The following is a 71,032-nucleotide window of genomic DNA, read 5'->3' on the forward strand; positions in this document are numbered from 1 at the left end:
ATTTGAGCACAAAAAAATACATTTCATAACTTAAAACTTATCAATTATTTACTGTAAGCCAATCCAAATGGATTCTTAATCCCTTCGGCGTTAACCGTGCTTTCACTTGTAGCCCAATACAAAGGGACCTTTATGTAAATAATCGATTGAATTCACGGTTTATTTATCGATTATTTTTATTTAAGTGATTGGGTGAGTGACTATTTTCGCTAATTATTCAAAACAAAATGCCCCAAAGCTCAATTAGGAGCCCTATTGTCATTAACTTCTGTAGAAGCCCAATATAAAATGGCCCAAAGCCCACTCCAGGAGCCCAAATGGCATTAAGTTCTGTAAATTGCCAATATAAAATGCCCCAAAGCCCACACGTGGAGGCCTATAGCTGCTGCTCTGCGCCATCGCCGTCTTGAAGCTCAAGGTATATGAACTTGTAGTGTTTTTCTTGATTTCTTGAAGGGAGGTTGGTGTAACTGTTAAAGTTGCTGGCCGCATATAATAGATCTTTGTGTTCGGACTTTTCTCCGTACGCTGCACGTAGCAGAAGCTTTAGTGCACCGGATTGCCGCTTTTTATTCGGGCTGAATTGCTGATATCTTTTGCTAGAATGTTCACTAGTTCAACACTAATACTGTTGATTTATTCCTTCCAGGATAAAAATCCAAAATGTTGTAAGACTCCAATAAAATATGAACTAGTTATTGAGTCCAAAACTTCACCAATAAGAGTAGCTTCCTTGTAATACTCCGAGAAAAAACATCTCGACAATGTTGTATGACTCGAATAAACTTTGGACTAGCTGTTGAGTCCAATGCTCCACAATAAGAACACATTCCGTGTGATACTGTTGACTTGTTTCCTGCGGGATAAAACATCTCGGCAATGTTGTATGACTCGAATATACTACAAACTAGTTGTTGAGTCCAAAGCTCCACCAATAAGAGCACCTTCTTTGTAATACTGTTGACTTTGTTGACTTGTTTCCTCTGGGATAAAACATCTCGACAATGTTGTATGGCTCGGATAAATTCTGGACTAGTTGTTGAGTCCAATGTTACACAATGTTGGATTAGCCTTAGCGTTGATCATGATGAAATTCAGCTTTTAATTTCACTATTTTATATACCTAAGGTGCTTCAGTAGTCTTCTAATATAAAAAGAATGCTCCTTTTTATTTTTGGAGTGTGTGATAAAGTTAATGCTCCTTGAATTTCAAGATTTGGAATACTTTTTAGAGAAGCAGTGTCTCTGACTTGTTTTGCTCAGACTTTTCAAAAATGTTGTCTGGTGTGTCCCGCATCCTCCAAACGTAGTGCATTTTTCAAGGATCCGACACGTGTGAGACAACAGTTTTTGGGAAGTCCGAGCAATATAGCCTTTGACTAGTTGAACATTTATAGTTGTTTATCCTTTGGTCGTTTAAAACATTGGACCATATTGTTAAGGTCCTTCCTGATTTGACTGTTTTCTTATTCAATATATGGAGTTCGGAAGATTTGTTAACTATTTTCAAATGACCTCATTTCTGTTAACAGTCAATGGAACATGGTTCACTTGAAGATCAATCTAAAGCAACGTTCTCGTTTACAGATGAGGACCATACGTTGGCAAATGCTGTCAGATTCACTCTAAATCAAGAGTTAGTAGTTCACTTCTTCCTTTCTTTATCTCATTATGCAGTAATCACTGCTAGTACTTTCAGTGACTGCTTTATTAAACAGTGTCTTGTGCAACAATCTTAGGATTATGATTAACTCTGTATCCACTTTCTTGCAGTCCAAGAGTAACATTTTGTGGATACAGCATTCCACATCCCTCCGATGCTCGAGTGAACATAAGAGTTCAGACTACTGGTAAAGCTAAAAACTTTCACCAACTTATCTTTATCAACGATTTCTCTAACTTATAAATGATCTTTTGCAATAGCAATGTAGGGGTGATTCGTGGAGCAGATTTTCTGTTCTTTTGTAAACTTATTCTTATCTAATGTTCAAACTGGCATCCTGTTTCCATACGGATGTAACATGATTGATACTTGATGCCTACTTGTGAGATCCCTCCTCTATCTATATTTTTTTCCCAACTAGTATGACACGAACATTGTAGTCCTCTTATTTATTTATTATTCAGATTTTTCAGTAAAGAAGATACCTTATTTTCTGTTTCTTTTTTGTTCCAATGAACATAACTGACCAAACATTCCTTGAAAAGTTGGACCTTTAGGAAATTGGAGCTCCTTTTACCTTTCTAGAACCTTCAGAACAATCCTAAAAGCCCATTCCACTAGAGGGTGACTGTTTCGGGATATTCTTGTCTATGTTGGGTGTGTCTCGGATCCTCCAAAAGTTATGCATTTTTGGAGGATTTGACATGGGCGCGGCAATATTTTGGAGAGTCCGAGCATTATTGATTCTTGTCAGGACCAGTTGGTTATGTTGGAGGAATATTGTGCCCTTCCCATTAAGTATTCCCCTTTTGCTTCCAGCTTTATTTGATCTGGTCCATGTAGTAAATTGTTTTGTTAGAGATTGCTACAGCATGCATAACCTATGTACTGATACGACTGTCTGGAAATAGCAATTCGCAATTGTCTTCTTAATGCTTCCATATGTTTATACACTTCTATTTCTGTGAAATGTTGTGGACCTCTATTTGAGTTTTGGTATATCTGGCTTCTATTGTAGGAGATCCAGCGAGGAAGGTATTGAATGATTCATCCCAGGATCTAATGCTTATCTGCGAGAACGTTAGAGACACATTTGAGAAGGCTATTTTAAAGTTCAAAACTGAAGAAGGTCTGAGTTCTATGGATATCAAGAAATGATTGACAGAAAGTTTATATAACCTTCTATCCAAGTGAAATTTTGTAACCTTATTTGCACAAAAGTTGTTTTTACACAACCATTTTTCCCCATAGGTCATATATATGTTATATCAGATTGTTAGCTATAATGCTTATGTTTTAGTTGTACACTTGTCATCTTCCAATTGGGTGATCTCCATGACAATGGCAGTGCAAATTTTGTCTAGTAGGTTTTCATATATAAAGAGTGTACATTGGGTTGTGCACAAACATTGATCTGCACGTCTTAATGCACCGGGCTGTCCTTTACGTTGGTTGGGATGGATTACTAACCCAAGCCTATGGATTACTAACCCAAGCCTATGCAGTTTGTTGTGAGTAGCAAATGTATCATGGATGTTTTATAAGCTTAGCTAGGCGTGAAAGTTGTCTATTCGTACTTCCTTTTTATTGTCTCTCTCTCATATTGTCTTAGCTTGCACTTTATGAACTGCAGCCATAGAAACCATGCAAATGAAATGAGGCCAACCAGTCGATATCTCTCTTGGATTTGCTTTCACCTCTCTATTAACTTTGCATCTTTTCAATATGGGATTGATGCATAATTATTTTCCACTGGAGTAGTTTTTAATAATACTGCTAAACCAAGAAAACAAACCACAAGATTCTGGTCAATATCTGATTATTTCATTGAAAATGAACAAACCACTCACATTGCTATTGCTATTGTAGTATATATGTACAACTCAGATTATAAATATACACCAACAGAATTTTGAATTCACACCTATAATAAGGGGAAAATCTGGTTCTTGCACTCATCCAGCTAACGCTTCTTACATACCCTCGAGCTACATCAGAACATCAAATCATTACAATCATGTCCGTCTCCTTGAGGAAGATGAATGAGTAAAAAAACATTCATATTTAAGATGCATTAGCCAAACAAGGATTCTTGTGATTGAGTTTTTTGTGTGAGAGGCCTTGAGTAGATATATTTAGTCTGCAGGATTGTTCTACCATCAATTTATAGGTAGAGGGATGCTTCCAGGCAATAAACGAGAACTGGTCACCATATCGTTCCATCCCTTCCACCAATAGCTGCCAAACTAAGGCTCCTGCACCAGCTTTCCTCTTCTTTGCTGACTCGTAAATCTTGTCATAAACTATCTTCAGAAAAATATTCATGTCGTGTAATCCATTCTTCTGTATACTAGAAGGAAAACCAACTTCTGTGAAAAGAACGGGCTTCTTAAGGATCTTTTCAGCTTCACTAATGTGAGAGTCAACCCAACGAGATAGAAAATCTACTCTCGTGTCTGAATTTATACCTTTAATCCTGCAAGAAAACATCTTTTAACAGAATCGAGAAAGGCAGTGATGAACACATTGAGCTTAAACTTCTACATATGCTAATAAAAAAATGTATCTGATTTGGAATAAATTTACTCTGCTTGACTAACCAACTGTGGGGGTAAGCATGAACAGAAGTAAAATCGATGTTTTCATTAGCCGAGTTCTCAATGAAATCCACTCCAAGTGATGAAGCCCATTTCCCTGGGTTCAATCCAATGTTTCCAGTTTTTTCCACACCATAAAAGCCCTCGAGTCCAACAGTCACAAGATGCTTCTTATCCAAACTTTTGACAAATTCAGCCATCTCTGCTATCCACGCCTGTTCACGAAATTACCATTGAAGCTAAAGAAAGAAGGTACTACAATCAGACCTCTCTTCAACAACATTTCACTATTACGGCCAAGTTTTCTTTAGATTCGATTTTTTTTATGTTATGTTATATGTTCTTTATAACAACATTTCGTTATAATAGCCAAAAAATATGTCCGGACAAACAACGCGATTATAGAGAGGTTTGACCATAGATGCAAAGTGATGAGTAAAACTGCTTTATGTACTATCCCAGAACTACTGATATGTAAACTAATTGCACAAACAAAGTCAGAAGTAATCTCTGCCAGATGCTTTATTTTCCTTGCTTCAAAATCGCCATTCTTCTAGTGTCATTCAGAGGCCAAATCTCACTAGCAAAGCAGTATAATTCGAAAAACTAACCTGGAGAGCAGCAGCTGATGAACTGGATTCACAACGAGGCTCATTTATGAGTTCCCACGCAAATATGGCTGGTTCTTCTGAATATTTAACTCCACTTATAGAGTTTTTTCTTGTCACAATAGCCTGTCATGTGCAACGAGGAAAAAAATTTATAATGTGCTTATAGTTCATCGCATGAACGTAAATAGAAAGAAATTTCTTAACGGGAAAAGCTTCTTCAAAGTGTATCTAATTAACATTGTCAAATGTCATAATTTTGGTTAATTTGAACATACCTTGACAAAAGACTTGTAGTATGCTTTGACTGTTGGATTGGTAAAGAATGCATCTCTTGATGAAGACGTGTTGGTACCTGCTTCTTGTGCCCACCTCATATATTGAGCAGTGCCACCATAAGCTTTTAAATTGTTTACAAGACTGAGGATTAACCGAATGTTATGCTTCCTTGCCTCAACAATGACAAAATCCAATCCCTGAAATTGATAGGATGATAAGATTATATCAAAATGCGGAAAAAAAGGTGGAATTTTATAAATACCACGTGGCATAAAGTTGCATTACGAAGAAAGGCCCTGAACAATAATTTGTAATAGTCTAGTAAGATGAACAGACTTGTGTGAACATATGCTTACAGATACATCGGCAAGATAATCGATAGGAAATGCATATGCTCACTTTAATATCTGTTTTTCTCTACTGGTGGTCTACTAGTCTGTTGCTACTTTCTGCAGAGTTCTTATGGGGTTAGATCAATTATATAATAAGGATTGAATATAATGAATTTTGAACAAATACTTAATAAAATTTGTATCTTCAGCCATCAGGCACAATCCACTACCCAGAAAAAACTAAATTGCTTGGATCTGCAGTATAGCAGTAAGTACTCAGTACTCACGAATGCTGATATCCTAGTAAATTTTGTATTGCAGGATACGATATGCTAGCCATTTGTATTGCTAGATGTAGCAAATTTAAACTATCAGAAGTGATTCTAGTAATTGTTAGCTGATGTTCATATGTTAAACACCAAAAAATTTAGTCCTTTCAAAGTACTTTTGCACCAATTAGCCTTTTCTGTTTAGATTACAATTTCATAATATGCCAACGATATGACCTAAAGCAAGTCTATCCGTAATGAAGCCTTGCTAGCTTTTAGATTTTTAACTGAATATTCAAAGTTCCAAACCTATTACTCCACCAGCCCCAACCCCTCACCAAATAGAAGTTGGTACATATAAGTTGGTGGATTATTCTTGTTTTATGGTTGTGTTCGGGGCAGCTTGTATGCACCTCGACTATTCTATGGGTACCTTGAAACTGGTAGCGAGTTATTCAGTCCACCACGGTTTTGGTAGACGGAAAAATTCACCTAACATTTTTGCAAATTCTCTGCTCTCCCGTGATTTTCATCCCACTTCATTGGCCACCAAGCCACAACCTTGGTTACTAGTTGATTATTCACTTATCATACAAATTAAGTTATACTACCAACTGTAGAGCATCTTATGTTATTTATGGTATTTATGTTATTATCTAACGATATCTACTGTTTTTTTTGGTGCTTTGATTATACTATTGTTTGGAACGCTTCCGTTATCTATTTTCCTACTTTTAATATTCTTGTCTGACCTTTTTTTCTATGCTTCTATTGAGCCGAGGATCTTTCGGAAACAGTCGTCCTACATTGGTAGGAGTCAGGTCTGCTTACACTTTACCCTCCCCAGACCCCACGATGTGGGATTTCACTGGGTTGTTGTTGTTGTACCAACTGTAGAGCATAATATATAAGTTAAATATGCCTAACTTATACAAAGATTCAAACTTTACCTTTTATTTTCACTAAACTTCTTTTAACAAATAAAATCATCTCTATTTCAAGAAAAACAAATCAACATCCCACCCTAAAACACTATAACAAAGTGAAACCAGAGTGAAATTAGAAACTTGCAAGTGATTCTCAATTTTTTTGAAAAGAAACAACTTCTCAAAGTGTTCAATAAGTTTCTACTCCCTCTGTTTCAATTTGTTTGTCTTACTTTCCTTTTTAGTCCATTTAAAAAAGAATGCTTCTTTCCTTTTTTTCGGCAACTCTTTAATTCTAACTTTCCACCTGTTATGTTTAAGACCGAAAGATTAAAGAATATTTTAGTACCTTCTATATATCTTTAGTCTAAGACAAAATTCAAAACTCTTTCTTTACTTTCTTAAATCCTGTGTCAAGTCAAAACCAGACAATTAAATTGAAACAGAGCAAGTTATGTTGCTCAGACTCTTTGAAATTGTTGATGGGTGTGTGTCGGATCCTCTAAAAATAAGTACATTTTGGAGTATCCAACACGAGTTCAAACACCATTTTTGAAGAGTCCGAGCAACACAAAGTCTATAAGTACTTCAATAATCCTAACAAGTGCTACAAAAAACGACAGCATACTCAGTATAATAAAGTACACGGACGCCTTACCCCTACCTCGGAGGCAGAGAGGTTGTTTTCGATAGAACCTCAGCTCAACAATGCTACAAAAAATCAAACAAAACCCCAAATAATAGAAAAAATTAGCAATCTTGAAATAGAAAGTAAATTAAAATACCACCTTAAAGACTCTTTCATTGAAAACTCCAGGAAGTAGCTGAAGATCATTAGGTCCACCACCATCACTAAAAGCCCAAGTCCTACAAACACTCAAGCCCATTTCAGCTCCTCTTTTCAACATCTGAGAAACCCTAAATCTTGAAGATACCCAAATACTTTCCTCCATTAACCAATAAGAATTCCACCCATTAATGTACAATTCTTCAAATGTTAAAGCTTGAGTCTTTTTGTTTTCATTCTTGATGAAAAATCTAGTTTGATTAACTCCAACAAAACCCATTTGGGGTTGTCTTATAAAGATTTGTGGGAAGGAGAAATTAAGGTTGTCATTGAAGTTCAAGTACAAAAGAAACAGAATTGTGAAAATGCCTAAGGCTGGATACAGTTTTTTGTCTCTCCATTGTGTGTCCATTTGGGAAAATTTGTTGGTTTGTTTAGCGTGAAATGTTAGTTATAAAGGGGCTTTATTTTAATCACCCACCGTCTTAAATTTTGGAGTAATTTTCTTTTCGAACCAAACTTATACACTATATTTATCAAACATATCGAGAGTTTTTACAAATTCGTTTTGTATTAGTGACATATCTATTTGTTTTATATTAATGATATAGAGGATATAGAGTGAATTGATGTGTCATTGGTGATAATTTTGTATCACTAATACAGAATGAATTATTGTATCACTGATACACAATGAATTTTAAAAATGAATTGTTATATCCCTATACAATGCGAATTGTTCTATCGTTAATATAAATTTTAGAAACTATTATTACGTTTGATAATTATACAAAGTATTGTTATGTTTGATAATTATGCATCAAACTATTGGTATTTATGAAAATTTCTCTTCTTTTTTTTCATGAGGAGAAAGTAGTCTTTTTTTTGTTCTTTTTAATTTCTTATTTGGTGTTTGAGGCTCAATTAATTTGAATTCACGTTAGAAAGTTCAATTTTAGTAATTAAGTTTTTTCTACTATAGACGATTTCATCTCTGAATGTTCGAAATCGAAATCTCGAATTAAAAAGATGATACGTGGAAAGAGATACATCTTCACTTATAGATTTGACAAATCTCAATAATTTTGATCTATTATCTTTTATTTATGGTAAAAACTTATTTATTATATAACTATCCAGTGAAATTCCACAACGTGGGTCTGGTAAAAACTTATTTATTATGTATAAAAAAAATCCCTTTGGTATGTGAAAAGAGATTTAGATCCTTTTTTTTCCTCTCTTATTTATTTTTGTCACTTAATATAATCTTATGTAATGAAATTTGGCAATTTTTTCCAAAATAGAGAAGATTACAAATTGTATGAAACGTGTGGTAAATTTAGTGTCTTATTCAGACTTTGGTATACAGATGTGTTTACCTTAACCTCATTTTCCTTCCACCTACACAACACACTTTGTGTCTAAATTTGCTAGCAGCTTTGATTAGATCATTTTACAACATTAAATCATATATCTAGTGTTTTTGAATTTAAATTTACAAGAAATATAGACTAAATTAAATTTAAGATATATTAGTTCGAATAAATAAGCGGTATAGTATAATTGGTATAATATAATTGAATTGATTAATTATATCTAAAATTTAATTTTATTGAGTTAATCCATTAATTAACCTGGACTATACATGATGATTCCATTTTATTATCGCAAGATCCACATAGTTATTTGTCCATCTTAATGTTCAGACTAATGTCAGGTGTCAAATGATATGACAATTCAAGTAAAATATTTTTTTTAAAAAAAAATCCTAATAAAATCATGTCATGTATCAAATAATATGGCAATCTTTGCCAAATAAATGAGAAAATGAAATTATGTCAAGTGTGTAGATGACATGATTTGGCCAACTAAACTGGAGCTTGTCACTAGATGAATGTGATTTAGCAATTTAAATCGTCCGAACAAATCATACAACGTACTACATCAATCCTTATAACTATAAATGAGGTTCTCACAACTTATAAAGGGGACCAAAAATGATAACAAAATGCAAAAGAGAGCTCATAAATCAAAAATCACTAATTTTCTCTGTGTAAATCAAGATTTAAAGAGCGTTTGAGCTCAAGATCATTGTTTGTAGCATGGAGTTTAAATTTATCATTCTTGGTAACCAAATTCAGTCAAATTCAATAGGAGATTCAAGACCAAGCTATTCAAACTCTTAATTCAAATTATATTATTACTGAAAGAATTAGAGGAATATGATAGAGGTTATAACAATCATTATATTTTAAATTAAATATTACGATTATTACAATATCTTTTTATTTTAATTATTATTTTCTTGACTCGAAATTTATTATCGACAGAAATTTAAAACAACAATAAAATGTTACACTCAAAAAATTAAAATTGTAACAAATAGGTCGGAGGTAGAGTATTACTTGTGGGTTCGGATAAACTCAATTGCTTTTGCTTAGAGTTTGTATTGTATTAATAATTTATCAAATGTGTATAGATATTTAATTATGAATCTAGTAATTAAAATGAGTTATAAGTTTGGCATAGTTCAAAATTCATAAACTTCAGATGACTTCATCTTTGATAAAAAATATTGGATAATCTCAGCGGCAAAGCTAAGATTATCACTAAGAAAATTCAAAATATAACACAGTAAATACACGAAGAGGTCAAGAGATTCAACACCTTTTATATCTTCATATCATTTTATATTTATTATTAGTATTATTCAACAATCACATAGTTTCATTTTTTTCAATATTTTTTTGTTATTTGTTGCTTTATTATGCTCCGTATCAAAATATATTTTTTATTGATTTACGGCATAACGAAGCCAAATTCTTTTTTGTAATTTTTTTTCTTCTTGCAATACTTGCTAATAACTTTGCTTTTTGAATCGAGGATTTATAAAAATTAACTTCTTTACTCCACAAAATAAAAATAAAATATGTGTATACATTTTATCTATTTTCAGAAGATTTCACATGAATATATTATTATTTTTGTATATATAAAATATAAACATTTTGACAAAAGAAAAAGTTAAGAAGAACTACTTGGGATACCCTAACTCCGCCCATAGCCGCATCTTCATAGCTAAGAGACAAAGAAGCAAAGATAGCAAAATGGCAACTAATTTTAGAATTATTTATTAGTGTTGATATCACTTTTCGGCGGGTATTTCGTATCGGTGTCGTTACTTGAAAAAAAAAAGTTGTTTAATTACGGTTATAATTCGAATAGGAATTTAATTTCTATACACAAATAACATAATATATATTAAAGTTTATGATCGCACAATTTTGATATAATATCCTTCGAAATTATAATTATGCTTAGAGTCATTATCGATTATATAAATCATATGTTATATATTAATATACAAAAAAGAAAAAATATAACTATATTCGGTGATAGCCCAACTATGTACCATGTGGCCCAAGTTGTATACCCGAGACCCATGTTTTCACTATCCAGGCCCAAATCCATCACTTCAAATTTCAGTTCTTTGAGGCAATATATCAAACAGATAGTAATCTTAAGCAAACAGTTCATAAAGAATCAAAACTCTCAGAAGAAAAAGTAAAATTGGTAAGTTTTTTGCTATTTCTCAGCTATTTTGTTTCTTAGTAGTCTCCATATCTATCTATGTATCGTTTATCATTCTGCCTAACAAGTTAAAGAATAAGATTAATGATTACTTCAAGTTGTAATCTTTAATGGGTGTTGTTGAAATAAAAATTTCGTGTTTGGTGCTTTGGTTTAGTATTGTCTCGTTTATCCTTTCATACTAGTAGTCGTAGTATTTTGCCTATAGTTTCTTGTCCTTCGATTGCTGTTAATATCTAGTATCTCTTGTAATTCGATTGTCACACTAATGTGTTGTAGTTGTTGTTCCATTTTTATTTTGTTTTTTCTTCGGAATGGTTTGTTTTGTTTTCTATAGTATTTGTGGTTTGATATGTTTTTCCTTGAACTGAGGGGTCTATCAGAAATAGTTTCTTTACCCACCAAGATAGATAAGATTTGGGTATACTTTACCTTCCTCAAACCCCAATTGTGGGTTTACAATGGGTGTTGTTTTTGTTGTTGTTGCTTTGGTGTATAATGGGTGTTATAAAGTTAACATTTTTGAGTTTTTTTCAATGGTTGTTATGAAAGTTATTATTTTGGATTTGGTTCTTTGATTTTTAATGCTTCCTTTGTTCCCTTTTTATGTGATGGAGTTTGAGTGTGCACGGAGTTTAAGAAAGATAAGACTATTAAAATTTTATGCTCCAAAACAATTCATAGGCATTTGTGTGAATCAGTACTTCAAGTTTTAATCTTTAGTGGGTCAATGAAAACCAACCTTGATTAAAAAAAAAAGTAGTAATATTTAGTGGGGCTATTCAAAAAAAAAAAAATCGAGTTTGGTGCTTTGGTCTATAATGGGTGTTATAAAGTTAACATTTTAAGTTTTTCTGCTAATGGGTGTTATGAAATTTTGGATTTGGTTCTTTGATTTTTGATGCTCCCTCCATTCCCATTTGGCCATTTTATGTGTCGGTGTTTGACTGTGCATGGAGTTTAAGAACGAAACACTTTTAAAACTTATGCAATATAACAACTCATAGACATTTGTATGCTTATCATTTAAAGTTAAATTGTTTCTAAATATAGAAAGTTGTCATTTTGATGTCGGTTCTTTTATATGGATTTTGGAAGCATCACTAGGCGATTTTGTTACCCTTTTAAAATCGGAGTTTGGCTGTTGATATATAATCTGATAGATACCCTTCACTTGTTTTCCTTGGTATTATGCTGCTTTTCTTTTAGGCAATAAGCTTCAGTAGTTCTGAATTTTTCATCTGATTCATAGGCAAGCTTGAAATTAGTTTAATGGGTAATATTAAGGGGTTAGGATCATTCGTTGTCGTGTGTAACACAAGCAAAGGCGGATCTATGATTTGAATTTTATGGGTTCCTACAACAACGTCAAGTAAATATACAATAATAACTAGGTTCACAGTCAATTATTTATAGATAATTAGTGGAATCCTTAATACATATATAGGGTCTGTGAAAGAAGCTACTGGTTCCTGTGAGCCCGTATAATAGTACACATTGTTTTCACCACTGAAGGCAAGAACGACATCATTTCCTGGAGCAAGTAAGAGAATTATATTTTCAGGGCTGATGGCAGAGGAAAAATCTCTTAAGGCATTCAAGTTCGAAAAAAGTAGTAAGACTTTTGCTCATATGATAGATCATATATTTGTGGAGCATAGGCAAGTTAAATATTAGAATACAGTAGACATGTGAGCATTGGCTGTGGAAAATAAGCATGCTCGCTATAATATAAATTGGAGTACGACATGTAAGTTACTGGCCATTTATCAAGGGCGCTAATTAGGTTGCTTCTCATCTTCAGAAATTTGATTCGATGAAGTACGTACCTGTTAAGCGAACTTGCTGACAGTTTTGCATGTCATAAAATTACAGCATCTACTATTTCACTTATAATTGAAGGATACAATGTGTAATGGCTATTAAGATTTAGCAGATTCTCCATTCACTTGACCAACTTATCTTGGTGAATCTCCTAATACATGATGTGGGGGAAAATGCCTTATCTTGCTATAAGTACATTTATGCCTCTTCTTTAGGTCCTTTTACATTACTTTACCTTGTTTCGTTTGCATCTTCTACCTCCTTAAACTGTTTTTGCACATGCTAATTCGTTGACAACTTATTGTAGGTTCAAAATGCAAAGCTTTAGATCATCTATTCTGAAGTATGTGCGGGTTAGGGTCCCATTGCAAGTAGTATTATCTCAAGCTAAAGGCCAGAGTGCATTAAATATACTCAATTTGCAAATACGCACCTGTAGCAATTCTGGTGCCACCAATCAGGATCAGATAAAGGAACAGGTGCTTAACCTGGTGAAGAAATTTGACAAGATTGATGCAACCAAGGTACAATTCATCTATTTTTCATTATTTGAGTTCTTTTCAAGTTTTCTTATCCGTACTTTGCTGGGTTCACGATCATCTCAACCTAGTTTCGATGTGGAGCATAAGTTTGTGTGTAAAGATTACTAAACTGCAAGAAAAATAGCATATAGACATTCTTACTTTTTCTTTTAGTCCGTTTAAAAAAGAATCTTTCCTTTTTTGGCAACTCTTTTATTTCTACTTTCCATATGGCATGTAGACATTCTCTACTTTCTTAAAACTCCGTGCCAAGTCAAAACCAGACAAACAAATTGAAACAGAGGGAGTAATAGATTCAATGATAAGAACCTTAAAGGTTGAACCACTTGGAGTTTAAATTCTCAATTTGCCTCTGCTGGTGGTCTATATCAATTTAACACATTGGTGGCGAAAGATGAGTCAAGTAGTAGATATTACAACTGAATCCTAAATCTTTTTATAGGTTACTGAGAGTGCTGATTTCCAGAAGGACTTGAGCCTAGACAGCTTAGATAGAGTGGAACTTGTCATGGCTTTTGAACAAGAATTCTCGATTGAAATACCTGATGAAGAGGCAGACAAGCTTAAATGTTGTGCCGATGTTGCTCAGTATATCATTTCTGGAGCTGAGAAGAAAGCTCGGGAGAGTTCATAAAGTAACTTATTAGTTATCCCGAGGAGAAGATATCATGTCATCGGAATAGACAAGGTTTCTTTTGGAACATTTCTCCTGGATAGTTTTTTTGTCTGATAAGTTGTTGAATCCCAGGATTACATCGTCCTCAACTTCTTCTAGCTCGTCTTTTAGTTTTTGTTAATCTGTGTGAATGATTGCTACATTTACGCACCCCAGATTTTAGTTATTGATTCTGCAGTAAATACAATTTATGCTGTTACTTTAATATGTTGAAATTTTGTGCATCTGGTATGACTATGAAAGGCTACTCATATTCTCAGTGGAAATACATGGGCCTGTTACACATCATTTGATACAAGAAATTTATATTTACATCTCTCTCTCTTTCTCTCTCTCTCTCTCTCTCTCACACACACACACACACACACACACACATAAACTCGTCGTGGGAGAAAGCAAACGACAAATTGTGGGCTAATACTAGCAGGTCATGTTTCAAGCTTAATCCAACAACTCAATGTTTGTGACTGATCAAAGCGCCAACAGATTTGAGTCATTGGACATGCTGAATTTTTGGTCTCCTAATCACATGACAACAACTTTCTTTCTACACCTTCGTGTAACTTTAGGGGTCAGATGAATCTTGTGTGTCGTGTAAGTACGAATGCCTCCACCGATAGAAATTAGCTCGAGCCCTTTGTGTTTTCCTCTAAAAGCATGTTCACAAATGGTGTTTCTTGGCAGATGGAAGACTTTAACAAGACATGTTTTTTCCAAGTCTTGAATAGCATGAAGATGGGAAGGAAGATCAATAAGGAAATCTCCATCTTCATTTGTAGTGTTTCTTGCCCATGATCTTCTTGTTTTTCCACGTGATCCACAGAACACACCTACTGATGCACCTGAAATATGTTCACATGTAAGATTAGTAGTGAAGGATAGTCTTGACGTAAATGGTAAAGTTGTTGTCTTGTGACAGTGATCACGGGTTCGAGATGTGAAAATAACTAGTAAAGTTGTGGACATGTGATCATGAGGTCAAGGGTTTGAGCGGTGGAAACAACCTCTTGCAGAAATGCAAAGTAATACCGCACATAAAGGGACTTTGTGTACCGAACTGTCTTTTTTTAAACACAAATATAAGATTTAGGTCAAAATTATTGAATTTTGCGATATAAGTTGCATTGTGACTCGATACTTGGGCGTAAATATTACTTCAATCAATCAACTATACCTCAATTCCAAATTAGTCGGATTTTACTATATTAAATTTTGGACCCATATTTTTTTAAAAAAATGCAAACAATTTAGTAATCTTATTATTTTATGTTAATTTACCAGCTTTTGGTTCCAATAACACTATCATTTTGGTAGAACAGAAATTTGGTGGCGTGTTTTAATGGAATCAACGTATCTTTATTAATATGCAAACAGGTCCAATAAGTTTTTCAAAATTTAATATTCAACCCCACTTGTTATTAAAAATATTTTTTCTCTTTTCTGTTTTCTTTAACTTTTCTTTTTGATACATTGAATCAATAAATGCAATATCTATCACATATAGTAACTGTTTAAAAGAATTAGAAACGGTTCTTAATTAAATGAATCCTAATTTCCATTTAAGGATCAGGTTTAACATTAAACTGAGTTTATATTAATTAACCTTAGTCTTAACAACACAAATTAACTTTCCTATATCTTAGGATGTTTAATTTCATCTTATTATTCATTGGCAATTTAACTACATAAACTAGCTAATACAATAAAATCCGCGTACAAACAGATTTTGATTAAAAAAAAATATAGTTTGGCATCAAACATTTACATATAATATGTTGCCGAGTTCGAACCACGGAATGAAGAAACCCTGATAGTTAGAGAACCTTTAATTAGCCTTACGTAGCACAAATCTGAATTAATTAATCAGATCAATGGGTTCTAACTTCTAAATATCGAATTGTTAAAAATTAAAGATCTACGCTATAAGACATACTTAGGTTTATTTTAATTATTAGACAACGATCTCTTACACTTGTTCATAACTATAAAAAAAAAATTAGCAACGGAATAATTCAATAGCTACAACTACAACAACAAAATAATAATAAATTCAGTGAAATCTCATAAGTAGGGCTGAAAGAGGATGGTGTGTATGCAATCTTACTCCTATCTTGTGAGGATAGAAAGGTTATTTTCGATAGACAAAATAATTCGATAGCTAAACAGTAAAATCCATCGTTAATATTATTTAGCGCACGACAGATTATCAAAAAAATTTAGATATAGCTCAAATAACTCCAAAACAAACAAACAAAAAAGTGTGTTCTTAGAATTCTTTAGCGACAAATTAACGACGAATAAGAGCAACATACCTTGGATAGGTCTTGAATCAACTTCAAAGTTATCATCCTTGATAATATTGTTACAACCATGATCATCATGATCATGACAAACAATTTTTCCATGAATAAAAACAGTGGAAAGCTTTTCTTCTCCATAACCAGCCATTTTTATCATATCATCTCTCAAAGAAATTGATTCAACTATAGAAACTCCTCTCACTATACCCAAAGTTTCAAGAACAAAAAATGAAAAGAAAAAAAACACAAACATCATTTTTTTCTTCACAATTTTATTCATGAAGAAAAAAGCCATGATCTTTGTGTTGTTGTTGTTGTTAAATGAAAAAAATAAATAAATAAAACTTTGTATCAAAGAAAGATTTTATAATTTTTTTTATTTATAAGATGGAATGAAGAGAAAATGAAACGTTACCATATCTTTAGTTTAATATATAAGCAATATTGCATGGTTCATATGAACTATTCAATTAATGTTATTACATTTATAACCTTGAGGCATCCTTAATTAAACAAAACAAGAAACCGAAATTTTAATATAGGCATTACAATTAATTAAGATGGTTCAATGCATTGCTCTATTAAAATTAACTCATGACAATTAATTTTTTTTGTTCATTAATATATTTTTTATTTTTCATGCTAATGTTTATCAAGTTAAAGTATATTTTGAGGCTTCAATTTTTATTACAATTTAAGTTATATATAGTGATAGTATAAATACATTTTATATAGTCAATATATTTAATCGCTTATTGGGGCAAATATTGTTATTGAGTCTTCAAGGCGCGGAAAGAAAAGGTTAAAATTGATTCCTTTGCTGTTAATGTATAAAATTTATTAATAAATATTTATTTCCTTAATTCCACGATCCAAATTATTTTTGTTTTTCCGATTTTCTTTCATTGGCAAATTAATATAGGAGTAATATAAACTTAATTCCAAAAATCAAAAATTATAATATTGAACTAATATTAGATAGAAAAGAGGCAAGGGCATTTTAGACCTTTTAAGAAATGATAGTAGTTGACATATAATAAGGCAGGGGTAAAATAATCAAATCATTATTTTGACAAGATGAAGTTTGAAGTTTGAAGAAAATATTGGAAGGTTAACTATCAAGTTGGTAGCCTAATTCTATCACTTTTACATATATATATTTCTTTATTATTCTCAAAATATAAAAAAATAAGGTGTAGAAGCTTTAAAAGCCCCACCAAGTGTTAATATGTCTTCAACTATATATCTATATTGAGCTCTTTGCAGGCAAGCAAAGCAAAATCTTATATTACTTGCTAAAGAATTTTTGAGTCAAGCCTACCTCAACTATATTCTTTATCTACATATTTTGAACACTAAAATGTACCCAAATAAATCCATTAAAAACTTCAGGTTACTTTGCATCATAAAACATCTTTAAGATTGAGACCACTTATTGTTGAACAAATTCCATAAATTTGAGAGCCATCATAGAATATTCAACTTCTTAGGCTTTTATCAACATAGATTGTGATAGAATGATTGAGATTCTTCACCCTTAATCAGAGATCTCAAGTTCGAATCCTTGAGAATTAAAAAAATCCGATTGAAAGCATCGCACCCACAAATGGGCCTTGTGACGTACAAATCCGATTTTAATGGGAGTGTATTAATAGTGGCCACCGAACCAAAAAAATCTAAGCTTCTATTCATATATTCCCAGTATTAAAAATATTTATATAATGGCATCACTTAAAAGTCAAACATGAAAGGAGTTCATGTTCTATACTCCATGTACATAATGTTTTCCCCATCAGGTCTCTTTTAAGAGTACTACAGGTCATCACACAGTATTATTTGAGTTGAAGGTCTATCGAAAACAATCTCTTTACTTTCACAAAAGTTAAAATTGCATACAGAATATTAAACTAAACGTGAAGTATGACGATATGCATGCACGAGTTGATAACCACGTTAAGACTAATTGTGATTAATTAAGAATTTGACTCAAAAGAGCTCTCTTTTGCAAGATGATTAATTGAACTTTATAATTCTATATGTACATAACATATATCATCAGTAGTTAATTCCAAACTTTCATTGCTATGTGCACAATGCTTTTCGAAATGCGGTGGAGTGGCAATCCTTAACTAATCTTGAGTTCAAGCCATAATTATGAAATCCCAATATGGACATCAAACACAGAGTGGAAATCCCAAAAAAGAAAAACTATCTTCTGCCTGTGTATAAACCAAGTTTTTTTGATGTATTTTCAAATAACATATCTATAGCAGCATACCATAGTCTCCCCATTTAAATCACAATGGCTATTTTCATTTTATAAAAGGTCGACATTTCAACATAAATTGGTTCTTGTTTGCAGTTAAATAATGTATAATACATAACGCTCTTACACTAGTAATAGCCAAGACGGTAGCTCAATTCTTCTGATTCTACTACTTATTTTGATCAGTAACCAAAGCAGCCTGGAATTGCTGTATACAATTCGAAATTGCTCATGGGCTGAACAATGTGGCCATTCACATTCATTGTGGAGACGGGACAATCTTCCCCGAGCATCTTCCGAAACCAACTTTGTATCCATTGCCCTAATAATACATCGAAAATCAACTAGTATCAGACCAACAATCTTCTGAAAATCAGATATTAAGGATAGCAACAAATGCACTGCTTTGATATGGGAAGGAATGCAAAAAACAAGGTCCAATGATTTGCAATGTCACGGTGTCAATTTTGATTTCTTTCATGTGAAATGTGACCAGACATATCGATAATCAGTTAAGCAACAATAGGATATTTTAACCAAGAAATTTGTTTGATGTACATGTTATGTTCATCGTTCAACAACTTTTGCAAGCTTCTTTCAGATAGCATTTTATACTACAACAACAACAACCCAGTGAAATCCCAGAACGTGGGGTTTGGGGAGGGTAAAGTGTACGCACACCTTACTCCTACCAAGGTAGAACGGCTGTTTCCGAAAGACCCTCGACTCAATAGAAGCATTTTATACTAAAGACGAGAAAAGATTATAGGTTACAGAGAAATAGAGCTTAGACAACCAAATTTCCCAAAAGCAACGAATGATGACACAATGCAAGTAATCATCCTATTACAGTAAACCAAATTCCACCAAGCAGATTTTTGAAAATCATTTTAACAACAACATACCCAGTGTAATCCCACAAATGGGTACTGAAGAGGGTAGTGTGTACCTTACCCTACAAGGTAGGGAGGCTGTTTCAAATAAAAAAAAATTAAATACACAAATAAAGAACCGACACTTTATGTGGTAGTTTTCTGCTTTAATCTCTACTAGGTGAAAAACTAGTATCAATGTTTCATTTAGACCCTGGATAGAAAATCTCTAACATGTTATCTTCCCAGAGCACTTGATAATGAATGTGTATAACAATAATAAGGCCAACAAGGTTTAAGTGCGGAACTGGTAAGAAAAGAAAAAGGCACATCCAGATACAAACCTGGCAATAACCACAGAAAGTTACTTCATCTCCATCTTCTAAGAATGTACGGGTGGTTCCACCTAAAGACAAAGGCTTTTGTCCGTTCCATGTTAATTCAAGCAAACATCCATAAGATTCTGGTTCCTAGAAGTAGAGATGAGTGGACGAATTATATCGTCAGTAAAAACAGCATGTTGATAAGCCAATAAAACAAGAGGACAAGGAATTAGAGTGAGCAACTCTAGAGGCATCATGCAGCTGATAGTAAATCTTACTGGTCCACTGATAGTTCCAGTTCCAAACAGGTCCCCAGGCCTTAGGTTGCAGCCATTGATAGTATGGTGAGCTAGCTGTTGAGTAATTGTCCAATATCTGTATCACGGGAAAGCCATTCAGCATTACTATGGTATAATAAAAATAACAATTGATGAAGTAAAATCTCCTTTGGGTTTTTTTCTGATGAATATTTTTTGATAAAATCTCCTTTACACTTGATTACCGCTGAACTGTTTAGCATTTGAAGAACCAGAATCCTCAAAAGATAATTGCTAAATGTTCTTGAAAGAATTCAGTATTTTCTATCTTGTTTCTTTTTTTCTAATAAAGGAGGGGCAGCAAGGTCAAGGGACAGTGAGGAGTATTAGGGGCAGACAGTTCAATGCGCTGTTATATGAACTATCATATTCATTCTTCACCATCAAACTAATTGACGCCAGCATCTTGACGAAGGCTTTAACAGCACTGGATATCATGAATCTGGTGAAAAAAATGATAACTTAAGAACCGTGAAATTGTAAGTGGCAAATGCAAAATATACTTACAAGTGGTTAAAGTTGCTCCTTGTCACAACACACGAATCAGCTTGTCCAGAAGGCTTAATGAGAACCTTGATCAAAGAAAGTCCAACCATTACCCAGATGATCTATGAAATTTGATTAAGTACAACAATAAACAATGATATTAGCACTGGTAGGGAGATACTATTGTTTCTTGTTCTTTCATCCTCTACTTGGTAAATCAACATAAGGTGGGAGAAATTCCTTCTTTACAGGGTGGAGATATATTTCACACCTATTTACCCCTTCTCCCTCTACCCCTCCGTCATTGCAATTGCCATTGCCATCCACCCACCCCCACCCCTTCTTCTTCCATCACCACTTCCTGGTAGGAATTTTTTTGGGTGATGGTCCAAGTATACCCACGAACAGTTGAAAAGATCCAATATAGCCCTACTTGCCTTCCCCCGCGTCAATCAAATCAAACCAATTATGTCTGTTAGTGAGGGGCATATGATTTTAGCTGTGGGGAAGTCTATGACACCATAGGTCGACATAGGGTATATTTAAGAAAATCGCAAACATTGGGGGCATTTTTTGACCTTTCCCCTGAAAATAAAACATTGTCAACTAAGTGCTAGATAGATCAAATCCTATCATGGAAAGCATGGAGCAGAAGATACCTCCAAGGAAATGTCATAGTTTCTTGATGTCTTCTCTACAAGATATGTCAATGGAGAAGGGTTCTGCAATTGAAATAAAAGAAAAGTTCTGCTCAATATCAATTTCACTGGCGATGAACATAGGGATTTAAGAGCTAGAAGTCAAGCTACCTGCTTTGGGGCCTCACAAGCAAAGGGTTCTAAGGCATCTAAAGTCACAATCCAAGGAGATATGGTTGTGCCTGCAAGATCAAAAATAAAAGAAGAGATTATCTCAAGGCAATATTACTAGAATACTTGAAAAAAGAGATTATGCCAAGGCAATTTTAAGACGGCAGCAGTTAAATGCATGCAATAAATCAATTGGAATTCTTACTAAAGCTCTTTCCAAGAAAAGGACCAAGAGGCACATACTCCCATGCTTGGATATCTCTTGCTGTTTAAAATAGTCTCTTATCAGCAGAGAATCATTCCACGAGAACTTTAAAAAGTCAAGTATAGGTTTGAGCATACCACTCCAATCATTCATCAAGACAAGTCCAAATATATGATTTGCAGCCTCATTGACGTTGACCGTTGTTCCTAGTTCATTACCAGGCCCAACTATGGCAGCCTTAAAGCAAAACAAGTAAAGTGTGTAAAATGGAACTAATAAGCAACTCAGCAAGGAAGATGAAAGTTGGACCAGCAATAAACAGAGCACTTCCATGCCATAAATTCTTACCATTTCCAACTCAAAATCCAATTTTCTAGAAGGTCCAAAATATGGCGCAGAATTACCAGTTGGATGACCTTGTCCTCTGGAAGACACATTTAAAGAAGAATTAAAAAGAAAAGAAATGCCAAAAGTTACTTGAAATGAATGAAATAGTAGGATAAATCAGATCACACATAATCTTTTTACGCTATCAATATGACTATAACATGCACCATTAGTGCAAACTTGGAATTTAACAAAGTGTCAAATTTCATAATTGATCTAGCAAAAAAGCAGCACTCCATGTCATGTGTTGGCACAACAATGGCAATGCTTCACTACCAGGTGCAAAATTAGAAGTTTGAAATAACATGAAATGCCACAGAGCAAGCCGTGTTAACAATCAATCATGTGGATTCACTTAGGTGCTACCGCATTGGGACCCTTCTACCAAAGGAGTGATTACCGCCGAAAAATCCGCCAACACCTCAATGATTAATGCAAACACTATTCCCATCAAATATGTCTTAAGAAACAACATAGCACTCCTCCCCACACAAATAAACTGATAAGGATTTCTAGAAAGGACAAGAAAATCTAATTTTGAGATCACCTGGGTCTAATGATATCTGTTCCAGAAACGACAATCGACGATGCTCGCCCATGGTAAGCAATAGGAAGATGGAACCTGAAAAGGGTGATCAGCGTCCACGAACAAGCATATATGTATATGAACATGAAAATATGTAAGTTCTGAACCCCCCATCCCCACCCAGCACGGGCTGGCATGTATCGTCAAAGCTAATATATCCTGTCTTTTCACAGGTGGCTATGGTGACAGCATACCAATTAGGGTTGATAGGATTTTCAGGGCCACGGAAAAGAGTCCCACAATTCTTGGCATGGTGCATTGATGCAAAGAAGTCTGTGTAGTCTCCAATCGCAACAGGTAGAAGCATTTGCACCTTTTTCTGAAGAATTGGCCCACACAACACGAGAATTAAGACAACACGAGTTCACGAACACACATGAAAATTCCAAGGGAACACGTCTTACCATAGGCAGAAGAGCTATCTGTCTTAAATCAGCATTGTCACGTAATGTGGGTTCTGTGGCTGCACAAGAACAAAATAGAACAATCCAGCTTCAACTTTCATTAAACCCCCTCCACTACCAAACTCAATGGGATTAAACTAGGTTTTAAGTATTTTGTCTTTTGAGGAGGGTTATGGTATTAAGTCACCCTCCTTATGTACCTCATTTTATTAATTTATGAATTTCCCGCCCAAAGATCTGATTCCAAAACCTGGTAGGTTGCCCCCAAAAAGATGGACCACAGGAAATCCAATACCAGAAATTGCAGGATAGATTGGATGGAGAATTTTAAATTTAATAAATTTATCATCTTTTAGATTTTAATAACATATTTCCAAGTGACATAGAAAATGAATCCAAAATGAAACTGAAAAAAATGTGGTTTGAGTTATTGGTTCAAATCTAGGTTTTCTTACGTGAAACAAATGAGTGTGAGGGTTTATTCTTATGATTTGATGATCTAACCTCCAACCAAGCATGCAGGGGATACCTGATAACAGCTTTTGCAATGTCGCCCGAGCTTCCTTCCATGAAGGTCGTCCCAATCCAACAAACTTGTTCAAGTTAGGCTGCAAATGAATACCATAAATTACTTATGATTATCACAGTCTCTCAACCTTGTCATCAGCAGAGAATATCCACAGCACCCAGTGTGTCAATTACACGAGGCTCGGTGGTTTATCAAAATTATATTGTTAGGCAATTTCCTATTACAACTTGAAATAATGGTTTACATTTAATTTGATGAAATCCAATTAGTGGATTGCCATCAATATAATAGATTTTTTTTCCTTCATTTTTTTGGCCCATTAGGAGACATAACTTGAGAAAAAGTAAGGGATACTTACACATTGCAGAGTACAACACTCACAAGTCACAATAAATCAAAACCAGATGTATCACTTTCTACAAAAATAAGATGGGACAAACATTTGAAAATAACAAAAAAAGAGCTGATACATCAACGAAAATTAGCTAAAATGAGCCTGATAGCCAGAAAAGTATACACTTCCGTCCAAACAATAGGCAACACTGAGCAGAAAAATAAAGTAACAGTAGGAAAATTGTCAAATGTACAACCAAACAGAGCACAATAGATACTGACTAAATCTTTAGAACTGAATGAAAATGAGAACCTAACGGAACTGACACCCACAGAAAAGCAAAACAAAATATATATCACTTTCTACAAAGCTAAGACTGACATGACACTTGAGAATAAGTAATAAAAAAAAAGAGCTCATAAATCAACTAAAATTAGCTAGAACTGAACTCAACAGCCAGAGAATTATACACTTCCGTCCAAACAATAGGGCAAATTAGACCACAAAAATCAAAGAAGATCACCTTAAAGCTGAAGTAAACAGTAGGAAATACTCTAAACGTACAACAAAACAGAGCATAATATCACACTTATTAAATTAACAGAACTGAATGAACACGAAAACCGAATAGACCTGTGCCATAACTCCGAACACAGTAAATACATGCAAAATAAAATTAATCGCCTTCTACGAACTAACTGTCAATGCAGGACCAAAAAGCAACACATAAAATCAACGAAAATTAGCTAGAACTGAACTTAACAGTCGGAAAATTATAAACTTCCGTGCAAACAACAGGACAAAATATAGCACAAAAATCAACGAAACCACCCTAAAACAAACTTAACAATAGGAAAATTTCTAAAAGTAGAACCAAAGAGAGCACAATAGAACACGAACGGACCTGATTGAAACAATCGGAGTTACTGAGTAAAGGACCGTCAAATAAACTGGCGCAAGCAATAGCCGATAAGTCCAAAACGTAGTTTCCAATAGCGACGCCCGGTCGAGGTATTGAACCCGGTTCAGGCTTGAATACACCGTACGGAAGGTTCTCGAGAGGGAAGTGAGATTCCGGTTCAACTTCAACAAACGACTTCAGCACCATGACGATGGAGGAGGAGGGAAAAACTACGACGTTTTGGAGCTCGAGTAGTTCTGAGTCGAAGTGAAAGTGAAGGTGATGAAAGCTAAGAAGAGAATTTATAGATGACGAGAGAAAATGGAGTACCGAATTTATTTACATTTTTTAGGAATTATTTATTAAATTGGACGGTCAGGATTGCGAGTTGAGAAGTAGTAGATAGGATCAATGGTGGTTGTCACCATCATTCAAAGGAGGAGTCCTCATTTTTTTCCTCGCTTTTCACAAGCATGTGATGTATGTGTTGAAATGAGGAAATTTGATTGGGGCCGAGTGAGATTGAGATAGTTTGAATATATAAAAAAAATAAAGGAGATATTTAAATATTTTATTGTGGAGATGTGAAAAGTGGGTTATGATATGATTTTAAAAAACATAGAATTAAATTAAAAAAGTATTGAAAAGATTAAATAAGATATGACATAATTTTAGTTTATTCTGATTTTAGATAAGAGGTCGTGAAGGATATGAATTAGGACACAGAGCTAGTAGAACCATTGTGTTGTCTTGTTATTCGTTTATACTAATAGTAATTTCTGTAGTTTTTGTTTTTGCAATTTATATTATCTATTATTTTGTCCTTTGATTATTTTTTATTTTTTACTTTTAGCATATCAAGAGAAAAATATATATTTATCTCCATAATTTATATCCAGTATTAGTTACTTATTACTCAAATCATTTCTCAAGACTTAGATTAAAAATCAATTAATATGAATATTATGATAAAATACTTATGTAAATTAACTTGAATTCACAATTTCGAATCTTAGGTACAAAAGAACCCTTGATAGGGAGCGGCCTTCGATTGTTCCCTACCCAACATGTATCTGGATTAATCAAACTTCAATGTGAGTAACGCACACCAAATGAAAAAAAGGAAAAAAAATCCCCAAAATCCATGGGGGTCTAAATAGCAATTTCACAAATTTGAGGTGCTCATCATACCATAACCAAAAAATCACTCCGGATTCGCGTGGTTCCATCTATAAATACCCGGTTTTCCCTTCAATCAATTCAACTCATTTCTCATTTCCTCTTCAACCCCCTTTCGATCTAACGAACATTCCTTAACGAGAAATCAAAAATCCATAAACGAAGAAAACAAATTGAAAAAACTTCAAAATTAACGGTGAATTTTCGATTATTTAGTCAATATTCCTTAATCGAATCGCTTATGCGGAACCCTAATTCTGATGAACTGAATGATTTTTAGTTTTTTTTTTGGATTTGCAGGTAGAGTAATGTCGATAGATTTGATTCTGAAACCTTCATGTAGCAGGTGCGGTTCCTCGTCGGATCTGTATGGAAGCTCATGTAAGCACTTGACTCTCTGTTTGTCTTGTGGAAAAAACATGGCTGAGACGCGTGATAAGTGCTATGAGTGTGGAACTCCAGTTACGAGATTGATTCGAGTATGTTTTCTGTGCTTAATTTTGCTATGAGAACTGAAATTTGGGTGAAGATTTCTGTGTATAATATGCTAACAAGTATCGGAAACTGGAATGAAATGAGCCTGCATATAAAGAGGGAGGAGAGTGTGTCAAGGATTTAGGAAGAAGATACGCTATGTTTGCTACAAGTAAGTAAGGTTATGCGATTGTTTTGAGTACAACAATAACAACATACTCAGAGATAGAGGCTTTACACCTACATGTTTGTTTTGAGTAGGTTTTCTGTTTTGAACTTTCCATGAGTACTAAAATTTGGGTGAATTTGCACCCAAGGACGTGGGCTAAAGGTCAATGAAAAAAGTTGAGACTGTGAGGTCTTAGCTACAAATCCCAGCAGAGTTGCCTCGTATCCTTAGCGGGTGGGAGGTGACAGATATCTCATGTAATTAGTCGAGGTGTGAGAAAGTTGGCCCAGACACCATGATTAGCCAATTTTCAACTACACACCTATACTTCGGGGGTACTATTACCCCTAAACATTTTAAAAGTGAAATATATACCCCTTAAAAAGTCATACCCAAACTTATGTTATGCAGTGATCTACACGCGCCTGCCACGTAATATATATATATATATATTTTAATAAAACAATTATTACTCTTTTTCTTTATTATATTTCTCTTTCAAATTTTTTTTCCTTTTCTTTTTAAGCCCTTTCTTCTTTTCTTTGACATTTCAAAGGTTTTCATTTAAGTGAATTTTCAAGTTTTATTTGTGATTTCAATTTTTTTTCTCAATCTTGGGGTGAATTATCTTTCCCGATAATTTCTAACTTTTCTATACCATTGTTTTAATCTAAAGCATTTGGACCTTTCACATAATTACTTTGTGGGTCTCATATTATTGGATATTCACATGCTTCGAAAACTCCAGTTTCTTAATCTGGGTGAAAATAATTTCACCAAGATATTTCATCGGTAATCAAAAAATTAATGGAGCTGTAGAACATGTACCTGCATTTGAACATATTTTTCCGACAAAAATTGATAACTTAGCCAATCTTGAACATTCAAATTTGGCGTTTAATGGGTTTTCTCCGATGAGAATATCACTGGAGTTTGGAAAACTGAAAAGCGTGAAGTATATTGGGATGAGGGATGTAAATTTGATCGATGAAATTCTTGGAATTTTCTTGGATTTTTAAAGTCTTGAGCACATTGATTCTGCTTACAACAATCTGAAATGAGAAATTTCATGAGTTGTTTAAGTTGAAGAATTTGATGTTTATGTATTTGTACAATGCTTAATTTTCGGATCTGTTTTGAATATGGGTCTCTTCAATTTTGTCCGTTTTTGCTTCTTGTAGTCGAAATAGTGAAAATTTAATTGTAAAAAGTGCTAAATTTTAGTTTGATACTTTGTTACTTTTGTTTTCTCAACTGGGTTTCCTCTATATTGTTTCTTTTGTGTTCTTCGGACTTGTGAACATTTAGCTATGAAAAAGTGTTTATTTTAATTTGATTCCATGTTACTTGTAATTTTCACAAATGAAGTTGATATTTTTTGAAAAAAGAAAGAAATGAGGTAGTGTTAGAGGTAACTGAATAGTTATGTGAATCCATGCTATTTTCCGGCAACTTAAATCCTGTAAAGTGTTGAAGAGAAGAAGAAAGAAGAGAAACAAAGTAAAATAAAAAAGATAAATAAGAGAAAGGTAAAAGGGCGGCCCGGTGCATTAAAGCTCCCGCTATGCGCGGGGTTCGGGGAAGGGCCTGACCACAAGAGTCTATTGTACGCAGCCTTACCTTGCATTTTTGCCAGAGGCTGTTTCCAAGGCTTGAACCCGTGACCTCCTGGTTACATGGCAGCAACTTTACCAGTTACTCCAAGGCTCCCCTTCGAAATAAGAGAAAGGTAGTATAAATAAATTTAGAAAATCAGAAAATTAAAAAAGAAAAAGGGAATACTTATAAAATTAAAGTTTTAATAATTTTTTTTGTCTCTCACTCTCTTTGAGAAAGTGAAATACACTTTCTTTGCCACCTCAGCATTTAGGGAGCAAATAATTTCGCTACAAAATAGTCCGAGGGGGTAATAGGACCCCCGTGAAGTACAGGTGTGTAGGTAAGAATTGGTTAATACGTTGGGGGGCATTTGGCTATTTTCTCTAGGTGAATTTATCTGTGTATTACTTACTAATATTGGAATGAAATGAGTCTACATAGATAGAGTGGAATGTGTCATGGATTTAGGAAAAAAGATACCCCATATTTGTTACAAATAAATAAGGGTATGCACAACCATGAGCGGAGCTATGGTACCGCACTGGGGGTTCATGAAATAATTATTCCGGTCAAAATTATTGTTTTTATGGATAAATAGTAGATGTTGAATAACCTGGGCTTCTTTGTATGTTTACTTTTTGTATATTTTGAATTTCCTTCGCGAAAATTCTGCTTCTGCCACAACAGTGTAACGTGTGTATATTACTTAAAATTTTGTTAACCATGGTGAGTTAATGTCTCAATTGTGAATAGGCTTCCTCTTGGAGTTATATTCTTTCTGTTTGGAGAAAAGACATGGTGCAGATAGGTTTCTGCAGCGTCTTCATATTGTCCATCCCAACTAGTTTTGGAATTGGAGCGTAGTTGATAGATGCTAGTAGTTTCTCTGAGTGTTTGCCTGAGTTTGTGGCTACCTTTGGGTTTTTCGGGCATTGAAGCATTATGTCCTTCATTCTGTTTAAGGCAATTGGCTAGGTGGACATAATCTAGGTTTTGCTTATGTAGAGATATCGGTGTGGTTGAGTGTGATGGTGTTTATCTGAGAGTGCAGTGACTGTAAAAGTGTAAAGGGATGCTAGTGGTTTCTTGCTTTAGTTGAGAGATTCAAAACGTTGTGGATATAGAAAGTCAATGGGGTATGCCTTTTGCTTGTGCTAACTACTAAGTGATAAATAAAATTGTATGGCAAAGGCGACCAACTTTTAGGCTGCCTCTGCCAGAACAGTAGATTACTTTGTCACTCAACAATGTGGAGTTGCATGCATATGTGTAAATATTTGGAGAATTGATTATTAAAGTTGATGTTTTGATCCAACTAGGTTGATTTCACTTTTTTATTATGCAGGACTCCTTTGATTAAAATAGATTCACGTTTTGTTTTCTATAGACAATAAAGTAAGCTATGGTTGGTAGAAGATGTTTGACACATACAGGTAGGTTACATCAGTATACTATCCTCCCATTACCTTAGTTTGACCCAAGCACATTATCGTTTCCTCTGTTTTTCCCTCCAAGATCAAGAGTTTCTGCCACCCTATACTTTCTTCACTACGTTTTCTTATATTCATCCTTTTCTTCTCTCTTTTGGTTATCTTTTTTATCCTTGTTTTCCTGATTATGTTCTCATTTGTTAAACACAACTATTTGCCACACCGGCATCGACAAATGTCTTGATCTTATACTCATTTAATGAGTGAACTAGTTCCTTCTTACGTTTGTTAAGATTATCTGAGACCTGAACGAGGATAGAATAATAGAAGGATGAGGAATATAGGCAGTATTGTATAGCCTAGAGAAAGGTTACATTTATTGATCTGTAACATGTGTTTGAGAAGCAAATTAACCCTTTTGTACTTCTTCAAAATATTCAACGTTCACCACTGCAGAATTCTGTGTAATTGGATCATAAATTAACTTAGAATTGTTCTGGCTCTATTGATTGGAATTATTGATGAAGGCAGTTATTTCATGAGCATGACTGATATTAACTTTGTGAAGGCTGATGCATTTAGCAGATGAAAGAGGTAAAGTGTGTTAGACCAATCTCAAGTTTAGGATGTGCTCGCTGCTGCCTGCTGAATTGAAGTTCTTATCTTTCTGCTGCTGAATTGATTTGATTTGCTCTATTTTTTTTCCAAAATATTTAAGTGAGCATCTTAATTGTGTTAATGATATCAATTAGACGCTTGGTGAGACCACACTTTTGGTAGCTAGTGCTGACTGAAATTTTCTTGTCGAAAGCATTTAATGTGTGTCAATTCATGAAAGATATTGTCTCTGATGCATTTTTTGCTTTATCCATTGTGCAAATTGGGTATAAGACTGTCTATTAAAATTATGTTTATGTGCAGGAGTATAATGTTCGGGCTTGCTCCAGCAATGACAAGAATCATTTCATTGCTAGATTTGCTTCAGGCTTACCTAAATTTTCAAAAAAGAAGAATGACAGTAAATGGACTTTACAAAAAGAAGGTTTGCAAGGACGTCAAGTTACAGATACTTTGCGGGTATGGAATATTTAGTAGTATCATCCGCGTTGCATCAATTGTGTGTGTGTGTCTGTTTATGCATGTCTGAGAATCTGCTTGATGCTGAAGGGATATCATACATACTATTCCATGAAGCCTCTTAGGCAGAAGCCTGAGAAATATAATTAGATTAGTTAGGAGGTTTCAAAGTCTATTTATCAAAAAAGCATCTTTACTGTGAAAATGTAATATAGAAATACCACATGCTCAACATCTTGGATCATAAGTATGCTACTATGGATGCCTGTTGTTCTGTTCTTGTCAAATTGTGATCTTTAGTGGTGGGTCTTATATGTTCATTTATGACCTTTATTTTCTATGAAATTGCAGGAGAAGTACAAGAATAAACCATGGCTATTAGAGGATGAAACTGGTCAATTTCAGTTCCATGGTCATCTTGAGGGAGCACAGTCAGCACAATATTATCTACTGATGATGCAGGGTGAAGAGTTATTTGCTATTCCCGCTGGTTCTTGGTATGCATCTGAGTTTTTGTTGTTTATGTAGCTTTGACATCATAAATATTCTTTTAGATCTTGGATTTGCATCTATTCCTTTTCTTTTTTTTGGTCATTAGGTATAACTTCAGCAAAGTAGCCCAATATAAGCAACTTACTCTGGAGGAAGCAGAAGAGAAAATGAAAAACAGAAGAAAAACTGCAGATGGGTACCAGAGATGGATGATGAAAGCAGCAAACAATGGACCTGCTGCCTTCGGTGAAGTAGAAAGATTTGATGACAAAGAAAGTGGATCTGGTGGGACAAGGGGGCGTAAGAAAACTTCTGGTGATGAGGACGAAGGCAATGCGTCAGACCATGGGGATGAAGATGAGGAAGAAGAGGCTGCTAGGAAAAACAGGTTGGGACTCAACAAAAGAGGCATTGATGATGATGAAGAGGGTCCTAGAGGGGGCGATCTTGACCTCGATGATGATGATATTGAAAAAGGTAAGACCTTCTTCTTCCTAGAATGCTTCACTGATTCGACCCACTGACGTAATTATCTAGTAATCTATGACCTGTGTTTTCATTCTAAATGGTTGGAAACCTCAATATCCTTCTCTGTCTAGCTCTCAGCTAGCATTATAGAGCTCTCCCGGAATTTTTCTCTTTGAAATCATTGTTTGAAACTGTTTACATCATTTTCTTGTAAATTAATGTCCGCGAATTACCGCAGTTCACAATTATCTCTTCTCCTTTCCTGGTTTTAAGAACTTGAATGACTTCTAACAGAAAAATGTCTATAATGGCTGTTTTGTCACTCTAGAGTGGGACTTTGTTCATCTTTAGGCTGTTCTTTTTCCTTGAGTGCATGAGGTTGTTTCTTCACCATTTGATCAGCGTCTGCTGTCAGATTTCTTTTGTTTCCGCTGAAGGGATCTCATTTCTTTCCAGGGGATGACTGGGAGCATGAGGAGATTTTTACGGATGATGATGAGGCTGTTGGGAATGATCGTGAGGATGAGGATTTGGCTCCTGAAATTCCTGCTCCTCCAGAGATAAAGCAGGTTCGTTATTTGTGGAATTTTGAAATTCTGCTAGTGAATGACTCCACATCATGCTGCACCCAGCAGGATTATGTAACATGTATTTGGGGTATAAACTTTATTGGATAACTAGCTTATTCAAAAAGCCAGTGGCATATTTTTATTGTATCTACTAGTATTAGTTACGCACTTTGCATCTGTACCTTTATCAATGCGTATAATTTTTTTGAAAAATTATATAAATAACTTGTGCCTGATCAATATTTCATGAATGTAACTCATGCTTTTAGTGGTACATGCATTCTGTGTACGCGTCTACTTCACATGAATGAGAACAAACTTTTTTTAAGTAACATACGTGTAATATATGTAGTGCTTGATTAAAAGATAAGAAGGTCCATTCAACTTTACAAGTACTTAGCACTTGGATATGTGTGTTGTATGTATATCTCATGCATGTTAATCAATTAATATTTAATTTGTGTCTGATAGTTTACGAACTACTGAAAATTCTTATTTTATTGTTTTATGACTTATGAGAGGTCTAAAACTTATATCCTTTTCCTGTTCCTTTTCCTATTCATGCCTTAGTGATCACACAAGTACCCAAGAACAACATACCCAGTGAAATCCTACATGATCACACAAGCATCCGAACTCGATAATTATTAGTAGTTTTTTTAAAGCCCTAAATTTTAGAAAATTTATTAAATGACAATTTTTTCCAACATAAAATCTTTTTTTAAGGGTAAAAAAGGTTATGACATTTCACTAAGGGTTCGTTCTTTTATATATATAGTATATATATAGGGGTGGGGGTGGGGGGATTTTTTGCTTTACTCTACCACACAAGTGAGTTTGAATTTGTTCATACTTTTGTTACCTCTAACTGGGACTGGACTCTCTTGAGATTACAAATTTTCACCATACTAAAGAACTTTGACATCCTACGAAACGTCTTACTTGGAGAATTAGAAAATATTATAGCATTTTTTTCCTGGTGCTGCAAATGTGCAATGTAACAACTTTCATGTTGGTTTTTTATGATGTGCCATGCAAGTTAAAAAGTTAACTATCCCCATCAAGGGAATCAGATATTGACAAAGCAATGAAGTCCAGACCATACAAAAAATAGTCTATATCTTTTTTCTGGCCTTGATCATGGTTTTGTTGCCTATAGGATGTAGGGAGCGTTGCCCAGCACAGATTAGAAGTGTAAATAGACGTACTTCTGTTGCGATGCATGTAGAAGTCAATAAAATTTCCTTTTCTATGAATACTAAGAATGCTCTTGATAATGGACCATTGCACTTGTTTGTGGTCCGTTAATTGGGGTATAACATTTTGTTTTTAGGAGGAGCTCTACCTTTATACGTTAATGAGACTGTATATGTGAATAGTACTTGTAACTTGGACAGAGATTCAGTAGGACTATGCATTGAGGAAGCATTTTCGGGTTTATTTTCTACTTTGTGCATTAACGCTCTTTCTCTACCTATGGATGTGGACTCTTGTATAATAACTTTTGTCCCTTCTTCGTGTGGCCCAGGATGAAGATGACGAGGAGGAAGGTGAAGAAGAGGGAGGTGGTTTGAGCAAATCTGGAAAGGAGTTGAAAAAGTTGCTTGGAAAAGCCAGTGGATTGAATGAATCAGATGCTGAGGATGACGATGATGATGATGATGTAAGTTTTGATTCATTATTGGTCTCTAAGTGAAGGTTTTCTTTTACTTTTCGTGTTGGATGGATACAGAACTATTTCTTCTTTTTGTATTTGCTATCTCAGTCAAGAGAGCAAATACATTTAGGGGCAAATAAGTGGGCTCTTAAACTTGTCATAAAGTGACATCTAGGCCCTTACACTATTTCCTCATCCCAGTTTGGAGTGGTCGAAGTTGGTGGCTTCCTCCATTTGCTTATTTTTGCATCAAGTAACTTTGTTTTCTCACTCCATGGTTTTTTCTTCCGCCTTTATCAGACAGAAGAGGATATTTCACCTGTATTAGCTCCTAAGCCGAAGGAAGCTCCTAAAGAAGAGCCGGTTGAGACCAACAGTCCTTTGAAACCAGCTGCTTCTGGATCCAACCGTGGAACTCCAACTTCAAAGTCAGCTAAGACTAAAAGAAAAGCTAATGGAGATGAGTCAAAACCAACTAATGGTGCTCCCTTGAAAAAAGTGAAAACAGAAACGGTAAGTGATATGATATTTATTTGCTTTTTCCATGATGTGGTACTTTGCATTAAAATAAGATGCTATCTAGGCATATCAATTAATCAAGTTTCACACTCACCTAGACAACCGCTTGTTACCCCCATACTGTGTAATAAAACTATGATTTTGAGACTACTATTAACCAACTCCTTGATTTTCTAAGGAGGGTTTATTTCCTCTCTTATTATATTATTGCTGATCTCCTTCTCTTCACATCGTGCAGGATGCCAAACCTGGGAAAGAAGAAACCCCATCTACTGCAAAGAGCAGTTCTCTTCCAAAGGGTGCATCACCCTCTTCCAAAACTGCTCCAAGTCCTGCCACAGGTCCTGTTACTGAAGATGAAATTAGAGCTGTTCTATTGCAGAGAAAACCAGTGACCACACAGGATCTTGTCAGCCAATTTAAATCTCGTTTGAAATGTAAAGAGGTATGACCAGGCTAGTTTGTGGAGATAGATTTGACCATTGTGTCTCACTGACGTATAGTTTAGGCTTGTAAATGCAGGGAAAGCCTGAAATAAAAGATTTACTAACTTGAGATTTTTGTTGCTGACCATATGCATCATGGCATCTGAAAAAATGTATAGCACAATTAGATGTCCCCAGTTAGTTTTTTTTTTTTTTAGTTAAAAATCTCCGTTGATCATTGATGTGCAAAAAGTTACAATTTGAGTTTGGCATTCCAAACTTTAGACATGGTCATGATCAGTGACGAGACTTCCATACTATATGCTATCCAAAAAGAAGAAACAACAGCGTGGTTAGGGAGGGTTATATATTACATTGGATGGTTTTATAGGTTTTGATCTAAATGAGGGTACATTCCATTTATTCACATTGATTAGACCCTTGATATGGATAGGAAGATCGGAGAAGAGGTTGAAGATTCTTATTCCCTCAATTCTGTGGCTTAAGGTTGCAAGGCTATATGCTGGTTTGTTAGCCTCTCTGAAACAGTGATTGATGTTGAAACTGTGATCTTCAATCATCTTCTGGATCTCCTTTATCTGGTTGTGTATCCTCCATGGAGGCCTCCATTCCCTCTTTAATGCATTTGGTTAGAAGCAAGGCAATGTCTAGGCCATTTCCAGCACACCATTTTAATCCAAAAAGAATCGCCTCTGCTTCGGCAGTGTTGCTAGTTCCATTACCATAGGAAATTGAGTGTGCAACAATGAAGTTCCCTTGCTGGTCCCTTATAATGCCTCCACCTCCACAATGTCCATTCAAGCAACTACCATCACCGTTGAGTTTGACCTTAAGATCAGGTGGTTTGATCCATGTGTCTGAAATAGTAGTGGTGTTTTGAATTGTTGCATCACACACTTGGCATAGACTGCTCCAAGTGTCCCCCAAGTTCGCTTTGCTGAACTGCTTCTTAGTAATCTGCAAAATAGAGTTGGTATTGTTAGAACAACTTCTATACATTGAGGGTTTAAGTCCCTCAAATTTATTACTACACCTGGACTTCCATATCTCCCAACAAATGATAGGAGGCAGATTTTTGGTAATGTAAGTTGTTATCGGGTTATTGCACTTGTGGTTCCACCAGCTAAGCAGTTGCATTTTAATGTTGTTCTGTCTGTATCCAATGCCTAATGGTCCTGCAAACTTCATGTCTTCTTAGCATGGTCACCTAGGCAGAAAAGGTGATTGACATCTTCCAATTCGGTGGTAATGATAGTATTGTTGCAGCAGTAACATTGAGGGGACAACGGAATTCCCATTCTTGCTACTTTATTATCAGTAGAGAGCCTGTTGCCAATAGCCCTCCACAACATGGAGGACATCTTGAAATGCACATCCTTTATCCCATAAATTATTGTAGATTAAGTTAATATCTCTTTTTTGTCTGATGGATTTCCAAGTTGAGCTGACAGAAAACTTCCCTGAGTTTGAGGGACTTCAGATAGCCTTATCCTCTTTGTTATCATCCATGTTTATGTTCATTGAAATGAGAGGTCCCCAGTGTAGCTGCATGTCGGCCAAGTTTTAGAACTTTTTTTACTTTTTGTGGGTTCCTCCTTCCCTTACGTGACTGCATTAACTACATTGGTGCAGGATAAGGCTGCTTTTGCTGAAGTATTGAGGAAGATCTCCAAGATACAGAAGACTTCTTCAGGAAGTAGCTATGTCGTGTTACGAGAGAGGTGAATATTTATTTTGATGTCTTTATGTTTTTCACACGTTGGCAACTCCATGATTTTGTAGTTTCTAAGTTGTAGTGTCTCTCTTTTGTATTTTGACAGGACAAATCAATAGGACAAACTAAAATAGCATTGGCTACAAATTGGTCGAGATTTGGGAGAACATATTGGGTTGGAAAAGAAACTGAACTTCATGTTTGGTTCGACGTTTAAACCTTATACAATGAGCAAGCTTTGCTTTGTTATTTATAGTCTCGAATGATCGTGGTAGTAGGCAAATGAGCCAAAAATGGGCAATAAATCTGTTCCAAGGGTTGGATAAACTCGTAGGTAGATGTTTTCCTAGTCGAAAATGCGACGTGAATCGAGTTTAGTAGGACAGAAATTATGTTATATATAAGAGAAGAATTTTATACAAATGTTGTTTAACTACATCTCATAGTTAATATGTCAATTAGTTGAGTTTTAAGCGCACAAAATATTGTATGCAAAGTAGTGTTTAAAAATTGGTTCCTGGGGAAAACTCAAACTAATTGACATATTTGTCTAAACATTAATTCTATTGACTTGACACGGGGATTAAGAAACAATAAATGATAGATGTGATTTTACCCAATTACCCTTATTAAAAATATATATATAAAAAAAATAAAAAGATAAAAAGCTCTAGCAAGTAGTAGAGATCAAAACAGAGCTCAGGTAACAAGAGAGGAGTTTCAATTAAATACTAAATGAAAGCAACATATCATAATTAGAGGTCGTTACATGATTTTCGAATAAAAGAAAAGAGAGTCTTCTCTCGATCATACATAAGCAAATATTAATAAGTAAATACTAAATAAGTGATTTTGGAGAGATCAAACTCTCTGTGTAGATCATTCCTTGCTTAAAGGTAGGACATTGAGGCAATAATCCAAATGGTTCTCTGGATGTCCTATATACAGAACCAAGAACTCCAAAAAAATGGCAGCGTAGCAGCACTTCACCATCCGCATACATATAAATAGGTTTTGCTGCATAAAAAGAAATTGAATCACCTTGTATTGTAAGCAATTCAATCCAAGATTCCTTGACACCATAATCTTTCATCATCCATAACTTAAACATGGACCCCCATGGATTATACTATGTAGAATAAAAGCAAAGCATTCCTCCCAATACTGAGACACCATGCTCTATGAACTTTGCGTAGTGTATATACACATTTGCTCTAGCAATGGTATCTCTCCATACACCTCGTTTGAGATGTTAAATGAAACGAGAGTATAACAACTTGATAAACCAACCCAATGAAATGCTCCATGTACAAATGCCAAAGAATACATACCACAATCCTTAAAACCAATCGCACAGCGAATGCCAGCGGGATACAAAGGGGTACAAGGGGTAATTAGTTTGGGTCGAATGTGTATAGAAAGGAATTATGTAGGGATAGGGTATGGGGTGGTAAATAATTTGTTTGAAGGGTTAATTCTGTGTAGTTTTTCCTTCTTAAAAAGACTCTTGATGAATCTGAAAAGATCTGAACGAATCAGATCTGTAGGAGAGACTTAACAATATTCAGACTTATTAAATACGCAATAAAATAATTATGCATCGCCTCTCTTGCTCTTTGCACAACTTTGCTCTCGCTGCTACAAACTTTCTCTTTCTCTTTTCTCAATCCAACACCAATTTTTTCTCTTCAACTGGTAAGTTTTCATAATCTTTATAAGTATTTTTTTAATATTAACAACTTTTATGGGGGGTACTGATGATGTTTGTCAAGAACTCTAGTTGCAATAATATTTTTGGTGTATTGATGTTTATCAAGGTTTCTGAGTGAAAGAATACTAGGTATGATTAAAAACAATATCTGTATATACATATTTGAGATTTCTTATTAGAATTTGGTCTTAGGCCATTAATTTTATCGAGATACTTTGATCATCAAATCCACTTGTGAGGCTACACTGGATATATTATCGTTGTTGAACTATGTGCATACTTGAGTTGAGGTGTTTTATTAAAAAAAAGGAAATTAGGCCACTAATTTTATTGAGACATTGTATGATCAAACCTTCTATGAGATTACACTAGATATATTATTATTGTTCAACTATGTATATACCTGAGACCTTTTATTAGAATTTTATTTTAGGCAATTAATTTTATTGAGACTCTTTGATCTTCAAACTCTCAAATTCTCTTGTGTGATCAAATCTGTTTTTGAGATTACACTAGATGTATTAATGTTGAACTAGGTATAATTTGAGGTCTCTTATTAAAATTTTGATTTTAACAGTTAATATTTAAAAATATTCATTATTTGCTTGTATATAATTTTGACAGTAGTACTATTGTCACGACCCAAAATCTAAGGTCATGATGTCACACATTCCGTATCCATCCCGATGTGTAAGCCTAAAAGTAAAACTCAAATGAGACTCTCAAGGGAAAGTCAGGCCGCAATTTAAACGAAAAGAAGGGAATGACAAAGAAATAATCCCAAAATCTGGTGCCATAAGTATAAAAAACATCTAATATAAAGTCCGAACCTAAAAATACAACATAAGTCTTTAACTAGAATTAAAGACTGAGAAATAAAGATAGAATAGTGACGATCCAGATCCCAGGATCTCACCACTAATCTAGAGATATAAAATATGCTAGAAGATCAGCTGTCGCGCGGAATGCTCTAACTAGAATCTGCATAAAAAAAGGAAACAAAAGTATGGGCGAGTACAATTCACATGTACTTAGTAGGTTTAACCGACTGAGTATAAGAAATTAATTAAATATATGAAATAAACTAAGGAACGCTTCCACTTGCATACAAAATTGTCTCATTTCGGCATCGGTGCCACCAATTTATATAGAATGGCGCGAGTAACGTAAACACATAAGAACAGTTCATTATGACAATTAACCAAGTATTTCAAGTATCACAGGTATCAATGCAATTCAATGCAATATCATGATGCAATGATATGGTGGTACGGCAGAATCAAAGTTGTCGCATAACCCGTCGTATACACCTGCCTAGCAAAGGCTTTCAGACAAGGACCCATAAAGGACTCATAGTCATATACTGAATTACAATCACGAAATCTTATCAGCTTGACGCCTAGCTCGTGGTCAAGAATTAAAAGATGCCACGTTTTCTTTCTCAAAAAGACTTTCACAGTTCTCAGCTTCCCAAGATCAATGTTGTAATAAGGATGAATGCATCACAACATATAAGACATGAAGAAATATTCTACTTAACATGTATATACAAGGTTTAAGTTCTCTCAACTCAACATAAACATAATATTCACCCTCAATAGATAGTAATGAGAAGGAATTTTACTAATCATAAATGTTTCCCCCTCTTTCAGATACAGTTCAATACTCAATTACGCTCGAAACCCCCAACCCAACCCTTTCAAGTCAATAGTCTTCTCACACCTCTAACAAAGATAAATCATGGTATCAATAAGATAGAAAATAAGGCCTCCACACGGGCTTCACAACACAGATAAGCCCCCCCACGGGCATCGCAAATAATTTAACAGTCCCAATCTATGCTACAATCCTATCCCAAAGTCTATAAGATAAGATTGACTAATTACCCCATTTTAGTCTTAAGAACGATAACCAAACCTACCTCAATTGTCGAAACCCCACCCGAACGCTCTTATCAGATGAACAACCCTCAAATCCAACATCCAAAATGACAACCCACTATCAAGAATGAAACATACATATCACAAGGAGTCCTATGATACTCATATTGCAAGGATTCGGAATTGAGGGTAAAATAGTCTAAAAATCGATTAATTTTGGAGAAGGGGTAAAACTGGAAATTGACTTTAGAATCAGGTTCTATATGTAAAATGGAGCTCATGGTTGAAAAACCCACAAATTTTGACCAAAAATTGAGTTAAAAATCACCACTTCGGATTTAGGAAAAATCAAGGAATTTGGAGTTCAAAAACAAAAAATTGGAAGTTAAAATCATAAAATATTAAATGAAAATCAAGGGTTTTAGTTAGAAAATCACTTACTCAATGTTGTTCCTCGAAAATTCCTCACAAAAATTACCCCACAGAGCTCAAGAACTTCAAAAATGGTGAAAATGGAGTTTCTCCCGATATTTTACTGTTCAGGACGAATTTTTGAATCGCGATCGCGAGCATCTAACTCTCGCAATCATGAAGCACTGGAAAGTCATATATCGTGATTGTGGACCCTTTCTCACGTTCGGGAGGAACAAAGAATAAACTCATCGCGATCGAGTGACCTCAGATCGCGATCGCGAAGAGCATTACAGGCTGCACCAGAACTCAGAAATAGTAGGTGAGACCCAATTCAAAATGATTACGATTAGAGCCTTGGGATTCATTCAAAATCCCTTACACACAAATTATATATGCATTCCTACTAAATTCAACGTTCCGGAATCAATAGAACCATTGGAATTTAAATTGGAGGTCTCCTTGACTCAAAACTCGATAAGTCGCAACTAAATTAACTTTGAACCTCAAAAAGACCAAAATGAGCACGGGAAATCCAAAAATTATAACGAAGTCACTCCTAGACCTAAAATCACCCACTGAAACCAACGAAATCAGCAGAAATTCAATCTGAGTCTCTGAACTCAAATTGTTGACCAAAGTCAAACTTAACTCATTTAAAATCAAATTTTCCAACTTAGGACCTCAATTTCACGAAATAACTCCGAATTCAAAAATTATGACACTTTTAGACCAATTTCCACATTTCGTAGCTGATAGAACTAACGAAATTCTATTCCGAGACTCGTAGCTCCGGTCGGTACCGAAAATCACTTTTGAGTAACTTAAACCTGTAAAACTCAAAAACTCGCACAATTCACAATCTTTTAAGAATTTACCAAAATCAACCACACAAACTGATCAATTAACACACGGGAAGAGTAATAAGAGGAGTAAAGCAGTAATTTCTTTAGAATTTTTGAAAATGATACTCAAAGTCATTACAACTATAGTAACTTGTCTTTCTAGTTTTTTAAGTTTTTAGTAAAATAACTATAGAATTTTGTCTGATCTTTTAAAATTTAAAATTAATATACTAGTAAGATTTTTTAGAATAAAATCCAAGGTATTATATTACAACAAAAACTCAGTGAAATCCCACAATGTGGGGTCTGGGGAGGGTAAAGTGTACGTAGACCTGACTCCTACCAAGGTAGGACGGCTGTTTCCGAAAGACCCTCGACTCAGTAAAATCATAAAAAGAAGTCAGATAAGGATAAGAAGTTCAAAGCGATATGGCAAAGTGAATAATGAAAGTAACTCAGATAAAATAGAACAATCGAAGTACAGAAAGTAATAGATAATAACAAAAATCAGACCACAAGGAATTATAGTGCGCTAATACGCCTACTAAAAAGAAGAATAACGAGACTATGAACTAGCCTTCTACCCTAATGTAGGTCCTCCACACCCTCCTATCTAAGGTCATGTCCTCGGTAAGTTGTAACTGCGTCATGTCCTGTCTAATCACCTATCCCCAATATTTCTTTGGCCTACCCCTACCTCTCTTGAAACCATCCATGGCCAACCTCTCACACCTCCGCACTGGGGTATCTGTGTCTCTCCTCTTCACGTGACCAAACCATCTCAGTCGTATTTCCCGCATCTTGTCTTCCACCGATGTCACTCCTACCTTGTCCAAAATAGCCTCATTTCTAATTCTGTCGCTCCTGGTATGCCCACACATCCATCTCAACATTCTCATTTCAACAACTTTCATCTTTTGAATGTGAGATACTTTAACTGACCAAAACTCCGCCCCATATAACATAGCCGGTCTAACTATCAGTTTGTAGAACTTGCCCTTAAGTTGTGGTGGCACCTTCTTGTCATATAACACACCGGAAGCGAGCCTTCATTTCATCCACCCTGCCCCAATACGATGTGTGACATCATCGTCAATCTCCCCGCTGCCTTGCATAATAGACCCAAGGTACTTGAAACTACTTTTCTTTAGGATGGCCTGTTCACCAAGCCTAACTTCCGTGCCAACCTCCTGAGGTGTCTCACTGAACTTACACTCTAAGTACTCTGTCTTGGTCCTACTCAGCTTAAACCCTTTAGACTCCAAGGCCTGTCTCCAATCCTCCAGCTTAGCGTTAACTCCGCTACGAGTCTCATCGATCAAGACTATGTCGTTCGCGAAAATCATACACCATGGCATCTCACTTTGAATTTGTCGCGTCAATCCATCCATCACCAAGGCAAATTAAAACGGACTTAGAGCTGATCCTTGATGCAATCCCATCACAACTGGGAAGTGCTCTGAGTCGCCTCCGACTGTCCTTACCCTGGTTTTGGAACCCTCATACATGTCCTTGATCACCCTAATGTATGCCACAGGTACACCTTTAGCCTCCAAACATCTCCATAGTATCTCTCGTGGCATTATCGTAGGCCTTTTCTAGGTCTATGAATACCATATGCAAGTCCCTCTTCCTTTCCCTATACTGCTCCACCAGTCTCCTCATAAGATGCATGGCTTCTGTAGTTGAGCGTCCCGGCATAAATTCGAACTGGTTCTTTGAAATAGACACACCTCTCCTTATCCTCATCTCCACCACTCTTTCCCACACTTTCATAGTATGGCTTAGAAGCTTGATACCTCTAGAATTGTTGCAACTCTGGATATGCCCCTTATTTTTGTATAGAGGGATCATTACGCTCGACCTCCATTCTTCGGGCATCATTGCCGTCTTAAAAATGACATTAAATAACCTAGTCAGTCACTCCAAACCTACCGAGCTCGCGCTCTTCCAAAATTCCACAGGAACCTCGTCAAGTCCGGTCGCTCTTCCCCAGCGCATCCTACAAACAACACCCTTAACCCCCTCGGCCGTAATATTCCCGCAACACCCAAAATCGTGAAGCCTCCCTGTATGTTCCAAATCTCCCAACACAATCTCTCTGTCCCCTTCTTCATTCAAGAGTTTATGGAAGTAGGACTGTCATCTCTGTTTAATGAGTGTCTCGTCTACCAATACTTTTCCATGCTCGTCCTTAATACACTTTACTTGATCCACATCGCATGCCCTTCTCTCCCGCGCCCTGACTAGCCCGAATAATTTTCTATCCCCGCCTTTCTCTTCTAGTTCAGCGTAAAGACGTTCAAAAGCTGTCGTTTTTGCCGTCGAAACCGCCGACTTCGTCTCCTTCCTCGCTATCTTATAAAGTTCCCCATTCGTTCACTTCTCCACCTCATCCTTACTTTCTATCAACTTCGCATACGCCATCTTCTTTGCTTCCATCTTTCCTTGCACTTCTCCACCTCATCCTTACTTTCTATCAACTTCGCATACGCCATCTTCTTTGCTTCCATCTTCCCTTGCACTTCTCCATTCCACCACCAGTCCCCTTGATGCCGACTACGACTACCTGTCGAGACTCCCAACATTCCCTTGCTACAACCCTAATACAACTAGCCGTCCTATCCCACATACTGTTCGCATCCCCGCTACTATCCTAGGCCCCATATCCTTCAACTTAAAAGAACTTTTTTCAAATTATATACTTATTATTGAACTATGTATATTTTCTTATTAAAATTTTGTTTTAGACAACTAATTTTATTGAGACTCTTTGATCATCAAACTCGCTGGTATGATCAAATCCACTTGTGAAATTATAATAGATATATTATTATTTTTATTTTTGTGGTAGTTTAATCTCTCAATACATGTGAATCAGAGTGTTGTAAAAATAAGAAATATCATAACATACTTCATAGAGATTAATTTTTGTTCCTATATTCTAAATATGAAGATTTTTTTCTTCGTTTTTGATCTTTTTAAACATCTTGATTATCTTTGTTTAATTATTTTTTGTTGCATTTGTACATATGTTATATTTTTTATTTCAGCTATCGAACAATCTAGTGAAAATTCAATAGTGATTTGAAAGAATTTGAAGGTAAGGCTTTTTTAGAAAATTGTATTCAAGAAATATCCTTAAATAGTGAGTGGATGAGTACATAAATATTAGTATTATTTAATAAATTTTTTCCTTATTTTGCTCCAACAAAAAAGTTTTTATATTCCTATTAGAAGTATGATCTCTTATATTTGAATATAGGTACATTCAAATATTGAAAACAAACAGTCTTAATTATTGTAGAAACCACATCTTAATATTCAAATGTGTATTTAGATCTAAATGGTTTAGATCTTAATGCACATCTTCATATTCATATATTTATTCAGATTCAGATGTCTAAATTTTAATGGAAACAAATGAGGCCTAAGACTTATATATGGAACAAAATAAATGAATCATTCTTTGTATATTAACATTAATTTTGGCAATATTATATGGAACTTTTTTCTTTTCTCCTTTTTCTTGTCATCTCTATTTTACTTGTTCCTCTTTATTTGTTTTTATTTTTTCTCTCTCAGTACTCCATATATTTCTTTTTTGTCTTTTCCTAATTTTATGCAAAATACCTCAATATCAATACATTCTTAAAATATTTTCATTTTTTGTCATACAAAATTCAAAGTATTTCAATGAAAAAAGGGAAGCGAGGACAGAAGAAAAACAAATAACAACATTCATACAAGAATAAAGTTATACTATACCTATCAAATTAATTGTTTTGGGTTAAAAAAAATTCAAAAGTTTTAATTCCTGCTTCTTTTCATCTTCTTGTTTCACCCTCGAATGTCAGTCAAACGTGATGGTGTTTAATATCTTGAAAGGTGATCAAGGGAGAGTCATTCATATAGTATAATGTGTTGTTGATCCAACATCACTACAAGAACACAAGACAGTAGTAATGTTCATGCTTTGAGATTACAAACGATCTTTTTTTTTTGAACTCATTCTTCTTATTCTACCTACTCATACTGCATAAAGTTCATATTGGTTCATAAAAAAATGAGATGGTGAATGCATATTATATTTTGTTTATATAATTGTCTTCAAATTTTAATGGTGCAGAAATCTTTCAAATTCTAAATTAAGTAATGCAGAATTATGTTGTAACTGAAAGAATTTATTGAAAAAATAAAAATAAATAGTCTTTTATCATAAATGATAAGAATTAATTTTAATATTGAAATTCTTTTGTGAAAATTTTAAATAAGTTAAAACATCTTGACATTTTCTCACAATAATGTTCTTTCATTATTGACTTTTTAGTGATAAATTAAGAGAGGACATAAAATTATTCTTGGTTAATACCTGAGCTTGATTACTATAATTATTGTATGAGTCTTTTATTAATCTATTTAATTAGTAGATTATATATAAAAGGGAATTAAAAATGTAAAAAAAAGGAGAAAAAAAATAAATAGATATGTGACCATTGAGAGATGCCACATCAAGCTATATCCAGCTTTATATTATTTAAAAATTTAGGATAAAAAATAATGCCCTAAACCCTCTATTAATCGGGTCAATTTCTCACGGTTAATCGGGTCAAACCCCACAACTTGTATAAAATTGCGCAAATGGTGGGTACACTTCCTTTTTTTGATTTTTGAACTAAAAATTTGAAGCAGAGTTCGTTTTTTCGAGTTTTCTACAACTATATCGAAGTCTCCATCGCAGTCACAGTCCTCATCCCGGTTACATGAGTTGGTGCTGGTGCGCTTCAAAATATGTTTCATGACGAATATTAACGTCTGTAATGGGAGTATCTATGGCAGGTATTTCACGAGAGACGAAGATATATATGACTTTTCCTTGTTGGTTCTTCAATTTGGATTTAACCCTTTTCGGGCGAAGCTGGAATCTATTGAATCAAGATATGGGTATGAAGCAGTAAAATTCTACTTTTGATGAAATACTTTACTACATTAGAATTTCGAAAGCGTATTAGCAAACAATTAAGCGAAACTTTCACGGAGTAAGAATAAACATTATTTTACTGATGTTTTACGGTAATTTTTTTAGAAATTCTAATTTTTTTTTGTTTTGCAGGTCTGCTCTTAACTTAAGAATAAATTGCGGATTAAAAATCATACAATAGCAAAGTTTGAAGAAGAAATTCAGTAAGATACTTTTCTTGCTTTTGGATTATCGCAAATTAGGATTTGTAGAAAACTAATTTAGGTTTCTATCAATCTTGATATTTTAAGTTATTGAATTGTTGTAAGTTTATGTTTTGTTGGAAAATTCTCATGGATTTTTTGGATCTTGATCAAATGTTTTTAATAATTTTTTTGGCCTTTTCATTTGGTTTTGCTTAAAATTTTTGTTTGTAATGTGGTTATGTGTTAAATTATTAATTAGTTTTTGGATTGTTGCAAGTTAAGTTTTTTTTTTTTTGAAAAACTAATTGTGTGTTTCTTTAACTTTTTCTTTGGATTTTTGTTGGAATATCTTGTGAACTGTACTAGACTTCTCATATATTTCTATACTTGTTTTTTTGGGTATCTAAATTTTGTTCTGAGATATAAGAATATGTTAAAATCTCAATTGGTTGAAAGTTTGGGTGTTTTTGGGAAGGTTCTATGTATAGATTGAGTCATTTAAGTTTTAACTTCTTTGTGGTGTTGGTTTGCAGTAAAATTGATTTGCAAGGTTTAAGTAGGTAAAATAATGTGTTTTGTGTTGGGATATCTGAATTTGATGGTGTCTCTTTAATTTTTCTTAGAAACCACCACTTGTAGGGTTAACAAGTGATTACAACACTCAATGACATATTGGATCTCCTTGCATATTGCTTTTTTTTAGATACTATTTTTTGCTTTATAGGTTTTCTTTTATTTTTTTGATGAGTGTTGGAGAAGTATATGATGATCATTATAACTTGGAATGTAAAAACATAATTTTTTAAACTTTTGCTATAATATAGGTACTTATGGCACTGCCCCTGTGTTGGACAGTTCTGCTCCCTTGCCGGACAGATCTGAACCTATGCTAAACTTAGGTGCTCGTCTCTCTTTCACTGGTGATCCGGCTGACCCGGTTCTTCATTGGATAGGTCATAGACTTAGATCTCCAAGGATATGAAGAAAATATGACTATGTCGCTGTGGTAATGGAGGGGGATACTAGTGATGAAAGCATAGAGGAGGAGGATCCAGATTATCACATATTAAAGTGTAAATAGATTTACGTCTGGTGTAAATAATGTCAATAGCTGATTGCCTATAAGATGTAGAAAGCCTTGCACAACACATATTAAAGAATAAATAGATGTACGTCTGGTGTGATGTATATGGAAGTCAGTACAATTTCCTTTTCTATGAATATTAAGAATACATTTGATAATGGACAATTGCACTTGTGTCTGATCCGTAATTACAACATTTTGGTTTTAAGAGGAGATTCACCTTTATATGTAAAAAATGAGATCTTATATGTGAATAGTACTTGTAACTTGGATAGTGACTCAGTAGGACTGGACTATGCATTGAGGTAGCGTTTTCAGATTTATTTTCTACTTTGTGCATTAACTCTCTTCCTCTACCTATGGATGTGAACTCTCGAATAATAACTCGTCCTTTCTTCGTGTGGCTCAGAATGAAGATGACGAGGAGGAAAGTGAACAAGAGGGAGGTGGTTTGAGAAAATCTGGAAAGGAGTTGAAGAAGTTGCTTGGAAAAGTCAATGGATTGAATGGATCAGATGATAAAAAAGACGATGATGTAAGTTTTCATTTATTATTGGTCACTAAGTGAAGGTTTCTTTTACTTTTCGTGTTAGATGGCTACAAATCAACTTCAAATAGGTGGGCTCTTAAACTTCTCATAAAGTGACATTTAGGCCCTTGCTCTATTTTCCTCATCCCAGTTTGGAATGGTCTAACCTGGTAGCTACCTTCATTCTCTAAGGTGTTTTTTTTTCCTTCCGTCTTTATCGGACATAAGAGAATATTTCATCTGTATTAGCTTCAAAGGAAGCTCCTAAAGAAGAATCGGTTGAGATCAGCAGTCCATTGAAATTAGCGGTTTCTGGATCCAACAGTGGAACTCCAACTTCAAAGTCAGCTAAGATTAAAATGGGAGTTAATGGAGATGAGTCAAAACCAACTAATGGTGCTTCCTTGAAAAAGGTAAAAATAGAGATGGTAAGTGATTACTATGATATTTATTTGCTTTTTTTGTGATGTGGTATTTTGCATTAAGATAAAATGCCATCTCGGCATATCAAGTAATCAAGTTTCACACTCATATTGAAAATCGCTTGTTTACTGTTTAATAAACTATGATTTTGAGACTACTATTAACAAACTTATTGATTTTCTCATGAGGGATTATTTCCTTTCTCTTATTAAATTATTGTTGATCTCCTTCTATTCACGTCGTGCAGGATGCCAAACCTGATAAAGACGAAACCCCATCTACTATTAAGAACAATGCTCTTCCAAAAGGTGCATCACCCTCTTCCAAAACTGCTCCAAGTCCTGCCACATGTTGTGTTACTGAAGATGGAGAGAAAATCCGCGACCACACAGAATCTTTAGCCAATTTAAAGAGGTGGTATGACAAGGCTAGTTGTTGAACATATCTGCCCATTGTGGCTCACTGACGTATCGTTTAGGCTTGTAAATGCAAGTAAAGCTTGAAATAAAATAGTTACTAACTTGAGATTTTGTTGCTGACCATATATGCGTCACAGCATCTTAAAAAGTGTATAGTACAATTAGATTGTCCTCAGTGTAATTGCATCGGACAAGTTTTAAAAATCTTTTTACTTCTTGTAGGTTCCTCTTATTATGTGATTGGATTAATTATATTGTTGCAGGATAAAATCCTAGTTAGTGGTGACTATAAGATTCTAACACTAGGACTTTGCCATCCGCATACATATAAATCGATTTTGTTGAATATTTTTTTTTAATTACCTTGCATCGTAAGCAATTCGATTCAAGATTCCTTGACATCATAGTCTTTTCATCACCATGACAAACACCATACTCTATGAACTTTACTTTCTATATTGCACATTTGCTTTAGCAATGGTATTTCTCCGTATACCTCATTTTAAATGTTAAATGAAACTATAATATAACAACGTGATAAACCAAACCAATGACATGCTTCATATACAAATGCCAAAGAATACATATTTACACCAATTTATGGTTGAGACTAGGACGGTATCTGATCGTTTTCGAGCCCCCAACTTTCGTTCTTGATTAATGAAAACATCCTTGGCAAATGCTTTCGCAGTTGTTCGTCTTTCATAAATCCAAGAATTTCACCTCTGACTATGAATACGAATGCCCCCGACTGTCCCTGTTAATCATTACTCCGATCCCGAAGGCCAACGTAATAGGACCGAAATCCTATAATGTTATCCCATGCTAATGTATACAGAGCGTAGGCTTGCTTTGAGCACTCTAATTTCTTCAAAGTAACAGCGTTGGAGGCACGACCCGGCCAATTAAGGCCACGGGTTTAAGAATATTTTATTGGCGACACAATAGGAATTAGGCGATTTTGCCAGTTTTTCCTGTGTGTTAACCCACGAATTTTTTAGGTGCCGGGGGTCCGGGTCGAATTTTCTTGGATTCTTCCATAGTAGCATCCGTAACGACCTAGGGAACGACTCCAGTATCCCTGGCGATGCTTTAGAGGGGTTTAGGAGCATTTTATTGGCGACGCAATAGGAATTAGGCGATTTTGCCAGTTTTTTGTGTGTGTTAGCCCATAGATTTTTTAGGTGCAGGGGGACCAAGTTGAATTTTCTTGGATTCTTTCATAGCAGCATCCGTAACGACCTGGGGAATGACTCCAATAGGCCCGGGGATGATTTAGATGGGTTTAGGAGTATTTTATTGGCAACGAAATAGAAATTAGGCGATTTTGTGAGTTTTTCGTGTGTTAGCCCACGAATTTTTAAGGTGCCGGGGGTCTGGGTCGAATTTTCTTGGATTCTTCCATAGTAGCATCCGTACCGACCTAGGGAACGACTTAAGTAGCCTCGACAACGCTTAAGAAGGGTTTAAGAGTATTTTATTAGCGACGCAATAGGAATTAGGCGATTTTGCCAGTTTTTTGTGTGTGTTAACCCACGAATTTTTTAGTTGCCGGGGGTCCAGATCGAATTTTCTTGGATTCTTCCATTGTAGCATCCGTAACAACCTAGGGAACGACTCCAATATCCCTGGCGGTGCTTTAGAGGGGTTTAAGAGCATTTTATTGGCGACGCAATAGGAATTAGGTGATTTTGCCAGTTTTTTGTGTGTGCTAGCCCATAGATTTTTTAGGTGCAGGGGGTCTAGGTCGAATTTTCTTGAATTCTTCCATAGTAGCATCCGTAACGACATGGAAAATGACTTCAATAGGCCCGGGGATGCTTTAGAGGGGTTTAGGAGCATTTTATTGGCAACGAAATAGGAATTAGGTGATTTTGCCCGTTTTTCGTGTGTGTTAGCCCACGGATTTTTAAGGTGTCGGAGGTCCGAGTCGAATTTTCTTGGATTCTTCCATAGTAGCATCGGTAACGACTTAGGAAACGACTTAAATAGCCCCGGCGGCGCTTAAGAAGGGTTTAAGAGCATTTTATTGGCGACGCAATAGGAATTAGGCGATTTTGCTAGTTTTTCATGTGTGTTAGCCCACAAATTTTTTATGTGTCGGGGGTCTGGGTCAAATTTTTATGGATTCTTCCATAGTAGCGTCTGTAACGACCTAGGGAACGACTCTAGTAGCTCCGACGGTGATTTAGAGGGGTTTAGAAGCATTTTATTTATGACCCAATATGAATTAGGCGATTTTGCCAGTTTTTCGTGTGTGTTAGCTCACAGATTTTTTAGGTGTCGGGGATTCGGGTCGAATTTTCTTGGATTCTTCCATAGTAGAGTCCGTAACGACCTAGGGAACGATTTCAGTAGCCCCGACGGCGCTTTAGAGAGCTTTAGAAGCATTTTATTGGCGACGCAATAGAAATTAGGCGATTTTGCCAGTTTTTTGTGTGTGTTAGCCTACAAATTTTTTAGGTGCCGGGGGGTCGGGTCAAATTTTCTTAGATACTTCCATAGTAGCATCCGTAAAGACCTAGGGAAAAACTCGAGTAGCCCCGACAGTGCTTTAGAGGGGTTTAGGAGCATTTTATTGGCGACGCAATAAGAATTATGCGATTTTTCCAGTTTTTCGTGTGTGTTAGCCCATGGATTTTTTAGGTGTCGGACGTCCGGATTGAATTTTTTTGGATTCTTCAATAGTATCATACGTAACGACCTAAGGAACGACTCTAGTAGCCCCGGCGGCACTTTAGAGGGGTTTATGAGTATTTTATTGGCGATGCAATAGGAATTAGGCAATTTTGCTAGTTTTTCGTGTGTGTTAGCCCACGGATTTTTTAGGTGCCGGGGGTCCCGATCGAATTTTCTTGGATTCATCCATAATAGCATCCGTAATGACCTAGGGAACGACTCCAGTAGCACCGGTGGTGCTTTAGAAGCATTTTATTATCGACACAATAGAAATTAGGCGATTTTGCCAGTTTTTCGTGTGTGTAAGCCCACAGATTTTTTAGGTTCCCGGGGTCCGGGTCGAATTTTCTTGGATTTTTCCATAATAGTATCCGTAACGACCTAGTAATAACTCAAGTAGCCCCGGCGGCACTTTAGAGGGGTTTAGGAGCATTTTATTGGCAACGAAATAGGAATTAAGCGATTTTGCTAGTTTTTCGTATGTGTTAGCCCACAGATATTTTATGTGCCGGGGGTCTGGGTTAAAGTTTCTTGCATTTTTCTATAGTAGCGTCCGTAACGACCTAGGGAATGACTCCAGTAGCCCCGACGACGCTTTAGAAGGGTTTAGGAGCATTTTATTGGCTACGCAATAAAAATTATGCGATTTTGCCAATTTTTCGTGTGTGTAGCCCACAGATTTTTTAGGTGCCGGAGGTACGAGTCGAATTTTCTTGGATTCTTCCATTTTAGCGTCCGTAACGACCTTGGGAACGACTCCAGTAGCTTCAGCAGTACTTTAGAAGGGTTTAGAAGCATTTTATTGGCAACACAATAGGAATTAAGCGATTTTGCCCGTTTTTCGTGTGTGTTAACCCACAGATTTTTTATGTGCCGGGGGTCCGGGTCGAACTTTCTTAGATTATTCCATAGTAGCGTCCGTAAAAACCTAGGAAACGACTTCAGTAGCTCCGGTGGCGCTTTAGAGGGTACAGGAGCATTTTATTGACGATGTAATAGGAAATAGGCAATTTTACTAGTTTTTCATATGTGATAGACCACAAATATTTTAGGAGCCAGGGGTTCGGGTTGATTTTTTTTGGATTCTTTTATAGTAGAGTTCGTAACGACCTAGGGAATGACTCCAGTAGCCCCGACGGCGCTTTAGAGGGGTTTAAGCGCATTTTATTGGTGACGCAATAGGAATTAGGCAATTTTGCCAATTTTTCGTGTGTTAACGCCTACAGATTTTTTAGGTGCCGGGGGTCCAGGTCAAATTTTCTTAGATTCTTTCATAATAGCATCCGTAACGACTTGGGGAATGACTCCAGTAGCTCCAACGACACTTTTGAGGGGTTTAGGAGTATTTTATTGGCGACGCAATAGGAATTAGGCAATTTTGCCAGTTTTTTGTGTGTTAGCCCACAGATTTTTAGGTGCCGGAGATTCGGCTCGACTTTTCTTGGATTTTTTATAGTAGCATCCGTAACGATCTGGGGAACGACTGCAGTAGCCCCGGTAGTGCTTTGGAGGGGTTTAGGAGCATTTTATTGGAGACACAATAGGAATTAGGTGATTTTGCCAGTTTTATGTTTGTGTTAGCCCATGAATTTTTTAGGTGCCAAGGTCCGGGTCGAATTTTCTTCAATTCTTCCATAGTAGCATCCGTAATGATTTAGGGAACGACTCCAGTAGCCCCAACGACACTTTAGAGGGGTTTAGGAGCATTTTATTAGGCGACGCAATAGGAATTAAGCAATTTTGCCAGTTTTTCGTGTGTGTTAGCCCACAGATTTTTTAGGTGCCGGGGTTCTAGATCAAATTTTCTTGGATTCATCCATAGTAGCATCCATAACGACCTAGGAAATGACTCCAGTAGCTCCGGTGGTGCTTTAGAAGCATTTTATAGGCGACACAATAGGAATTAGGTGATTTTGCTATTTTTTTGTGTGTGTAAGCCCGCAGAATTTTTAGGTTCCGGGGGTCCGGGTTGAACTTTCTTAGATTTTTCAATAATAGCATCCGTAACGACCTGGGAATAACTCAAGTAGCTCCGACGGCACTTTAGAGTGGTTTAAGAACATTTTATTGGCAACAAAATAGAAATTAGGCGATTTTGCTAGTTTTTCATATATGTTAGCCCACAGATTTTTAGGTGCCGGAGATTCGGCTCGACTTTTCTTGGATTTTTTATAGTATCATCCGTAACGATCTGGGGAACGACTGCAGTAGCCCCGGTGGTGCTTTGGAGGGGTTTAGGAGCATTTTATTGGAGACACAATAGGAATTAGGTGATTTTGCCAGTTTTATGTTTGTGTTAGCCCATGAATTTTTTAGGTGCCAAGGTCCGGGTCGAATTTTCTTCAATTCTTCCATAGTAGCATCCGTAATGATTTAGGGAACGACTCCAGTAGCCCCGACGACACTTTAGAGGGGTTTAGGAGCATTTTATTAGGCAACGCAATAGGAATTAAGCAATTTTGCCAGTTTTTCGTGTGTGTTAGCCCACAGATTTTTTAGGTGCCGGGGGTCCAGATCAAATTTTCTTGGATTCATCCATAGTAGCATCCATAACGACCTAGGAAATGACTCCAGTAGCTCCGGTGGTGCTTTAGAAGCATTTTATAGGCGACACAATAAGAATTAGGTGATTTTGCTATTTTTTTTTGTGTGTAAGCCCGCAGAATTTTTAGGTTCCGGGGGTCCGGGTTGAACTTTCTTAGATTTTTCAATAATAGCATCCGTAACGACCTGGGAATAACTCAAGTAGCTCCGACGGCACTTTAGAGTGGTTTAAGAGCATTTTATTGGCAACAAAATAGAAATTAGGCGATTTTGCTAGTTTTTCATATATGTTAGCCCACAGATATTTTAGGTGCCGGGGGTCTGGGTCAAATTTTCTTGCATTCTTCCAAAGTAGCGTCCATAATGACCTAGGTAACGACTCCAGTAGCCCCGACGGTGCTTTAGAAGGGTTTATGAGCATTTTATTAGCGACGCAATAGTAATTAGGCAATTTTGCAATTTTTTGTGTGTGTTAGCCCACAGATTTTTTAGATGCTGGGGGTCCAGGTCGAATTTTCTTGGATTCTTCAATAGTAGCATCCGTAACGACTTAGGTAATGACTCTAGAAGCCACAACGGCTCTTTAGAGGGGTTTAGGAGTATTTTATTAGCGACGCAATAGGAATTAGGCAATTTTGCCAGTTTTTCGTGTGTGTTAGCCTACGAATTTTTTAGGTACCGAAGGTTCGGATCGAATATTTTTTTAATCTTCCATAGTAGCATCCGTAATGACCAAGAGAACGACTCCAGTAGCATTGGCGGTGCTTTAGATGGGTTTAGGAGCATTTTATTGGTGACGCAATAGGAATTAGGCAATTTTGTCAGTTTTTCATGTGTAATAGCACACAAAAGTTTTAGGAGCCGGGGGTTCGGGTTGAATTTTCTTGTATTCTTCCATAGTAGCATCCGTAATGACCTAGGGAATGACTCCAGTAGCCCCGACGACGCTTTAGAGGGGTTTAGGAGCATTTTATTAGCGACGAAATAGGAATTAGGCAATTTTGCCAGTTTTTCGTGTGTGTTAGCCCACAGAATTTTTAGGTGCCGGGGGTCCAGGTCGAATTTTCTTGGATTCTTCCATAGCAGTATACGTAACGATCTGGAGAACGACTCCAATAGACCAGAAGGCGCTTTAGAGGGGTTTAGGAGCATTTTATTGGCGACGCAATAGGATTTAGGCAATTTTGCCAGTTTTTCGTGTGTGTTAGCTCACAGATTTTTTAAGTGCCGGAGATTCGGGTCAAATTTTCTTGGATTATTCAATAGTAGCGTTCGCAATGACCTAGGTAACGATTCTAGTAGCCCCGACAACGCTTTTGAGGTGTTTAGGAGTATTTCATTGGCAACGCAATATGAATTAGGCAATTTTGCAAGTTTTTTGTGTGTGTTAGCCCACAGATTTTTTAGGTGCCGAGGGTTCTGGTCAAATTTTCTGGAATTCTTTCATAAAAGCGTCCGTAACGACCAAGGGAATGAGTCTAATAGCCGCGGCGACGCTATAGAGGGATTTAGGAGTTTTATTGGCGACACAATAGGAATTAGGCGATTTTGCCAGTTTTTTGTGTGTGTTAGCCCACAGATTTTTTAGGTGCCGGGAGTTCGGGTTGAATTTTCTTGGATTTTACCATAGTAGCATTTGTAATGACTTGGAGAATGACTCCAGTAGCCCCGACAACGCTATACAGGGGTTCTGGAGTATTGTATTGGTGACAAAATAAGAATTAGGCAATTTTGTTAGTTTTTCGTGTGTGTTAGCCCACAGATTTTTTAGGTGCGGGGGTCCAGGTCTAATTTTCTTGGATTCTTTCATAGTATCGTACGTAACGACATGGGAACGACTCCAGTAGCCCCGGTGTCAATTTAGAGGGGTTTAGGAGTATTTTAATGGCGACGCAATAGTAATTAGGCAATTTTGCAAGATTTTCGTGTATGTTAACCCACAAATTTTTTAGGTGCTAGGGGTCTGTGTCGAATTTTCTTGGATTCTTCAATAGTAGCATCCATAACGACATAGGTAATGATTCCATAAGCCACGACGGCGCTTTAGAGTGGTTTAAGAGCATTTTATTGGCGGCGCAATAGGAATTAGGCAATTTTTCCAATTTTTCGTGTGTACCCACGAATTTTTTAGGTGCCGGGGGTCCAGGTCGATCTTTCTTGGATTCGTCCATAGTAGCATCCGTAACGACCTAGAGAACGACTCCAGTATCCCTGGCGGTGATTTAGAGGGGTTTAGGAGCATTTTATTGGCGACGCAATAGGAATTAGGCGATTTTGCCAGTTGTTTGTGTGTGTTAGCCCATAAATATTTTAGGTGAAGGGGGTCCAGGTCGAATTTTCTTGGATTCTTCCATAGCAGCATCCGTAACGATCTGGGGAATAACTCCAATAGGCCCGGGGATGCTTTAGAGGGGTTTAGGAGCATTTTATTGGCAACGAAATAGGAATTAGGCGATTTTGCCAATTTTTCGTGTGTGTTAGCCCATGGAATTTTAAGGTGCCGGGGGTCCAGGTCGAATTTTCTTGGATTCTTCCATAGTAGCATATGTATTGACCTAGGGAACGACTTAAGTAGCCCCGGAGGTGCTTAAGAAGGGTTTAGGAGCATTTTATTGGCGATGCAATAGGAATTAGGCGATTTTGCCAGTTTTTCGTGTGTGTTAACCCACAAATTTTTTAGGTGTCGGGGGTCCGGGTTAAATTTTCTTAGATTTTTCTATTGTAGCATCCGTAACGACCTAGGGAACAACTCCAGTATCCCTGACGGTGCTTTAGAGGGGTTTAGGAGCATTTTATTAGCGATGACTTAGGAATTAGGAGATTTTGCCAGTTTTTTGTGTGTGTTAGCCCATAGATTTTTTAGGTGCAGGGGGTCCAGGTCGAATTTTCTTGGATTCTTTCATAGTAGCATCCGTAACGACCTGGGAAATGACTCCAATAGGCCCGGGGATGCTTTAGAGGGGTTTAGGAGCATTTTATTGGCAACGATATAGGAATTAGGCGATTTTGCCCAGTTTTCGTGTGTGTTAGCCCACAGATTTTTAGGTTGCCGGGGGTCTGGGTCGAATTTTCTTGGATTCTTCCATAGTAGCATCCATAACGACTTAGAAAACGACTTAAGTAGCCCCGACGGCGCTTAAGAAGGGTTTAGTAGCATTTTATTGGCGACGCAATATGAATTAGGCGTTTTTGCCAATTTTTCGTGTGTGTTAGCTCACAGATTTTTTAGGTGCCGGGGATTCGGGTTGAAGTTTCTTGGATTCTTTCATAGTAGTGTCCGTAACAACCTAGGGAACGATTTCAGTAGCCCCGACGGCGCTTTAGAGCGATTTAGAAGCATTTTATTGGCGATGCAATAGGAATTAGGCGATTTTGCCAGTTTTTGGTGTGTGTTAGCCTACAGATTTTTAGGTGCCGGGGGTTCGGGTCAAACTTTCTTAGATTCTTCCATAGTAGCATTCTTAACTACCTAGGTAACGACTCTAGTAGCCTCGACAGCGCTTTTGAGGTGTTTAGGAGTATTTTATTGGCGACGCAATAGAAATTAGGCAATTTTGCAAGTTTTTTTTGTGTGTTAGCCCACAAATTTTTTAGGTGCCGGATGTTCTGGTCAAATTTTTTGAATTCTTCCATAGTAGCATTCGTAACAATCTAGGGAACGATTCTAGTAGCCCCGGCGGTGCTATAGAGGGATTTAGGAGTTTTATTGGCGACGCAATAGGAATTAAGCGATTTTGCTAGTTTTTTTTGTGTGTTAGCCTATGGAGTTTTTATGTGTCGGGGGTTTGGGTTGAATTTTCTTGGATTCTACCATAGTAGCATCCGTAACGACCTGATGAATGACTCCAGTAGCCCCGACGGTGCTTTTTTGGGGTTCTGGAATATTGAATTGGTGACAAAATAGGAATTAGGCGATTTTGCCAGTTTTTCGTGTGTGTTAGCCCATAGATTTTTTAGGTGCCGGGGGTCCAGGTCTAATTTTCTTGGATTCTTTCATAGTATCGTACATAACGACCTAGGGAACGACTCCAGTAGCCCCGACGTCACTTTAGAGGAGTTTAGGAGTATTTTAATGGCGACACAATAGAAATTAGGCAATTTTGCAAGTTTTTCGTGTGTGTTAATATCACGACCCAACCCCGTAGGCTGTGACGGGTGCCCGAACTGGACACTCGTGCATACACTTGCTAACTATAAGTAACATGTCCTCTGTTTGACTTGTAATGCATTCATAGACACGTTAATATATAAGCCGACGAGGCCATCGTATCATATAGGAACAACTGTACAAACATACTTACATAACCCACAGACATGTCCACCGACCTCTAAGAGTAAAATAGTAACATAAGGTGGGACAGGGCCCTCGCCGCACCCGTAAGTAAATAAATATATACATCAAGGGTTGGTACCAAAATCTAGGCTCCAGCACGATGGAGCGCTTCCGAACTATGGAGTAGGACTCCTACGCTGGTGGGTCTTCGAACTGCATATCTGTACCTGCGGGCATGGACACAGCCCCCGAAGAGAGGGGGTCAGTACGACATATGTACTGAGTATGTAAAGTATAAACATAGCATAACTGGAAACATATCATACATAGAAAATTGGGAGGACTTAAGGAACCACTGTACCTGTAATTGAGAATCATAACAGAAAACATGCATGATCATATCGTACAATATAGCCGGCCCCTTCAGGGACTCGGTGAAACATAACTATAGGACCATCATAGGCCCGACGCCATCACCACCTTATCACATCACATCATCATATCATATATATATATATATATACATACGTACCCGGCCCTCTAGTGAGGGACTCGGTGAGTCATTCATGTCATTGCATTATCATTTCCTCATATAGCGTACCCGACCCTTTGGTGAGTGACTCGGTGGATAATGCAGTGAATTGCGCACGATTACGTACCCAGCCCGGGACTCGATGAAGGAAGCATTGAGGCATCCACGAGTGGAGTAGTGAGAAACTAAATGTAATTTAAATCGTTTTTTAGACTCGATGAAGTTATCACAATGAGCTATCATTCAAAAATCCAGACAGCAGTTATATCAAGTGCCTTTAGAATGTCACTATGGATTATATCGAAATAGAACCTATGAAATCATATACTCGTATCCAAGCCTAATAAAATATCCTTTGGAGGTCAAGAAAATTGCCATCTCAGTGGATTTAAGAATAGGGACTTCCTTGGTATCATATATACTTCATCTAGTCGTTTCATAAAGTTCATGCCAAAAAGAAAGGAGGATTAGCTTTATATACTTACTACTTCTCAAGATATAGAAAAAAAAACTTAGAGAATCCATAGTTCAATTATTGGAAGAATTCTAACTTTAAAGAGTGAATAAGAATCATGCCAAAAGAAAGAAAAGAATAAACTTTACATACCCTCTACTTTTCCTCGTGAAGTCATCATATATATATTATCATATACCTTACCCGGCCCATTATGGGACTCGGTGTCATAATCATGTCATCATACTTTATGTCCACAACATATCAAGAGGGAAGAAGGGCAGGGTTACATACTCGTCCCAAAACATGCCAAGAGAAAGCTTCACATACCTGTGTCGCGCCTTACTAGCTATGCTTATTCTTCCAACTTATTAGTCTACATTCAAGAGAGTTGACATAGTCATTAGATTCATCACCATATACTTGTCTTAACCTTCAAACAAATTCATTTATAACCTATCGAAATTTCGGCAGCATCTCCCCTATAAATACACCATCCCCGAGGTTTCAACTCGGCCACCATGTCAACAACCATATCAACAACAACAACCATCAGTATATGTACAATCAAATCACCTCAACATTACTCAATACAACTCCAAACAACTAGCTCAAAACTACGATACCAACATAGAGTTTTTAAATCTTTATTTCGTAAAATCCTTAACCATACTAAACGGGAGGTCGTGTGGCTGCAACCAGAAGAAACCACACCCTTTTTAAAACACTTTAAAGCCCTGCAACATGCAACCCCACCAGCTGCAACCGCAGCCCCACAACGACAACACACTACACGACTCTGATTTAACTACTACGACTTCCATTTAATTTGTTTTTAACATCAAACATCCTTATGTAATTTCTCCACTTCCAACCTCATTAAACACATGTAATATACCTCATAGCATCATCATAAACTCCAGTTATAAATAGAAAACGTTACCTTAGCCGAAACTCGCCGAAACTCGCCTCGGAAGTTCTGTTAGCGCAGCTGAAACTTCGGGGCTGTTTGGCAACGTTTTGGGCTGCTCCAAACCATACAATTTCGTTACAAATACCTTCATAACATGATGGTATACCCTAGATAATTAATTCACGAAACGGAATCGAAGAACTTACCTCTTTTTCTCTCAAATTCGTAGCTCTCTCTCTCTCTCTAGTTTCTCTAGTTTCTTCTCTTCCTTTCTCTCTAGAATTTTCTTGAATTTGGTTGATACAAAGAAACTTTAAAGGGTAAGGATGACTTAAAAGTCATCAAAAACACACACACACACACACACACACATATATATATATATAGGGCACCATAGGGGGTGACACATGTCATATCCTAAGTAGTGACACATGTCAAGCCCTAAGTGGTGACACGTGTCAAGCCCTCATTGGGCCAACACACCCTTTCCCTCCAATCACGGGCTGCCACGTGGAATGTGGGGGCCCACATGAATCTTCTTGAATACTTTGTGAAATTCTCCTTTTACCCCTAGCCTTCCACAATATTACCATGGGCCACTTTGCAAATTTTCCTTTTTGCCCTTAACCTTTCCCAATATTTCCACACTAATAATGTTCATAACCAACTTTTATATTCCAATAAATTTTTGGAAGATGGTCATTCCTTTAATTTACCACGGCTCTCTTGAAATAACCAACCGTATAAAATACGGGATATAACATCCTCCCCCCCTTTAGAACATTCGTCCTCGAATGTTCAACTAACCTCATGGTGTGTCTTAATACTTTGGGAGGGTTCCTCTTATTGCTGTCCTTTTATTCATGCCTATTCCTTATCCCACGCTCCATTCGCCTTATACTCGAACTCCTAGGTCTTATAGGAGTCCTCATTCCACGTTATGGGTTTCCTTTTCTGGTACTTGAGAATATTGTGACCCCTCTTTGGCCTAATAAAATATGTGTCTCACACTTTACCGGTGATTTCTCTTGGGAGTTTCACTTATTGAGGTTTCTTTACTTTTCACCTTATTCTAATACTTTGATCTCTTTGTTTTCCATGTACTCACTCTCTTTGTTTCCCCAATTATCGTTCTACTAGAATTTCCAATCTTACCCTATAGTCAAATAGTAGTAGCGTACGTTGCAACATTTGTACCCTTTATTCTTGCTATCGCTCGATCTTCGGTACTCTTGCGTGATTAATGCCTTCCTTACCGTAACACCAGTTGACATCCTACACATTCATATGTATATGTATATATTATCAACTAGCCCACAAAATACTTCCAAACGCAGTTCAAGCCTATCCTTATTCTAAAGTTGTGATGCACTTTTCTATCTCCTCACCAGCCTAGTCTACCTTGTCTTACGCGGCCTCTTAAGGTTTCCAGTCATTCCATAAACTCTAGTTTTCCCTTAGGTTACTCTAATCTCTCTTTTGTCTTTCATGTCTGAATATATATAGAATTCTTGCATATTTCCTAGGGGGTCACCCATCCTAAAATTGCTCCCACCTGAGCACGCTTAACCTCGTAACTTTGATGGAATCGGGGTGCATTAATGCCGATACAATCGCGTCCATTTCCTCGCATGACCTTTATTACATCATCGAGAGCTAGTCGAGGCCTTACAGATTCTAAGACACTTTCGTAACACGTCCTTCTTTTACAATTACTATTTTGCCCTTTTTGATCTTTAATCTTCACCTTTCGTGTTTGCGCATGGCTATCTCTCATTCTGGATTCCCAGATTCCCGAGGGTAGTGATCGCACCTTTATCGCCATGCCAAATCCAGAACCTCTCGCCTTTCATACTATACCTTTCGTTCGATATCCGTACTCAATCTATCACGTCTATCTTGAATGCTCTCTGTAATAGTCCTTTTATTCGTCCAGTCCATACCCATAATAACATCAAGTTTTGTCATATCTAACTCTATCAAGTCAGCCAAGGTATGACGATCATATGTATCTACTCGACAATTTTATATTTTCGCTTTACTATAACAGGGTCTTCTACTGGTGTGGCCATCTCAAACGACTCTATTATCTCAAGCTTTATTCCAATTCTACTAGCAACAAAGGGGTATACATGATAAGGTAAAACCTGGATCTAGCAATGCATACACGTTTTGGGAAAAGATTAATAATATACCTGTAACCATATTTGGTAACGCCTCTTGATCCTGTCTGCTAGCTAAGGCATATATGCGGTTGGAAGGGTCGCTAGTACTGGGAACTACACCGCGGCCTGTTGGGGTCTGCATACCCCGCCCCATAGGGCGCATAACTACCGAAGAGGAAGAACCCGCAACTGACCCAGTTTGCTGAGTCGCACCACCTGGAGTACCCTTGAATGGACATTTCCTCGCAACATGTCCTTGGCGACCACAAGAAAAAAAAGCACCTGTATTCCAACGACATTCTCCAAAATGAGGTCTACCACAATGGGGACACTGGGGTAACGGTGGTCTTGATCGTCGAGAACCCCGATTCACGTGTGTACCTGAAACCCTGGAGTTTCGATCGGCTCCAGAATACCCGATGCTCTCAAATCTCCCACCTGGAAACTCTAGGGATGCACTCCAAGCTGGCTGGGAGGGATATCTACCATACTGCTGGGGTTGCCCGCTCCTAAACTCTCCTGGATAATCAACCGTCCTAGCCCTCTTATGCTGGCCTCTATCATACCCTCTATCGGGCTGACTCCCTTTATGTCGCTCTTCTACCCCTTGGGCATATGCTTGTACTCGGGCAATATCCATGCCTGGCTGAGAAGCCATGGCCATACAACTATCAATCAAATAAAGGTCCAAGCCCATCACGCAACGATGCACCCTATCAGCCATGTCAGCTACGATCGTGGGCGCGTGTCTTGCCAGCGAGTCAAACTCGGGACTATAGTCTCTAACACTCCTGCTATTTTGATTCAACTGTAAGAACTTATCAACTCTGGCTCGTCTCATTTCTGGCGGTAGAAAATGGCCAAGAAATGCTTCTACGAACTCATCCCATTCGGCTCGAGGAGCACCCTTGCCCCTCGACAATTCCCACGACTCATACCAGTTAGCGGCCACGTCACGCAGTCGATATGAAGCCAATTCAACCGACTCAGTCTCTGAGGCCTTAGTGATTCGCAGTGTGCGCTACATTTGCCGAATGAATTCCTGTGGATCTTTCGCAAGTCTCGACCCGTAAAATTCTAGGAGATTGCAGACTAGGAAGTCACGGACCCTCAAGTTGTCTTGTCTATTTGCCTCCTCTAGGCCATGCCTTCGAGCCTGTCCTGCCATCTGTCCGGTCAGCAACTGCACTGCGTCCCTCATAGCTCTATCCTTCGCCCCTTGCCGTGGAGATGGAGGCTCCGGTACTGGGGCTTCAGGACCTGCAGCTGCTGCCCCAAACTCCTCTGGAGGTGACGGCGTAGTTGAACTCGCCGACTGAGGCACAACCCTTGGCATAGGCTAGGCACGAGATCTGGTGACTCTCGGGGCCTGACTGGTTTCCCCCACTGCCAACTTGCCTTTGTGGGTGGTTGTTGCTTTCCTCGGAGGCATTACTGCAAGCGTAAGGGTAGGTTAGTGAAATGTCATCCTAAGAATATAGCTCTATTACACGATCTAAGACAAGAAAGAAAGATAATATCCTAAATGTCCTGTAGCCTCCTGCTTATAGATGTGGCGCGCTACACACCGATAAACAAGACTCTACTAGACACGGTCTGTGGACATTCCTAAGAAGGACTGCTTTGATACCACTTCTGTCACGACCCAACCCTGTAGGCTGTGACGGGTGCCCGAACTGGACACTCGCGCATACCCTTGCTAACTATAAGTAACATATCCTCTGTTTGAGTTGTAATGCATTCATAGACATGTTAATATATAAGCCGACGAGGCCATCGTATCATATAGGAACAACTGTACAAACATACTTACATAACCCACAGACATGTCCACCAACCTCTAAGAGCAAAACAGTAACATAAGGTGGGACAGGGCCCCCGCCGTACCCGTAAGTAAATAAATATATACATTAAGGGTTAGTACCAAAATCTAGGCTCCAGCACGATGGAGCGCTTCCGAACTATGGAGTAGGACTCCTACGCTGGTGGGTCTTCAAACTGCATATCTGTACCTGCAGGCATGAACACAGCCCCCGAAGAGAGGGGGTCAGTACGACATATGTACTGAGTATGTAAAGTATAAACATAGCATAACTGGAAACATATCATACATAGAAAATTGGGAGGACTTAAGGAACCACTGTACCTGTAATTGAGAATCATAACAGAAAACATGCATGATCATATCGTACAATATAGCCGGCCCCTTCAGGGACTCGGTGAAACATAACTATAGGACCATCATAGGCCCGACGCCATCACCACCTTATCACATCACATCATCATATCATATATATATATATATATATATATATATACATACGTACCCGGCCCTCTAGTGAGGGACTCGGTGAGTCATTCATGTCATTGCATTATCATTTCCTCATATAGCGTACCCGGCCCTTTGGTGAGGGACTCGGTGGATAATGCAGTGAATTGCGCACGATTACGTACCCATCCCGGGACTCGGTGAAGGAAGCATTGAGGCATCCACGAGTGGAGTAGTGAGAAACTAAATGTAATTTAAATCGTTTTTTAGACTCGATGAAGTTATCACAATGAGCTATCATTCAAAAATCCAGACATCAGTCATATCAAGTGCCTTTAGAATGTCACTATGGATTATATCGAAATAGAACCTATGAAATCATATACTCGTATCCAAGCCTAATAAAATATCCTTTGGAAGTCAAGAAAATTGCCATCTCAGTGGCTTTAAGAATAGGGACTTCCTTGGTATCATATATACTTCATCTAGTCGTTTCATAAAGTTCATGCCAAAAAGAAAGGAGGATTAGCTTTACATACTTACTACTTCTCAAGATATAGAAAAAAAAACTTAGAGAATCCATAGTTCAATTATTGGAAGAATTCTAACTTTAAAGAGTGAATAAGAATCATGCCAAAAGAAGGAAAAGAATAAACTTTACATACCCTCTACTTTTCCTCGTGAAGTCATCATATATATATTATCATATACCTTACCCGGCCCATTATGGGACTCGGTGTCATAATCATGTCATCATACTTTATGTCCACAACATATCAAGAGGGAAGAAGGGTAGGGTTACATACTCGTGCCAAAACATGCCAAGAGAAAGCTTCACATACCTGTGTTGCGCCTTACTAGCTATGCTTATTCTTCCAACTTATTAGTCTACATTCAAGAGAGTTGACATAGTCATTAGATTCATCACCATATACTTGTCTTAACCTTCAAACAAATTCATTTATAACCTGCCGAAATTTCGGCAGCATCTCCCCTATAAATACACCATCCCCGAGGTTTCAACTCGGCCACCATGTCAACAAACATATCAACAACAACAACCATCAGTATATGTACAATCAAATCACCTCAACATTACTCAATACAACTCCAAACAACTAGCTCAAAACTACGATACCAACATAGAGTGTTTAAACCTTTATTTCGTAAAATCCTTAACCATACTAAACGGGAGGTCGTGTGGCTGTAACCAGAAGCAACCACACCCTTTTTAAAACACTTTAAATCCCTGCAACATGCAACCCCACCAGCTGCAACCGCAGCCCCACAACGACAACACACTACACGATTCCGATTTAACTACTACGACTTCCATTTAATTTGTTTTTAACATCAAACATCCTTATGTAATTTCTCCACTTCCAACCTCATTAAAAACATGTAATATACCTCATAGCATCATCATAAACTCCAGTTATAAAGAGAAAACGTTACCTTAGCCGAAACTCGCCGAAACTCGCCTCGGAAGTTCCGTTAGCGCAGCTGAAACTTCGGGGCTGTTTGGCAACGTTTTGGGCTGCTCCAAACCATACAATTTCGTTACAAATACCTTCATAACATGATGGTATACCCTAGATAATTAATTCACGAAACGGAATCGAAGAACTTACCTCTTTTTCTCTCAAATTCGTAGCTCTCTCTCTCTCTAGTTTCTCTAGTTTCTTCTCTTCCTTTCTCTCTAGAATTTTCTTGAATTTGGTTGATACAAAGAAACTTTAAAGGGTAAGGATGACTTAAAAGTCATCAAAAACACACACACACACACACACACACATATATATATATATATAGGGCACCATAGGGGGTGACACATGTCATATCCTAAGTGGTGACACATGTCAAGCCCTAAGTGGTGACACGTGTCAAGCCCTCATTGGGCCAACACACCCTTTCCCTCCAATCACGGGCTGCCACGTGGAATGTGGGGGCCCACATGAATCTTCTTGAACACTTTGTGAAATTCCCCTTTTACCCCAAGCCTTCCACAATATTACCATGGGCCACTTTGCGAATTTTCCTTTTTGCCCTTAGCCTTTCCCAATATTTCCAAACTAATAATGTTCATAACCAACTTTTATATTCCAATAAACTTTTATTACCATGTTCATAACAAACTTATATTCCCTTTAATTTTTGGAAGATAGTCATTTCTGGGGTTCAGGGTTGAATTTTCTTGGATTCTTACATAGTAGCATCCGTAACGACCTGGGAAATGACTCCAGTAGCCCTCGACGGTGATTTTGAGGGATTTAGGAGTATTTTATTGGCGACGCAATATGAATTAGGTAATTTTGCCAGTTTTTCATGTGTGTTAGCTCACAGATTTTTTAGGTGCCGGAGGTCTGGGTCAATTTGTTTTGGATTCTTTCTTAGTAGCGTCTCCAACGACCTAAGGAACGACTCTAGTAGCCCTGACGGTGCTTTAGAGGGGTTTACAAGCATTTTATTGGCAACGCAATAAGAATTAGGCAATTTTGCTGGTTTTTCGTATTTGTTGGCCTAGGGATTTTTTAGATGCCGGGGGTTTGGGTCGAATTTTCTTGGATACTACCATAGTAACATTCCTAACGACCTGGGGAATGACTCCAATATCCTCGACGACGCTTTTGAGGGGTTTTGGAGTATTTTATTGGCGATGAAATAGGAATTAGGCAATTTTGCCAGTTTTTCGTGTGTGTTAGCCCATGGATTTTTTAGGTGCCGTGGATCCAGGTCTAATTTTCTTGGATTCTTCCATAGTATCATACGTAACGACCTAGGGAACGACTCCAGTAGCCCCGGCGTCACTTTAGAGGGCTTTGGGAGCATTTTAATGGCGACGCAATAGGAATTAGGCAATTTTGCAAGTTTTTCGTGTATGTTAACCCATAGATTTTTTAGGTGCTACGGGTCCGGGTCGAATTTTCTTGTATTCTTCAATAGTAGCATCCGTAACGACCTAGATAATGACTCCATAAGCCACAGCGGCTCTTTAGAGGGGTTTAGGAGCATTTTATTAGCGACGCAATAGGAATTAGGCAATTTTGCCAGTTTTTCGTGTGTGTTAGCCCACAGAATTTTTAGATATCGAAGGTTCGGGCCAAACTTTCTTGTATTCTTTCATAGTAGCATCCGTAACGACTTAGGGAATGAATCAGTAGCATTGGCGGCGCTTTGGAGGTGGTTAGGAGCATTTTATTGGTGACGCAATAGGAATTAGGCGATTTTGTCAGTTTTTCATGTGTGATAGCGCATAGATTTTTTAGGAGCTGGAGGTTCGGGTCGAATTTTCTTGTATTCTTCAATAGTAGCATCCTTAATGACCTAGGGAATGACTCAAGTATCCCCAACGATGCTTTAGAGGGGTTTCGGAGCATTTTATTAGCGATGAAATAAGAATTAGGCGATTTTGCCAGTTTTTCGTGTGTGTTAGCCCTTAGAATTTTTAGGTGCCTGGGGTCCAGGTCGAATTTTATTGTATTCTTTCATAGTAGCATCCGTAACGACCTGAGGAACGACTCCAGTAGCCCAGGGCGCTTTAGAGGAGTTTAGGAGCATTTTATTGGCGACGCAATAGTAATTAGGCAATTTTGCTAGTGTTTCGTGTGTGTTAGCCCACAAAATTTTTAGGTGCCGGAGATTCGTGTCTAATATTTTTGGATTCTTTAATTGTAGCATCCATAACGACCTAGGAAATGACTTTAGTAGCCCCGGCGGCACTTTTGAGGGGTTTAGGAGTATTTTATTGGCGATGCAATAAGAATTAGGCAATTTTGCATGTGTTTTGTTGTTTAGCCCACAGATTTTTTTGGTGCCGGGGGTTCTGGTCAAATTTTCTTGAATTCTTCCATAGTAGCATCCATAACAATCTAGGGAATGATTCTAGTAGCCCCGATGGCACTATAGAGGGATTTAGGAATTTTATTGGCGACGCAATAGGAATTAGGCGATTTTGCCTATTTTTTGTGTGTGTTAGCCTACAGATTTTTTAGGTGCCGGGGGTTCGGGTCAAATTTTCTTTGATTCTACCGTAGTATCATCCATAACGACCTGGGGAATGACTCCAGTAGTCCCGGTGGTGCTTTTTTGGGGTTCTGGAATATTGAATTGGTGACAAAATAGGAATTAGGCAATTTTGCCAGTTTTTCGTGTGTGTTAGCCCACAGATATTTTAGGTGTCGGGGGTCCAAGTCTAATTTTATTGGATTCGTCCATAGTATCATATGTAACGACCTAGGGAATGACTCCAATAGCCCCGACGACACTTTAGAGGGGTTTAGGAGCATCTTAATGGCGACGCAATAGGAATTAGGCAATTTTGCAAGTTTTTCGTGTATGTTAACGCATGAATTTTTTAGGTGCTGGGGGTCAGGGTTGAATTTTCTTGAATTCTTCCATAGTAGCATCCGTAACAACCTGGGGAACGACTCCAGTAGCCCTTGATGGTTCTTTTGAGGGATTTAGGAGTATTTTATTGGCGACGCAATATAAATTAGGTGATTTTGCCAGTTTTTCGTGTGTGTTAGCCCACAGATATTTTAGGTGCCGAGGGTTTGGGTCGAATTTTCTTGGATTCTTCCATAGTAGCATTCGTAAAAACCTGGGGAACAACTCCAGTAGCCCCGACGACGCTTTTGAGGGGTTTAGAAGTATTTTATTGGCGATGCAATAAAAATTAGGCAATTTTGCCAGTTTTTCGTGTGTGTTAGTGTACAGATTTTTTAGGTGTCGGGGGTCTGGGTGAATTTGTTTTGGATTCTTTCATAGTAGCATCTCCAATGACCTAAGGAACGACTCTAGTAGCCCCGATGGTGCTTTAGAGGGGTTTAGAAACATTTTATTGGCGACACAATATGAATTAGGCGATTTTGTTAGTTTTTCGTGTATGTTAGCCCACAGATTTTTTAGGTGCTGGGAGTTTGGGTTGAATTTTCTTGGATTCTTCCATACTAGTATCCGTAACGACTTAAGGAATGACTTCACTAGTACTGGCGGTGCTTTTGAAGGGTTTAAGAGTTTTTATTGGCGACGCAATACGAATTAGGTGATTTTGCCAGTTTTTCGTGTGTTTTATCCCATGGATATTTTAGGTGCCGGGGGTTTGGGTCAAATTTTCTTAGATTCTTCTATAGTAGCTTTTGTAACAACCTGGGAAATGACTCCAATAGCTTCGACGGTGCTTTTGAGGGGTTTAGGAGTATTTTATAGGTGACGCAATAGGAATTAGGCAATTTTTCTAGTTTTTCGTGTGTGTTAGCCCACAAATTTTTTAGGTGCCTAGGATTCAGGTTGCATTTTCTTAGATTCTTCCATAGTAGTATCCGTAACGACCTAGGAAATGACTCTAGTAGCCCCGGCGACACTTTTGAGGAGTTTAAGAGTATTTTATTGGAAACACAATACAAATTAGGTAATTTTGCCAGTTTTTCGTGTGTGTTAGCCCACAATTTTTTTAGGTGTTAGGGGTTTGGGTCGAATTTTCTTGGATTCTTCCATAATTGCATCTGTAACGACCCCAATGATGCTTTTGAGGGGTTTAGAAGTATTTTATTGGTGATGCAATAGAATTAGGTAATTTTGCCAGTTTTTCGTGTGTGTTAGCCCACAGATTTTTCTAGGTATCGGGGGTCTGGGTCAAATTTTCTTGTATTCTATCATTGTTGCATCTCCAACGACCTAAGGAACGACTCTAGTAGCCCTAACGGTGCTTTAGAGGGGTTTACAAGCATTTTATTGGCGACTAAATATGAATTAGGCGATTTTGCCAGTTTTCATAGTTGTTGGCCCACAGATTTTTTAGATGCCGGGGGTTTGGGTCAAATTTTCTTGGATTCTACCATAGTAACATCCGTAACGACCTTGGGAATGACTCCAATAGCCTTGACGGCGCTTTTGAGGGGTTTAGGAGTATTTTATTAGCGACGCAATAGTAATTAGGAGATTTTGCCAGATTTTCGTATGTGTTAGCCCATAGATTTTTTAGGTGCCGGGGGTCTGGGTCGAATTTTCTTGGATTCTTCTATAGTAGCATCCGTAACGACCTGAGAAAACGAATCTAGTAGGCCTAGGAATGATTTAGAGGGGTTTAGAAGACTTTTATTGGCAATGAAATTGGAATTAGGGGATTTT

General features: G+C 36.9%; 6 protein-coding genes across 9 annotated transcripts; 3 read left to right on the plus strand and 3 right to left on the minus strand.

Moving 5' to 3' along the window:
• Window positions 1–365: 365 nt before the first annotated feature.
• On the plus strand, window positions 366–2,970 carry LOC129885799 (uncharacterized). The gene is made up of 4 exons (XM_055960228.1): window positions 366–418; window positions 1,533–1,636; window positions 1,774–1,850; window positions 2,682–2,970. The coding sequence occupies exons 2-4, from the start codon at window positions 1,536–1,538 to the stop codon at window positions 2,819–2,821; spliced, it is 318 nt and encodes a 105-aa protein (XP_055816203.1). The 5' UTR covers window positions 366–418; window positions 1,533–1,535; the 3' UTR covers window positions 2,822–2,970.
• Window positions 2,971–3,465: 495 nt separating this feature from the next.
• LOC129896059 (mannan endo-1,4-beta-mannosidase 6-like) lies at window positions 3,466–7,943 on the minus strand. The gene is made up of 5 exons (XM_055971880.1): window positions 7,463–7,943; window positions 5,147–5,344; window positions 4,872–4,994; window positions 4,264–4,475; window positions 3,466–4,139 (listed from the first exon to the last, which is right to left on the minus strand). The coding sequence occupies exons 1-5, from the start codon at window positions 7,871–7,873 to the stop codon at window positions 3,728–3,730; spliced, it is 1,356 nt and encodes a 451-aa protein (XP_055827855.1). The 5' UTR covers window positions 7,874–7,943; the 3' UTR covers window positions 3,466–3,727.
• A 2,948-nt stretch (window positions 7,944–10,891) lies between these two features.
• On the plus strand, window positions 10,892–14,318 carry LOC129896080 (acyl carrier protein 3, mitochondrial). 2 transcript variants are annotated; one of them, XM_055971901.1, is made up of 3 exons: window positions 10,892–11,034; window positions 13,184–13,400; window positions 13,861–14,318. In XM_055971901.1, exons 2-3 carry the CDS (start codon window positions 13,191–13,193, stop codon window positions 14,050–14,052), a joined length of 402 nt encoding a protein of 133 aa, XP_055827876.1. In that variant the 5' UTR covers window positions 10,892–11,034; window positions 13,184–13,190; the 3' UTR covers window positions 14,053–14,318. The 2 variants fall into 2 exon arrangements, with proteins under 2 accessions (XP_055827876.1, XP_055827885.1); XM_055971910.1 differs by lacking the exon at window positions 10,892–11,034 and adding an exon at window positions 11,364–12,667.
• A 7-nt stretch (window positions 14,319–14,325) lies between these two features.
• LOC129896071 (uncharacterized) lies at window positions 14,326–16,770 on the minus strand. Its single transcript, XM_055971890.1, has 2 exons — window positions 16,407–16,770; window positions 14,326–14,936 (listed from the first exon to the last, which is right to left on the minus strand). Exons 1-2 carry the CDS (start codon window positions 16,687–16,689, stop codon window positions 14,620–14,622), a joined length of 600 nt encoding a protein of 199 aa, XP_055827865.1. The 5' UTR covers window positions 16,690–16,770; the 3' UTR covers window positions 14,326–14,619.
• Window positions 16,771–18,679: 1,909 nt separating this feature from the next.
• LOC129896118 (fumarylacetoacetase-like) lies at window positions 18,680–25,121 on the minus strand. The gene is made up of 14 exons (XM_055971946.1): window positions 24,817–25,121; window positions 23,579–23,657; window positions 23,050–23,108; window positions 22,840–22,964; window positions 22,607–22,681; window positions 22,021–22,096; window positions 21,810–21,909; window positions 21,673–21,732; window positions 21,468–21,538; window positions 21,318–21,380; window positions 20,680–20,744; window positions 20,134–20,230; window positions 19,877–20,002; window positions 18,680–18,982 (listed from the first exon to the last, which is right to left on the minus strand). Exons 1-14 carry the CDS (start codon window positions 25,018–25,020, stop codon window positions 18,920–18,922), a joined length of 1,263 nt encoding a protein of 420 aa, XP_055827921.1. The 5' UTR covers window positions 25,021–25,121; the 3' UTR covers window positions 18,680–18,919.
• A 948-nt stretch (window positions 25,122–26,069) lies between these two features.
• LOC129896094 (transcription initiation factor IIF subunit alpha) lies at window positions 26,070–37,029 on the plus strand. 3 transcript variants are annotated; one of them, XM_055971921.1, is made up of 11 exons: window positions 26,070–26,188; window positions 26,293–26,471; window positions 30,586–30,741; window positions 31,093–31,238; window positions 31,340–31,710; window positions 32,158–32,270; window positions 33,799–33,933; window positions 34,228–34,440; window positions 34,685–34,891; window positions 36,525–36,613; window positions 36,713–37,029. In XM_055971921.1, the coding sequence occupies exons 2-11, from the start codon at window positions 26,301–26,303 to the stop codon at window positions 36,723–36,725; spliced, it is 1,614 nt and encodes a 537-aa protein (XP_055827896.1). In that variant the 5' UTR covers window positions 26,070–26,188; window positions 26,293–26,300; the 3' UTR covers window positions 36,726–37,029. The 3 variants fall into 3 exon arrangements, with proteins under 3 accessions (XP_055827896.1, XP_055827911.1, XP_055827904.1); XM_055971936.1 differs by having other exon boundaries at window positions 26,293–26,373; XM_055971929.1 differs by lacking the exon at window positions 36,713–37,029 and having other exon boundaries at window positions 36,525–36,617.
• The last annotated feature ends 34,003 nt before the right edge of the window (window positions 37,030–71,032 follow it).

Source organism: Solanum dulcamara, chromosome 1 (assembly GCF_947179165.1).
Source record: "Solanum dulcamara chromosome 1, daSolDulc1.2, whole genome shotgun sequence".
Taxonomy (NCBI): domain Eukaryota; kingdom Viridiplantae; phylum Streptophyta; class Magnoliopsida; order Solanales; family Solanaceae; genus Solanum; species Solanum dulcamara.

Coding starts and splice junctions, on each gene's coding strand:
- LOC129885799 (XM_055960228.1), top strand. CDS start 1,536: ATGGAACATGGTTCACTTGAAGATCAATCTAAAGCAACGTTCTCGTTT. Junction 1,637..1,773: donor AGATTCACTCTAAATCAAGA/GTTAGTAGTTCA, acceptor ACTTTCTTGCAG/TCCAAGAGTAACATTTTGTG. Junction 1,851..2,681: donor CATAAGAGTTCAGACTACTG/GTAAAGCTAAAA, acceptor CTTCTATTGTAG/GAGATCCAGCGAGGAAGGTA.
- LOC129896059 (XM_055971880.1), bottom strand. CDS start 7,873: ATGGACACACAATGGAGAGACAAAAAACTGTATCCAGCCTTAGGCATT. Junction 4,995..5,146: donor ACTACAAGTCTTTTGTCAAG/GTATGTTCAAAT, acceptor TGCACATGACAG/GCTATTGTGACAAGAAAAAA. Junction 4,476..4,871: donor CATCAGCTGCTGCTCTCCAG/GTTAGTTTTTCG, acceptor TTTCGTGAACAG/GCGTGGATAGCAGAGATGGC.
- LOC129896080 (XM_055971901.1), top strand. CDS start 13,191: ATGCAAAGCTTTAGATCATCTATTCTGAAGTATGTGCGGGTTAGGGTC. Junction 13,401..13,860: donor ACAAGATTGATGCAACCAAG/GTACAATTCATC, acceptor ATCTTTTTATAG/GTTACTGAGAGTGCTGATTT.
- LOC129896071 (XM_055971890.1), bottom strand. CDS start 16,689: ATGGCTTTTTTCTTCATGAATAAAATTGTGAAGAAAAAAATGATGTTT. Junction 14,937..16,406: donor TGATTCAAGACCTATCCAAG/GTATGTTGCTCT, acceptor AACATATTTCAG/GTGCATCAGTAGGTGTGTTC.
- LOC129896118 (XM_055971946.1), bottom strand. CDS start 25,020: ATGGTGCTGAAGTCGTTTGTTGAAGTTGAACCGGAATCTCACTTCCCT. Junction 22,965..23,049: donor AGATAGCTCTTCTGCCTATG/GTAAGACGTGTT, acceptor CCAATTCTTCAG/AAAAAGGTGCAAATGCTTCT. Junction 21,381..21,467: donor CTTGTGAGGCCCCAAAGCAG/GTAGCTTGACTT, acceptor TTTCAATTGCAG/AACCCTTCTCCATTGACATA.
- LOC129896094 (XM_055971921.1), top strand. CDS start 26,301: ATGTCGATAGATTTGATTCTGAAACCTTCATGTAGCAGGTGCGGTTCC. Junction 26,472..30,585: donor CAGTTACGAGATTGATTCGA/GTATGTTTTCTG, acceptor GTTTATGTGCAG/GAGTATAATGTTCGGGCTTG. Junction 34,892..36,524: donor CTCGTTTGAAATGTAAAGAG/GTATGACCAGGC, acceptor ACATTGGTGCAG/GATAAGGCTGCTTTTGCTGA.